At 34.6% G+C, this 72,089-nt stretch overlaps 2 protein-coding genes across 5 annotated transcripts; one reads left to right on the top strand and one right to left on the bottom strand.

The window, feature by feature from the left end:
- Positions 1 to 18,680: 18,680 nt before the first annotated feature.
- On the bottom strand, positions 18,681 to 23,031 carry LOC127091970 (F-box/kelch-repeat protein At1g57790). Of its 4 annotated transcripts, none has more exons than XM_051030724.1 (3): positions 22,852 to 23,031; positions 21,134 to 22,262; positions 18,681 to 18,991 (listed from the first exon to the last, which is right to left on the bottom strand). In XM_051030724.1, exons 1-2 carry the CDS (start codon positions 22,881 to 22,883, stop codon positions 21,164 to 21,166), a joined length of 1,131 nt encoding a protein of 376 aa, XP_050886681.1. In that variant the 5' UTR covers positions 22,884 to 23,031; the 3' UTR covers positions 18,681 to 18,991; positions 21,134 to 21,163. The 4 variants fall into 4 exon arrangements, with proteins under 4 accessions (XP_050886681.1, XP_050886683.1, XP_050886682.1 ...); XM_051030726.1 differs by having other exon boundaries at positions 18,681 to 18,826; XM_051030725.1 differs by lacking the exon at positions 18,681 to 18,991 and adding an exon at positions 19,071 to 19,306.
- Positions 23,032 to 57,529: 34,498 nt separating this feature from the next.
- Positions 57,530 to 58,039, top strand: LOC127094406 (uncharacterized). Its single transcript, XM_051033246.1, has 2 exons — positions 57,530 to 57,841; positions 57,917 to 58,039. Exons 1-2 carry the CDS (start codon positions 57,530 to 57,532, stop codon positions 58,037 to 58,039), a joined length of 435 nt encoding a protein of 144 aa, XP_050889203.1.
- Positions 58,040 to 72,089: the final 14,050 nt, after the last annotated feature.

Here is a 72,089-nt window from a genome sequence, read left to right as displayed (position 1 = left end):
GCATTTCATCATACATCATCAACACATGTATCAACACATCATATCATATCAAATGATTAAACACAGTATTAGCACACTCTACTAATACCTATACTGCTCAAAACAACGGGAAATGATCCCTACTACGTCATACATCAGCTAAGTTACATCACTCAGCCTAAACAACCAAAAACTGCACAACAACAGTTCAGAAAAACCACAAGTCTGCCCATACGCGTATTGCCTATGCCCATACGCGTATGGCGCATTTCCTCGCCCAACCCATACGCGTATCATCCATCTCATACGCGTATGCTACGCGTACCACTCTCCCATACGCGTACCAACAGAGACAAGATCTACGTTCAAATTATCATTTTCCTCACCCATACGCGTAACGCCTCATCCATACGCGTACCAGCCACATCATACGCGTATTGCCTAGTGCCATACGCGTATGACCAGAAACCAGAATTTCCAGATCTGCAATGGCTTTCTCTGCTACGAGATCTATCCAATTCAACCTTCCACAATCCAAATTTTACACACAATTCATTCATCTCATCTAACACGAATCATACACTTTCGATTTCACAAATTGCTAACCTTTCTACCTCTAATTCCTACGAATTTCTTCAATTTTAAATCCCAATTTCGTTCATCCCAAAAGTTCACAAATTCATCATACATCATTCAATCAGAGGCAAATCAATGGTTTCTCACTACCCATCACATATTATCCCATAATACCCATTAATCGATGATAAACCCCCCTTACCTGAGTTAATCCGGCGAATCTTTAAGCGTCCAGCTTTCCTTCCTTCAACCCTTGTTCCCTTGCTCTTTTTCCACTTTCTGTCTTCTTTTCCCTTTTCACGTGAAAATAACCTTTTTACCAAAAATGGGATTTTCTAAATTCCAACTTATATATTTTCCAATAATTATTATCCCAATAATAATAATAATAATAATAATTCCAAAATAATAATAATAATAATCCAATTATCCAATTAAATTAATAAATATTTTATTAACTTAATTTAAATAATTATCATATTATTATCGGGGTGTTACAGCACACACCCCATTGAATTTTCTAACACGGTCAAATACATGATTAGAGGTCCTCCTTCAATTGGTGGCATCAGAATTGGAGGTTCTTGGAGATACTTCTTGATTTTGTCTCAGTAATTTGAAGATGGATTTGCAAGTAGCGGTCAAATGGGAGCTAAATCGGGCGACGTGGTCCAGATTTACGATTTCGATCGATGCCTCATGCGGCTGAATAGTCTTTTCTTCTTGCAGTAGTCTGGCAAGCTCTCCAGGTACTTCACAATCTTCCTCACTTTCATCCTTGGCTTGGTAGATCGGATTTTCAAAGTCATAATGAACAGTAGCAGAATTACTATCAATAGGATCCAGAGTGGATATGGATCGGCAATTTGTTACGTGAGTGTGTGCAAGAAAACATAGCTTATTTGAAAGATGACAGGAAAGATAAAGAGCGCAATATTTGAATGCAAAAAGTCCATTGATTTATTGAATACGAATATGCTTATGAAAATGACAAAACCCTTGAAAAATTAGCTATTGTGCCCCGGGCATAGACATAATGCCTTAAAATGCTAAAATAGCAATAAAAATTACTCCTGACTAAAGGAAATCGGGATAGTGTCCTCAGCCTTCCAATTATTGAGTCTGTCACCAATTGTTGGGAAAATCCAGCTATCCAGGTTGCAATCGCTATCAGCATCTTCTACAGCATTAACAATCTTGTCATGATTTGGCAGAGGAGCAATGATGACATCAGGAGTCTCCGGAGGATCAGAGGTAGCCGCCTGTATCTTTCCACTTCGAATGCCGCTTTCAACATGTTCACCTGTTAATATAAGTTCAGTGAAACCCAATGAGGAACTCCTCAATAGATGGCTGTAGAATGGGCCAGTCAGTGTGCTCATGAACATGTCCACTAATTCTTGATCAGTCATAGGGGGTTTGACTCTGCCAGCCAAATCTCTCCATTTTTGAGCATATTCTTTGAAGCTTTCTTTAGATCCCATAGTCATATTCTGCAACTGTAGCCGAGTAGGCGCTAGTTCATAATTATACTGGTAGTGCTTGTAGAAAGTTGTCGCTAAATTAGTCCAGGTGCGGATGTTAGAGCTCTCGAGCTGATAGTACCATTCTAACTGTGTGCCAGACAGACTCTCTTGGAAGAAATGAATCCATAGCTTCCTATCAGTGGTATGCGGCTGAATCTTTCTCACATAAGCTCTCAGATGCATCTGAGGACAAGACGCACCATCATACTTAGTGAAAGCGGGGACCTTGAATTTGCGGGGAATGACCACATCAGAGACCAGACCTAAGCCTTCGAAATCCAGACCGGGCGCCTTCTGACCCTCCATAGCTAGCATGCGTTCTTCCAGCAACTTATACTTATCATCTCTTGGAGGGTACTGTTCATTCTCATAATTTTCATCTTCATCCTCCTGGCTGAAAGGATCAGCATTCTCATCTTCTGAATCTGTCCCCTCTTCTTGATCCTTCGGAATTCTAATCTTGACTCCTGCAGCCTGTCCTCTGAGCCTTCTTCCCGGGTTGATGTAACTCACAGGTTTCTTGTCTTTCTTTTTCTTGAGCAAGAGAGCCTTCAGCTCCTCCTGCCCCTTGGATAAGTTCAAGATCATCTCTTGAAGTTGAGCATTTTGAGCCTGGAGATCTTTGACAGCTTGTTCGAGGGCCATTTTTCTGTTTGCAGGAAAACCGTGAGAACATTGATCCCTTAGAATACCTATTATGCAATGTTATGTTATGCTATGCAATGTATGAAATGTTTTCAATGTTTAAAGTCCTTGAAATGGTTAGTACAATGCCACGATGTCATGATGTTATGATGTTATGATGTTATGATGTTAAGTAAATAACAAGCACAAGCAAGTCACACAACCATCATTCCTGAGTTTTAAGGCTTGCATGAGTTCCATAGGTAAGTACCCTCCCCACTGAAGTTTGGTTGGTTCAACCTGTCCTAGAATAGTAACCGGGTTCTAGAAAGGATCTCCAATCATTGACCTTCCCTTAAGTCCACTTCAGTGCAACACCAAGTGGTTGACCAAAGTTTCCCTAAAGTCCAATCTCAAAGAGTGTAGTATCGAGTCTCAACCAACCCCAGTCGGAACCGAAGTCAGTTATCTCACTACTTTCTAATGGCTAGGATGAGTCAATTAGGGTTCTAAAGGTCTGGTTAACGCTTTGATGACACCACGCAGACGCCAAATTTCTCCTCAAGTAAACATGAGGAACATCAGGACATCCAAAGTGTCACATTAACCGTAGCCATCATTTTAACCATTCCAGTATACGCCGGATAGTCGCGATGATCTCCGGGTGTAGGATCTTTCACTCAAGCATAAAATACCCAAGCAATCAGGCAAATCAAATAAGTGATCTTTTTTTTTTTTAAGGCAACCTCTCTTTGTAAGGATCCCCAGCAGAGTCGCCAGTTCTGTCATACGGTGAACTGACTTTGTGTGTTTTGCTTTGGAAAGCAAATGTCGCGGATAGCAAGAGTCGTCACCGACTTTTCTTTTATCCAAGAAGGAAAGGTGGAAAAGAACAGGAAAGACCCTAATTAGATTTTGGGTCCGGGAGGTACATTATACAAAGGGAAGGTGTTAGCACCCTTTGTATCCATGGTTATCCATGGGCTCTTAATTGCTTGATCACTTATGTTTTTCTTGTCTGAAAAAGTGTGTGAGAGTTGTCTAGAAAATGTTTTGAAAAGAGAGTTTAACTTTGTAATGATTCTTGTACGAATGTATACAAAGTATTTATCTCGTTTAATTTTGAAAGCTGTTTAGAAAAATATAACTTGGCAATGATTCTAGTACGAATGTATACCAAGTGGTGATTTTCTAGTAGAGGTTTAGAAAAGTGTGAGGTATGAAAAGTAGTTTAAGCTGTGAGCAAGCATTTAGGAGTTATACCTACCCAAGGTCTTTATGGGCATTTCCTATCCTTATGAGGGTAAACTGTCCTTACTATTGAGAAGTAAGTAGTTCTATCCTTTGGATGTAAAGAGTCATCGTAGGGTCATCGATTGGTCATTGAAGGCAACCTTTGTAAGGATACCTTAGCATTCGAAGGGACAATCATCATTTAACCGTAGGCTACAACGACGGGTCACCGAGGGACAAAATCATATATTCGCAGGCAACATCCGAGGGACGATGATTTATTTTATAGGGACATGATGATTTAATCAAAGGGTCTTTGCTAAGTGTATCCCCACATTCGTGGGACATGACCATAATACCGTAATACCGTAATACCGTAAGGCAACAAAGAGAGGTCCAAGATCACATATTCAGAGGCCATATTTTATAATTAATTAGGTAATTAGGATGAATCTCCACATTATAATCAATTAGATAATTGGGATGAATCTCCACATTAAAATCAATTAAGTAATTAGGATGAATCTCCACAAGGGTATCCCACAAATAAAGTGGAATACCTAGCAAGCTACCTCTTCGGGAATACGTGAGCCCTTACAAAATTCAGCAAACAAGTCAGAATACCAAATCAGGGTGCAATCGAGAATTGCACCAAATAAAAGGAACATAGCGGTAGGAATGTCAGGCAAAATAACACATGGTTAGAATAAAACAGATCCGATAAGCATAAAATAGAACAGAAAAATCGGCGACTGTCACGTTCGCTCCTGCCTCGCCTAGCGAAGGCTTAGCGAATGCTCACTACATGCTCGCTTAGCGATGTGCTAGCGAGCGGCTGCGGGTTCTGGTTTTAATAACAGTACAATTCCAGAAAGCTCCACACCCTATGGCATCCATCACAAAAATTACATGGTTAAACGTTCAAGATATTCATACATACTTAAATTCACATGCAAAACTTAAGAGATTTTTATAAATTCAATCATAATGCCATATGCAAATTAAGAACATAAAGCGGTAATAGTAATGCAAACCTGTTTGCAATTGAATTGCAACCTTGAATTGGCAGATCACTCTTAGGGTTGATGCCGGATTGAGTTGGGCGGAGGTAACCTTTGTGCAAATGAGTTTCCTTCAGGGTTTCCTTTAGGGTTGCTCTGAATTCTCTGGGTTAGCCTTCAGGGTTTGCTGTGCCTTCTTTCTATCTCTCCCTTTTCGTCCTGTTTTCCTTTTTTCTTTTCCTGGCTGAAGTGCTGGTATTTATAATGCTTTTTGTGACCTAATGGGCTCAGAATGAAGCCCAAAAATTCTGGTATTCGCAAGCTTCGCTAGGCGAAGGATTTGCTCGCCTAGCGAGCAAGCCAGTTTAGGCCATTTTCTGGATTTGGCCACCTGTATGCTGGGTCTTTGTTCCCTTAAGATCAATGTCTTAAAAAATAAGTCGGAGTGCCTTGAAAAATGCTTTGTAATATTAACGGCCAAATTTTGGGGTATGACACCAACCTTTTCATTATATAAAATTTGAATTCATACACTAATACATAAGTTAACAAAGATTGAGAACACTTATACATAATAAAGATTGACATCCTGATACAACATTTGATTCACAAGATTACATTAACTTAATAAAGATTGAGAATAAAATCCATGACACAAAAAGTGCAATCATCAACTAATGGTTTTTGTTATTCTCCATTACAAACTTTTTCTTCATCTTTTCAAGCTTTTTTGAACTGAATTCTACACCAAACTCCTTGCCAATTTCAGTCCCAATTTTCTTGTCAATGTCCTTCGCATATTCCCTCAAATACACCATTGTTATTTCACATTCACAACACTTTCTGGGAATCATTTGAGTCCTTTTAACCAGACCAACCTCGTCGTCTCACATGAGAAACCATAGCTTACCCCACTCTGCAATCAGGTTGATGACAAATGTAAGTGTTAAATTAAACAAAAAAACAAAGAGAAAAATGAACAGAGACTTACCTCTGAATTTTGAAATTTCTAGAATTTTTTATTAAGGTTTTCATTAGTGTTTGATACCCACATCTTCATTGGTTCATTACATCCACATCTAGGCAAGTTAGTTCCACTTGAGTTACCGATAGATGAGGTTTTGCTTCCACCTATGTTTTCAAACTCGTGGAAGATGATTATCGATTAACTGAGAACTTGTTTGGAAGATGAAGAAAGACGAAGGGATGAAGAAAGATGAACAATAGTAATCAGCAAATGGTAGGGATGAAGAAAGAGAAACAATTTGAATGCTATGAAACCGTAGCTGAAGCACAATACAACATATACGCCACATTGTCTAATTTAATCCATCTGACATTAACATATATGCCACGCTGGAAAAATAAGGGAATCTGAGCTGAAATAATGCGAACGAAGTTTTTATAGAGGGAATCTTGGTATTATGAGGGGGGAATAAAAAAATCTTTTATAGGGGGCGAAAGCGAATCTCGCTTACATTGCATGGAATGTTATATATTCAACCCTTTAAATTTTAATCATATTTTTTATTGCTGACTATTTTCGAAAACAGTTTAATGGAACATTGTGTTGCACTTCCTCCTGAGATCATGGAATAAGGTTACCTTTGTAGCACTGGCTGCTGAATATTCCTTAAAGGTTTGTCATCTTTTTTTAGTTTTTTATTTAGCTCCATTTCTATTAGAATATATTTTTTAAGTCCATTATTTCATTTTTATGTTAAACTTATGTTTGCAACATCTCAGTGTGGGGCTTGAGTTTTAAGGTATAAAAAGAAGTTTATAATGGTTCATGTTTGTGATCATCTGTCTTTTGATTGTTTTATTGAAGTATTGTTATTTCATATTCTTCATTATACCCGTTTCAGAAAGTATAGATACAATTTTAAATTCTTAATAAATATTTTCAATAATTTTATGTATAAGAATAAGAATATTGTATAAGGGTTGAGAAGTTGATTTTCCAAATGAACAATAAATATATGTCCTTGAATTTTCGTATATTCTTCTCTCATATGAAAGAAAAATTGTAGTAAATAATAATAATAAATAATCACATTCATCATTTTTGTTTTATAAAAAATCAATTATTATAATTAAGTTAAATGCTTTATAATGGATTCATTTTAAAGATTTACCTCAGAATTTCAACATTTCCAGAAATTTTAAGGTTTTCATTGGTGTTTGATACTCACATCTCCATTGATTCATTACATCTACATCTAGGCAAGTTAATTCCACTTGAGTTATCAATATATGAGGTTTTACTTCCACCCATGTTTTCAAACCCGTTGAAGATGATTATCGATTAACTAGAAACTTGTTTGGAAGATGAAGAAAGACGAATGGATGAAGAAAGAGGAAAAATAGTAATCAACAAACGGTAGGAATGAAGAAAGATGAACAATTGGAATGCTACAAACCCTAGTTGGAGTGCAATACAACATAGCTTAAATAATGGTTCATGTTTGTGGTCATCTCTCTTTTGATTGTTTTATTAAAGTATTGTTATTTCTTATTTTTCTTTATACATTTAAAAAAGTCTGTTTTAAATATAATTTTAAATTCTTAAGAAATATTGTCAATAGTTTTATATATAAAAATAACAGTGTTGTAGAATGGTTGAGAAGTTGATTTGTGAAATGGACAATAAATATATGTCCTCGAATTTTTGTATGTCCTCTCTCATATGAAAGAAAAACTGTAGTAAATAATAATAATAATAATAAATAATCACATTCATAATTTTTGTTTTATAAAAAAACAATTATTAGAATTAAATTAAATACTTTATAATATATTCATTTTAGGTTTTTTTCTCTTCCATACAATTTTTAAACGGAAATAACTAACAAAATTAGAAGAACCTTCCTGTATTGTATTTTTCAGTATCCATGTTAAAAGATAACATATGACTTACAATTATACATTAACAAATGTATCGTTAATCTAAATATTCTTATATAGATAAAAGATATATTATTGTTCTAAATATTTTTTATAAAGAGTGTTATTTTTATAAATGAGAACAAGTTTAGTATTGGTTTAAATATTTTTATAAATAATAACAAAATTAAAATAATATTTATATATGAAAAAATACTGTTAATTAAAATATTTTTATATACAAAAAATTATAGACATAAATTTATTATCTTTTTTAAAAATAAAAAATTCTTTTAGTTAAAAAAAATTATATCTTTTTATTTTTATTATATTTTAAAAACAAATTGCATACCAGGACGAATAAATATGAAAAGAATATCATATGCACACAATTGAATTAAAGAGAGACGGATTCATTTACCAAAAATCACAATATTTCGAATAACAAAGATACAAATAACATTGTTTATAAATTAAAAAAAAATACTACATTGTCTTTGTATTAGAAATCTTTCACGAATTCACATACTAAATTATAATATTTGATTAATTTGATTTGTGCATTTACAAAAGAGATCAATTGTTATGTTCTGTCAACGTAAAAAATTTTACATGGTCAATACATTACAATCATCCGTTTGTGTTACTTTACATGTGATTATAAATAAAGTCAAATTTCTCTGAAAAATCAATGGTTGTAATTAACTGATAATGTAAAATATCTTTACATTGTCAATGCATTTTAATTAAATTCATTACAAAAATAACTAAATTAAATTAAATTTTTATAATTATTGAAACCTATTAGTATCTCAGTCTTCCACCTAATTAAATCATTGACATGATTAATTTGTATTGGAACTTACACTCAACTTCTTTCTCGCATTAGACTGACATTAAAATATGGCTTTCGTTATGTAATCAGTGACTATCATAATCAAACCATTTTGTCTCTCCTTATGATAGTCACTGATTATCATAGTCACTGATTTTCATTATGAAACCAATTTATGCCGAGCGACCTGCAACTCGGGGCACTTCTCTTTTAAGTACTTGCTTCTACTTATTGTTTTTCTTTTCGATTCAAAGTTTTGTGGGAGGTATTATAATTTAAGCTTATCTGAAGATAAACTAAATTTGTGTCTTTTTTACTTTGTTGTACATAAGAAATTTAAGGTGAGGATGCATTTTTTTTCATCCAAGGGGATGACACTTGTAAGTGGAATCTCTATTCTTTTATGATGCACTCAAATTTTCATCGACAAAAACACTCAAGACATCATGAATGTATGGGTCGAATAGTATAAGGGGAACATTCTTTTCATTTTTATAGATGTTCACCACAATAAAATATTTATAATGTCCTCAGAGTCTATGCATCTTCGGATGTATTTACTTTAACTATTTCTTATATCAAATTAAAGAGCCACCATTTTTACGTAAAAAATTTAATATGGAAATCTAATTCCGTATATGAAAATAGTATCCGAAGATGTATCTCCGTAAATATTATTTATTCAATCATGTTGATGATTTGGAGATGCATCTCCAAACGTTTTTCTTTCATATCCTGTGTGAGATCCTTCCCTCTTCCTTATTGTTCATTTTTCTCAAAAGTTTTTAAAAGAAGTCATTTGAACTCTGAAAACGATTTTGCCTTTGCATTCATTCAATCAAGCTTATCATTGGAGCTATTTTCAGCATCTCATAACATACAACTGCTCCTTCTCATCGATCAATTTCTTTTGATAAGTTTTTCAAATTTTCTTATTTTTTTATATTTATATTTTTATTTGGGCTTGATAGAGTAGAAAAGGAGTTTCTGCCACATGAGAAAAATCGAAGGTTTGTCCAGAGATGTATCTCCGAATTTGCTCTGAACTATTTTCCAAGATGCATCTCTGAATTATACTTAGTAAAAAAGTTGGGTGATTTTGTAGATTTTGTGAATTCCTCCGGACACGATGTTTATATATGTCTTTGTTTATAACGCAAATGCAATGACTGAAGACAATACTGGTTGAATTAGACTCGACCGTGTGTCCCAAACCGCATTGGTACGATGTGAGAGGGCTTTATCGAGGACCACGAGGCCATGAGTTACAAATAACTCACTTGATACTACATTTATTTCACAGTCCCGACCGTATGGTTCTTGTAGCTGACTCTCTCAGACATCTCCGGCATATGGTGCATTAGAGCTTGAGGTTCTTGAGACCCTTGTTGACCCTAAAGCCCCCGAAGTCCAGGAGGAAGCCGATTTGGATGTCATTAAAGAGTTATCCACGAGGGCCACTTGACACCTACTTACGTTATAATTGACATTGGATCAAGCACTCGTGTTGCATTCAATTAAATTTGATTTGGAAAAATACTTGATGTTGGATCAAATTTATTTTTATTCTTTTGAAAAAGATTCTTTTTAAATCGCTTCTGATTATTTCTAAGTTAACGGATAAGTGATGAAAGCAATAAATTGTTACATGTTCACGGAAGTGGGATACATTTTTCCCACGATGGGGATAATAATGCGCCATGCAAAATTAAATCATAAGCACATAAGAATCATCCATATTAACAAAATCACAACCAGAATTCATGCATGCAATCAAGAGTAAATGATTTAATTTCTAATGAGTTCTAATTGAAAAATTAAAGAGCTAAACTCTAAGCTAAATTCAATTAAAATTTAAAATAGAAATCTATCATAATTAAACTAACCATTTTTAATGTTTATTTTTTATGAATTAATATAGCATTGAAATTTAGCATGTTAGAACCTAATGGATTTTAATAAAGAATTAAAGAAACTCCTACAATCAAATTCAATTAAATTCTAAAAGAAAAAATATTATAATTAACCATGATACATGAATTTACTATAAATTTACATAAATTATAATGTGCATGGTCATGAATTAAAAGCATAGCAAAAATGACAAAAGAATGATAAAAAATAAGAAATAAAAGCTTAGCAATTAAATTCGCAGGGGTGCATAAACCAGCGGGTGTGCAACCTGGAAATAGAGGCTTTGAGTCTAACAGATAAGGTCCAAAAACAAGGTGTTGCTATTGTTGGTGTAAGCTATCAAAGGAGGACAACCTTGAAGATCTTGCTTGGAGAAGCTTAGATCGTTATTAGGTTAGCTTAGGTTCTCTCATTGGCTTGGGAGAACAATTGCGGTAGGGGCCATAACTGTTTCATTATGTATGTTGATGCATGTGAATGTATGTTGATGCATGTGAGAGACAATTTATATGATAAATAAGCCGGTGAGATCAGAATAATTGCAAATTCCCTCAAAAATTAAATATTAAGTTTATGCTTTCCAAGTTTTAGCACTCATCAAGACTAGTATCGAATAATGTAGGTTTTGCCTACGCGAGGTGCATGTTCTATATTAGTAAGGTGCGATGGAATAATTGTAATATCCAATTGCTAAAACAATGGGTCAAACTTAACTAAACAAATTATAATAAGATTATATATGTTTAGAAGCAAGAGTTGGAAATGATTCATGTGATGGATTGGAATAAGGAGTTATTCACCCAACTAAAATATTCGAGAGTTGTATTAGATACAATTGGAAGGAGTTCCTACCTAAATAACCTAGTTTTATGTAATCTGCCTACGCGGACTTAAAACAAAGTGAAATGTGGATCTCGACCCGCTAGAAAATCTTCCAACGGGATTTTCCGAATCAAATGGTGAGGGTCATTTGTTTTGAGTAAAATAGTGGGAGCATATTTAATTAAAGGCCTAATTAAATATGTTATTGATACTTATATTTTCATTATTTTCATGTAGATTACCATGACAACAAACACCTCTAACAACATTTTGCGATCAATCCTTGACAAGGAAAAATTGTCTGGGACAAATTTTCTGGATTGATACCGAAATCTGAGGATTGTTCTCAAACATGATAGAAAGTTGCATGTCTTGGAGAAACCTGTTCCTAAAGAGGAACCTCCTAGTTCTGCACCTAAGGCAGAAAGAGATGCTTATAAGAAGCATGTCGATGATGCCAATGAAACTGCCTGTCTCATGCTAGCTACCATGAACTCAGAGTTGCAAAAGCAACATGAGAACATGGCAACGTTCAATATGATTGAACACCTGAAGATGTTCTATCAAGAGCAAGCAAGGCATGAAAGGTTTGAAGTTTCAAAAGCCCTTTTTCAAGGCAAGTTAGCTGAGGGAGCCCCTGTAGGTCCCCATGTGCTCAAGATGATTGGGTATGTGGAGAACCTTGAGAGGTTGGGTTTTCCCCTCGGAAAGGAACTTGCGACTGATTTAATCTTGCAATCGTTGCCAGATAGATTCAGTCAATTTTTCCTAAAATTCAATATGAATGATATGAACAAATCTCTTCCTGAACTGCTAGCCATGTTAAGAACTGCTGAGCAGAATCTGAAGTCAAAAGGGAAGTCCATTCTGATGATCGGAAATGGAAAGAGACAAAATAAAAGACCCACCAAGCAGGGTGATAAAGGGAAAGGCAAAGAAGTTTCCAAACCCAAACCCATTGTTGCTGCTTTGAAGCCTAGTGGAGGCATAGCAAAGGAAGGCACCTGCTTCCATTGCGGTAAGACCGGACACTGTAAGAGAAACTGCCCAAAGTACCTGGAAGATAAGAAGAATGGAGTAGAGACTTCAACTTCAGGTATTTTTGTTATTGAAATTAATTTATCTACTTCTGCATCATGGGTATTAGATACTGGATGCGGTTCTCACATTTGTACCAATGTGCAGGGGCTAAAAAGGAATAGAGATTTGGCAAAAGGTGAAGTTGACCTACGAGTTGGCAATGGAGCAAATGTTACTGCTTTAGCCGTAGGAACTTATGTATTGACTTTACCTAGTGGTTTAATAATTCAGTTAGAGAACTGTTATTATGTACCTGCAATTAGCAGGAATATTATTTTCATTTCTTGTTTGGACAAGTTTGGTTTTTCATTTATAATAAAGAACAATTGTTGTTCAATTTATTTGAATGATATATTCTATGCTACTGCACAAATGAACAATGGATTATATGTCCTTGATCTTGAAATGCCTATTTATAACATTAATACTAAAAGGATGAAACCTAATGAGTTAAATCCAACTTACCTTTGGCATTGTCGATTAGGCCACATAAATGAGAAACACATTTCCAAACTCCAGAAAGATGGACTCTTGGACTCTTTTGATTATGAGTCATATGAGACATGCAGATCTTATTTAATTGGAAAGATGACAAAATCTCCATTGACAGGAAAAAGTGAAAGAGCTAATGATCTTTTGGCCCTCATACATACTAATGTATGTGGACCATTGAACATACCAGCCAGAGGAGGTTTTCAGTACTTCATCACATTTACTGATGATTTCAGTAGATATGGTTATGTGTATTTAATGAAACACAAATCAGAGTCCTTTGAAAAGTTCAAGGAATTCAAGAATGAAGTACAAAACCAACTAGGTAAGAATATTAAAACTCTTAGATCAGATCGAGGTGGTGAGTATTTAAGCTTAGAGTTTGATGACCATCTGAAAGAGTGTGGGATCCTATCCCAACTTACTCCTCCTGGAACACCCCAATGGAATGATGTATCTGAGAGAAGAAATCGAACCCTGTTAGAGATGGTCCGATCCATGATGAGTCACGTCGATCTTCCAAACTCCTTTTGGGGACATATACTATTGACAGCAGCTTACACACTTAACCGTGTTCCATCCAAAAAGGTTGAGAAGACACCATATGAGATATGGAGTGGTAAGAAACCACATATGTCTTACATGAAGATTTGGGGTTGCGAAGTTTATGTGAAACGATAAATTTCAACTAAGCTTGAGCCCAAATCTGAAAAATTCTTATTTGTGGGGTATCCTAAAGAAACAAGAAGGTATTACTTCTACAATCCTTCTGAGGACAAAGTGTTTGTCGCTCGAACAGGAGTTTTCCTAGAAAAAGATTTTATTTCCAAAGGAATCATTGGGAGGAAAGTAGAGCTTGAAGAAATTCAAGAATCACAAAGCATCGATACACCTATGGAGGAATTAGAGCAGGAAACACAAGTAGTTGTGGAAGAGCAACCTGATCAAGTAGAACAAGACTAGCGTAGGTCAAGCAGGATACGTCACCAACCTGAGAGATATGGATATCTCATAACTGATTAAGGTGATGTATTACTCATGGATCAAGATGAGCTTGTGACCTACCAAGATGCCATAACTAGTCCTGAGTCTGAGAAGTGGCTAGAAGCCATGAAATCTGAAATGGGTTCCATGTACACAAACCAAGTTTGGACCTTGGTAGAGCCTCCTGTAAGAGTTAACCCTATAGGATGCAAGTGGGTCTTCAAAAAGAAGACTGACATGGATGGTAAGGTACATATCTATAAGGCAAGACTGGTTGCAAAAGGATATAAACAAATTCATGGGGTTGACTGTGATGAAACCTTTTCACCAGTTGCAATGCTTAAATCTGTTCGGATTTTACTTGCTATCGCTGCATATCATGATTATGAAATATGGCAGATGGATGTCAAAACTGCTTTCCTTAATGGGAATCTTCTTGAGGATGTGTACATGACACAGCCTGAAGGATTTGACATACCAGAAGAAGCCCAAAAGATATGTAAGTTACAAAGATCAATCTATGGATTGAAGCAAGCTTCCAGAAGCTGGAATCTTCGTTTTGATGAAACGGTAAAACAATATGGATTCATCAAGAATGAAGATGAGCCTTGTGTCTACAAGAAGGTTAGTGGGAGCATGATCGTTTTCCTGGTATTATATGTAGATGACATATTACTCATTAGAAACGATGTCCCTACCCTGTAACAAATAAAGTCTTGATTGGGGAAATGCTTTTCTATGAAGGACCTAGGCGAATCAACTTATATATTAGGAATCACAATCTATAGAGATAGATCACAAAAACTGCTTGGCCTAAGTCAGAGTACGTACATAGACAAAGTGCTGAGACGCTTTAATATGCATGATTCCAAGAAAGGATTCATACCTATGCAACATGGTCTGTGTCTATCAAAAACACAATCCCCTTCAACTAAGGAAGAAAGGGATCGCATGAATAAGATTCCATATGCATCTGCAATAGGATCTATCATGTATACCATGTTATGTACTCGACCAGATGTCTCGTATGCTTTAAGTGCAACGAGTAGGTACCAATCTGATCCTGGTGATGCTCATTGGGTAGCTGTCAAGAATATCCTTAAGTATTTGAGAAGGACTAAGGACTCATTCTTGATATATGGAGGTCAGGAAGAGCTGGCTGTAATTGGATACACCGATGCTAGTTTCCAGACAGATAAGGATGACTTTAGATCGCAATCTGGTTATGTGTTTTGCTTAAACGGTGGCGCTGTGAGCTGGAAAAGTTCAAAGCAAGACACAGTTGTTGATTCTACAACCGAGGCCGAGTATATTGATGCCTCAAGTGCAGCAAAGGAAGTTGTTTGGATCAAAAAGTTCATTAGTGAACTTGGCATAGTTCCTAGCATTGTGGATCTCATTGGTCTCTATTGTGATAACAATGGTGCCATCGCACAAGCTAAGGAGCCTAGATCTCACCAACGATCCAAACACATACTTATGCGTTATCACCTCATTCGAGAGATAATAGATAGAGGATATGTGAAAATATGCAAAGTACCTACACTTGACAATATTGCTGACCCACTGACAAAGCCTCTTGCGCAGTAGAAGCATGATGGCCATACTAGATCTATGGGCATTAGGGGTATGCCTGATTGGCTCTAGTGCTAGTGAGAGATTGTTGGTGTAAGCCATAGAGGTCAATACTTTTGGTACTTGTATCAAATTATTTATTAATAATAAAAGGCTTTTTCTTTATTATGTTTGTCTAATAAAGTTCCTAGAATAGATAGTCTGTTTAATGTATCAAGTGTGGCTTAATCATGAGATCACATTAAACATAAGGACATTATTCTTAAAGTATCCATAGTCGAGCTTTATTATGAAGTGGGATAACATTAAAGCATTAAGACTATTATGTATATAGATTGATGATCACATCTCATGGATCATCGATAAGGAGTTATCAAGTCTTAAACATAGGTATGAATATTAAGAGTAATATTTATACTGGATTAACCCGCTATGAGAATACTATATAGAATATTATGCAAAGTGTCATAAGTTATTCTCATGGTGATAATGGTTTATACCACCCTTCGACATGAAACCACTATGGACCCTAGATGTAGAGTCGAGTGCCTTATTGCTGATCAAACATTGTCTGTAACTGGATGACCATAAAGACAGTTGATGGGTACTCCACGAAGCGTGTTAAGGGACATGAGTGACCTAGATGGAATTTGCCCATCCTGCGTAACAGGATAAATGTCTATGGTCCCAATATTGAACTGGACAAGGATGACACGGTCTATGCCTTGTTTTCAATATAGACATAAGGGAAAAAGGGTAATTGTACATATAAGTATTATCACAAAAGGATTTGTCAAATCACATGACATTTTTGTGTCTTGGATAGCAGTGATGTGTTGCTAGATACCGCTCACTATTTATTATGTTAAATATGTGATTTAATATAATTGTCAATGCCGCGAAAACCTACAGGGTCACACACAAAAGGACAGATTGATGAGAGATAGAGTAACTAAGGAATACCGTAATGTACAGTGCCCTTAAGTGAATTGTAGAACATCGTAAGGTACGGTGTACTTAAGTAGAATACGAAATATGGTAAGGTACCACGCGCTTAAGTGATTTTGGCATATTATAAGATATGGGCCACATAAACTTGAGTGGGTTTTTTAGCTTGCAGCCCACACAAGTGGTTTTATAAATAGAACCCTTGTGTAGAAGCATTTGTGTAGTTGCAATTTCGTTTCTCTCTCTCTCTCTCTCACTCACTCACTCTCATTCAAAGCCTTCATTCGTAGCAGCTAGCACTGAGATTGAAGGAATTCGTTCGTATGGACTGAGTAGAGGCGTTGTCATCGTTGAAGGTTCGTGATCGCTTCGTAGATCTGCATCAAAGGTTACAATCGCCACAAAAGGTAACAATTTTATCACTGATCATGCCCATTCATGAGGATCACTAAAGGAGAAATTTTAAATTCCGATGCGTTTTGGATCGCCCTTCTCCTTCAGCTATTGGGTTCAACAAAGGTGTACCAAGCAAAACATGGGTGTAAACAACAAAATAGTGGGCTTAATGCACTAGGTCCAATCGAATTTGCCAAGGGAATGAGGGAGAATTCAGCAAAGCATTTCTTCTTCTCTACACTTCATCTTCATGTTAATGTCAAAAGCACCACCACTGAAGCTTTTGCTCCACCATGCCGAAGGCGATGGAGTTGATCGAAATTAGCAAATATCACCATCAATCTACTCCTCTCAACCTCCTGTATCTTAATTTATCATCAATTCATTCCAAAGATTAACCAATGTCTATCATGGATAGGTATATTTATTTTCTTTTGCAATACATATGTTATCAACTAATTAAATCTATATTGATTCTTATGTTTTCTTTTTATAGGAGCATGATTGTTTGAAAATGATTAACCATTGTAGGAAGATATTGGAGTTGCCACAACCCACTGCTGTTTGGTTCGTTAATGTTATTCGCTATTATGATCTTGTCGGTTTATGTTCTTCTACGAACCTGATTATGAACCACGACATGCAATTGTTTTTGTAGAGAGGTAACACTCAGAGACGTCATATTTTCACCTACCTATAAACGAGATGATCATCAGTTTGGATGATGTCTCATGTATCTTCCCATCAGAGGGACATTACTGGACCACAAGAGGGTCAGACGAGAGGAATGGGTCGATCTGATGGTTACTCTGTTGGGACTAACCCTAGTAAGGCGGCGACCGAGACAACTCACACTAGAGGTGCTCATGCACGTTTTAGCTTTTTGGAAACCCTTTAAGCCATTTGCAGGGGACTTTGGATGTTGTTGGCAATGATGTGCAGGTTGAGTACCATTAACATTGGGCATTGATACCTTTTATTCTTGGTTGGCACGTTCATATTTAATATAAGTTAATATAAGTTGGCATAACAAAAATTAAATGTTTCGGCAAAATTTATTCTGATATAATTCAGAAAAGATTTAAAAGATGCATTTTCAAAATAATTATCCCTTTGTATTTCCAACGCTTTTAAAAAATTTCAGAGGAAAATTTAAAAATGCATATCTGAATACACCAATACCATCCGAAGATGTATCTCCGAATCATATTTTATTCAAAATGAGGTTGATATCATAATATTACATTTTGATTGTAATTTGGATGCGTTCGAAGATGCATCTCTAAAAACATGACAATTTTAGATTTTTAAATGTATAATATACTTATACTTCCTCTGTCTCACAATAGATGTGCTCTTTGAGATTTTAACATTTTTTAAGATAATAATTAATTGTATTGATTTCAATTATAAAACAAATGTCATTTATTAAAATAATTTTATTAATAATAAATAGTAAAATAATTACATGATTTAAAATACAATAAATAAGAATAAATTAATAATAAATATCATATAGATATTTTTTAAAAAATAAAATAATTTGAGACAAATAAAACTATGAAAAAAGACATCTATTATGAGATGGAAGGCGGGTGGAGTATAAGGATGGAAAGTGGTGCACACAATTTCAACGATAAAACTGAAGTTTGAATCAGTGATATATGGTGAAGTGAATTAGTAACATCAATTTTCAAATATCCAATTAGTTTATTTTATTCAATTTCACCATATACCACCACCACCACCACCATCAATCCAAACATACTAGACAAGGAAAATTAAATTAGAAGTCAAACCAACCAAACAGAAAATGGAAGGTGAATAGCCACCAATATGAATCTATAGATCATATGTCCAAAACAAATTTTAACAAGACTGTAAGTAACCAGTACTCATTGTATGATCTCCAGTTGTATTGCATATAAGCACTACATCGTCGTTGTGCCCCGTACCTAACAATCATACAATCATGAAATTTTTATATAAGGAGACAAGATAATCAAGGGGCGAGGGGGTAGTCGCCTCCTCTGTACAGCCCGTAAAGATGCTGCATTTGGCATGCTTCAAATGAGTTTTAACTGCTATTCTGCTACACCTCAAACCTAGGAACTCAGAAACTGCAGCATGGAAAATTTGCATGCCGTGAATTAAGAATTGCATTACTCCACTAATACAACTAGCTGTATGAAAATGCTGTATTCCAACATAGAATTTCATAGATTGACTTTCAACTCCCTAGTTAAAAAATTGTAAGAATTTCACAACAAATTGGATTTTGCATCACAGACCAGTTTAGCTGTAAAAACATGCAATCCAATCAGACGGCACAGTAAACACGCAACCACCTACACAAACCCCTAAATAAGTTCAACACTGTTAAGCTCAAAGAAAGTCTGCTGAGTAGTCAGAATTGCCGGGAGATGATTTATTCTCTGTGCATCAGAGATAACTTCAGTAAATAATGAGAAAAAAATCTAGTCAAAATGGTGCAATTAATAGCGGCCAAACTCAATTATTAGTAGATAGTTATGGTTAAGGAAACAAACTGGGTTTATAAGTTTGTTAGGTGGAGTGTATAACATTTAATCTATGCGTTCTAGGCTTTACACTCCCTAGTCCCTTGTCATTGTTAATTTCTGTCACTGACAAAATGCCCTCAGAACTCAAAAGTTCATTCACTTGTGTTTTTGTTATTCTTCTTCTTAACATTGTAAGTTGTACCCTCTGCCTCTCCCCTCTCCCCCAAAATAAGAAAAACAGCAACAACAACCAAGCCTTAGGCGGTATAAGCTACACAATTCAAACAATGATACAGTATTTTATCATAGATAAAATATGCAGCAACACAATTGACCTTCAAGTATTTCCTAATATTTTCTCCTCCAGTTTTTCTTGGTTTTACACCTTCATCTGATATACTCCCCAAGTCTCCTTATAAGGAACCTACATGTCTCCCAAACCACCTAACTTGAGATTCAACGATCAGTTCTACAACAGGAAAAAAACCATGAATAATATATTTTTGGCTTGATGAACTATTACCGTATAGTTATTCTTCCTTCTTTTCTTCCCCTCCCTACTAATAAAGTTATTAGAGAAAACTTACGTGATAAACTAAGTTAAAATTTTAGGCATTATATAGAATTCTAGGAAGTTAAACGAAAGCTGAGTGCTTAATGTGTCGAGATGAACTTGTTTAAGATGTTAACAAATAACTCAACACAAACACTCATGAAGTAATGTTGTGATTGTGATTATTCGTGTAAGATCAAGTTCACAGTTCACATAAGTCACAACACCCAATAAACAGTGACCTCTCATGCTTAAAGCAATGTAGTATGTATAATATACAAATACAAATGAGCACAAACAATTATGTTTCACAGTTCAACCTGCAATCCGTTTTCTGTATTCCTAAGCCAATGATGACCATGGTTACTTTCAATTAACACATTGACAGTAACCATGCAATTGAAAATAATATTCGTGTAAGATCAAGTTCACAGTTCACATAAGTCACAACTCCCAATAAACAGTGACCTCTCATGCTTAAAGCAATGTAGTATGTATAATATACAAATACAAATGAGCACAAACAATTATGTTTCACAGTTCAACCTGCAATCCGTTTTCTCTTTTCCTAAGCCAATGATGACCATGGCTACTTTAAATTCAAACATTGTCAGTAACCATGCAATTGAAAAAAATATTGACCAGCAATTACAAGATTTTTTATGTGAAAAGGTGCAGTAAATGCAAAGTATGTTTATATCAGTTTGACCATAACTGATATTGGAAATGCTACAGAATATTTATGCACATGTAACAATTTTTTAGAATTGTAAATGTAACATATGGCTGAGCATTTTGGTAATCACATTTTTAGCATCATCAATTCAATCATGTTTAACACAGTAGAAGGAAATTTGACTTTTTAATAAGCTATTATCATAGTCAAAATATTTTAATGAGCACTATTTTAATGATAATGTACTATACATTTCTTAACAATGAGTGGATCAAACTCAAATACTATAACTTAACATTGATAAGAACAAATGAACGATGAATTCTGGATTACAGTGCAGGTAGCAAGCATTGATAGTCAAATGAAATAATAAAACATCAACAATGTTGATGAACTGTTCAAATATACATAATATGTAGCAAAGCACAATCATAAACTAACTTATTATGCATTAGTTAAAGCATATATCCAGAAGTTATAACACAGCTAAAAACAGAGTGATAACAAATACCTCTACACATTATTGTTTCACTAAAATTCTTCATGTGAATCCGGAGAAGTCCTTTGGTGGTTCAATCCATATGCTTTCAAAAGGGTCTTGTTCGCCCCAGTCATGCCACTGCTTACGAGGATAGTAACGATAGTCGTCAAGAGAGAATGATACACAACGCTTTCCATAAAAACGAACTTTAGAAAAGTAGATACTGTTCCTCATTATTCCAGAGAGGTCAGTCCTTGAATGAGAAGACAAAAAACTAGCAAAAAGAGTTGCTCCATCTAGTGTTTTTAGCTCTTCCCATTCCATTAATGTCTGATCTAACTTGAAAATAATAGGGTTTTCACTAGAACATGTATAAATTACAATAACATCTCCTTCTTGCTCGGTCATAAATTTCCCCTTCCACCAATTTTTGGCAAAAAAATTCTCTGGGCATTTGGGTGGAGGTACTGATAGAACACTCCAAGTCCGCTCAGATGGATCAAATACCCCTAACCAACCGGTTAGACTCAGGCAATAAAAAAGTCCATTACAAAACACAAGCTTATTCCATATGCTACTGACAAAGGGCAAGCGGTTTTGGTAATTAACAGTTGTCCACTCAGTTGCCCCAGGGTGACATGTGCTGATGGCCACAACAGTAGGACTAACATGCTTAACAGTGAACAGCACGCAGTCAGGTGATGTTGGAGCACAGGAAAAAGCAACTATCTGGTATGTCATCTCAAATCTTGGCATTTTGATAATCTCCCGAGTAAAGGGATTAAAGAAAAACACTCGGTCAGTTCTTGGCCGGTATAGCAGTAACCAACCATCTTTTGTATAACAAACTCTAGATCCATTCAGCTCTGAAAACTCCAGGGAATACGTCTTCCGCTGCACAGGGTCATAGAATTCATACCACTGACCAAATTTTGGAAAATACATTAACCACGGTGATTGGTTAACCACCCGTACAGCATTGGCAACAGAATTCCAACTCTTGCAAACAACAGACGCACGAACATTATCGTCTAGTGCTAAACTACACATGATTATTTCTAAAAGCTCCGCAGGGAGATCAGACCATGTTTGCAACTCCAAATTATCATTTTTCACCTCTGTTTCTCCTCTTTTGCTGTTAGCGATGGTATCACTTAACCTAAATATTAGAGACGCATGTAAGAGTTCTACCCAACAAATCCACTTGAATTCTCTTAAAATGCAACATCAAGGATATAAATTATTAGCATTTTATGCCTTAATTAAAACAAAACTAGATAACATAATATTAATAACTAGGAACACAGTGAGAATTATATCAATCAGAGAAGTAAACAATAAAAATAAAAACACGCATTAATTAACTTAATTCTTTAAATTCTTTGAAATTAAACACGTCTAATATTATATTACAGTTAAACACATCATTAGATTATTAAATTAAACTAAAAGAAAACATGCATCACAATTTTATCAAAGTTATAATAACATCTGATCTCACTAATTTGATCCATAAACCCTAATGCAATCAATGTGACAAACTAGCCTCAAACTTGTTCAATTTTGTGAAATTCAGAGTTCAGATTCATCAATTAGACAGGAAAACAATAAAATCCACCAATCCATGCAGAGATCCAACACTGAGAATCAATTTTCAGATATATACTGTGATTAATTGGAAGAAAAAAATGTGAATTATAAATTAACGATGAAAATTCGCAATTGAATTTGAGAGAGAAGTGACTTACAATTTCAACTTCCTCTTCTTTTTCCCTGACATTAATCGAAGTTTTCACTCTGACGAAGTCGCGGTTGTTGTTCTAGAGAGAGAGAGGAACCGCGAGAGAAAAGAGAGAGGAAGTGGAAAGTGTGTCAACAAGAGAAGAAAGAAATGAAATCACGTGGATATATCAGTGAATCAAGTTGAGTGACGGCACTCGCACGTGCGAGGCGGCTACGCCTTAGTTACCTGTACACGAAAAACGTGTGAACTGTTCTATATGGACACGATGGATATATCTATCTAGCTTACTACAATACAACCATAATCCACGTGACCGTCCCGTGGTCTCACCCCACCACTTTCTTTTTCTTTCGGCAAATGCTAACATGTGCCCCAATGGCATAAATTAATGATATATTTATAGAAATATTCTCTTGAAATTCGCGTATTTGATTTCTTGAAATTTAAAATTTTATTTTATTCCACACAATTTTTTTAATTATAGTAACCTTAACTTGTGCCATCGATAATGATCATTAATTAGTTAGTGTCATCGATAATGATCATTAACTACACAACTTTTCTTTCTTAACTAGTTACTGTCATCGGTAATGATCATTAATTACATATAATTTGATAATGATAATAATAATAATATGGGTAATGCTTGTGTCCTAGGGCACAAGATAAGACACTCACTTACAGAAAATTTGTATTGAAAAAACCAATTATAAAATTAATTTTATACCTTTATTAAAATCAATACACAATTTATAACACAAAATTACTTTTTTTAATTCTTATCTTATGTCCTAGGAGCACAAGTTAGCATTTGTTATTGATTATTGTCGTGGTTCTCAATAAAAAAATACTAATTAAAAGAAATAAATTTAGAGTTTAAACACACAAAGAAACTAAGAAATACTATGTATTAGAAGAAAAATGATAAAACTACATTTGTTTATTCAATTCGATCAAATGATTTATTATATTTGTAATAGTTGTTACAAGAGATTATAATTGAGTTTAAAAAATAGTATTTAAAGGTGTTTAGAAGTGCTTCCTAATCTCCTATATACCTTCAAAAAATTCTCAAATTTCAATAACTCTAAATTTATCGAGGATTCTCAATCATTCTCTTTGTCTTTGATTGATAAGACTCTAAAAATTGTTAAAACATAAATGATAGATACATATTTATAATTGCTTAAAATTGATGAATCCTTAATGGATCAAAACATAGTTCATTAATTGTTAGAATAAAAATATTATAAATATCTCTTTTATATTAATTTAGAGTATCTTAGAATATCTCTAAATTAATATAAAATGTTATGGCATTAATGAACGGATCCACAAACTAAACCAACCAAATATGACATTCTTGAATCGTTCGAATCGGATCCGTTTTTTGGCTTTTTAATTTCTGACAATCTCGAAACTTATTTTATTTTTATTTATCACTCAAAAGTATAATGCATGCTTCTACAATATTTACCTTGACTTGAAATTGTTGTGATGTAAATTGAGTCATCAACCACCTTGTTGTACTCTACCATGTTGAAACAATATTCAACAACCTCAATAAAAAGTCATCCTTGAATCTTGATCTCGCAACTTATACCACTTGTTTCCAATCACCCTTTTTCGCTTTAAGCATGGATCTTCGACCATATTTGACTCTAACTATTTTCGAATGCCTCATTGAAGGTCCTTATTTCTGAGTTTTGTAACCCTCTAGGCACATCCAAAGCATAACACCAAGACTAGCATAATTGTTCCTTTGAGATGGTATAATCTCCCTCCTTACCTTATCACGAGTCAAATGATAATCAGAGGCATATGTAATTGTTCCATTACTACTATTAGTATCCATAGTAGAAAATTTCATCTCAAACTGAGTCTTTTCCACAAGAGTTTCTAAAAGTTTCATCCACAGTGTTAGACGATAGGATTATATCTAGAGGGGTGAATAGATCACTAGTTAAAAAATTTGACAAAAAATAGTTTTGAAAAATTTATGGTGCGCAGAAGTATGCGAAAGTATCCCGGGTCAAATTGTCTAACCGAACCCGCTATCAAAAAGCTCGGATATGCGTAATTATAATCACGGTATGATAACGAATCACAAATTGACCAGACAAAATTAATCATAACCAGTTGAATGCAAAACAACAAGGATAGTCTACTTCCAATGATAATTCACAAAAAAAATTATTGAGACAATTTGTCGAACACCTAGTGTGCAACCGATATTGTTTGGAAACTTATGTGGTATTGTTGATCTTAAAATCCAATCACAATCTAAAGGATTGTGATCAACTCAATAACACCAATTTCAAAATATGATCAATAATATTATCAAAACAAATTGATCGCACGATCGATGAAATATATATATATATATATATATATATATATATATATATATATATATATATATATATATATATATATATATATATATATATATATATATATATATATATATATAGAGAGAGAGAGAGAGAGAGAGAGAGAGAGAGAGAGAGAGAGTATACAAGGATTTGTTTAGGCAGTTTCCCAATCGACCTCGCTATGGATACGTTTTCCCTCAATTCGAACTCGAATTGAGATGATGAAATTAACCTTACTTTGTAAATGTATGTATACAAGAGATATGTAGCAATCCAACCCCACAACCCATAAGTTTAATGTTGGTTCTGACACCTTCTCTTCCCTTGATCAAAGCTTGATTAAGTAACCCAATAATGCCGCTTTGATTCACCATTTCACTCTACTTATTTGCAAGAAACCCATTGTTATTCAAAGCTTTCACTCGATCGAATCCAAAATGCACAATTATTGTATCCTAAGATTTACCAGTGCGACCCACCGTCCCATGCTACTCCTTTGTAAGAACCTCTCGTTCTTCAAAGACTTCACTCAATCAAATCCAGATTTCATAATCTTATCCAAAACCTTCAAATCCCTAAACAATCTTGAAGGAAAACACAACCTTTGTTTTCTGATTTGAAACCCTCAAAGATCTCAACCCAATTTACAGTACAATCAACCTAAATTGGATCTTATCGACCCTAATTCTAGATGGCAACCAAATAAAGAATGATTATGTGTAATTTGCTTATGTGTATGCATAAAAATGAGGTTGAAGATGATGAAAATGCTTTGAAATCCCGGTTTTGTATAGGTTTTACACTCTAGAAACCTTACTATAAATGATGCATGTAGCAATTATATATATGTAAACAAGTATGAAGCAAAAGGAATGCAAAAGGATTAGAAAATAATGCAAATTCTCAAGATTTGTAATGTATGTGTCGATATGCTAGTCATGTGTCAACACATATGATGCATGTGCCGACCTGTAGAAGCCATGCGTCAACCTGTATAGGTTATACGTCGACATGTAGAGGCGGCACATCTAACAGATTGTACAAGCTTTAAAAATGCAACACATGAGTCGACCTATAAAACGTATGTGTCGACCTGTAGAGAAAAAATCTCTCAATGTGTCGACCTGTAATGCGTATGTGTCGACCTGTGGGTTATTTTTCACATAAAAATGAGATTTTTATGCATAAAACCTTTTCTTGATGCATGAATCTTTTCTAAACCTTTTCCAACATGTTGCCATGCTTCCTAATGCTAAAATGCACAACTAGACTCAGATGATACCGTCCAATGTAGATAAACGCTAAAGTATCCTAATTTTTACATCATACAAAATACATCTAACGAAAGGTTACACTTATAAACTCCCCCTTTTTGATAATGGCAAAACTTGAGACAATGCATTTCGTGTCCATGAAGGCTCCCCCTGAATGTATGTGTCGTAACTTCATATGTTTCTCCCCCTTTGACAATATCAAAACGAGACAAAGGAGGATATCAGTAGTTTCACATTGATGCAACAAATCACATATACAATATACCATACAAAGGAATTTGCAAAGATAAGAACGTGCACTCACATATACACAACATACATGAAGATACACAATAGAAATAAATATAACATAAATAGCAATACAACAATATTACATAATTGTCATCCAAGGCAATACACATAGTAAACCATTGTTTCATATTCAAATAAATTAGTAACATTGTCAATACATAACTAGCAGCAAAATAAATCAACAAAAAGAAAAATGCATGATAACTCAAAGTATGACTCAAAGCAATGCACCACAAGACACGAGACTCAAAAACACAACAACACAACACTTCATCATCTTCCATGACCCCTATGCATTGGTCTCACTCCCCTATACCATCTTTGTCCATAATTACTATAATGATAATCCAAGAAATCACACATTTCTCGTAAAACCTAGCATAATGATGATGGTTGTCATTCTGAATCGAGATCATATGATTTATCCTAGCAATTGTGGATGCATTATTTGCATCCATCTCATTGCACATAGACACAAAACTCTTTGTCACATAAGAAGTGAATGCTTCAAAATTGGCATCTTGTGGACCCATGTGCTCTTGCATGAGACGAGATCTCTCTACTTGAGCAGCCTCAAAGGAATCCTGCCTTCTACAATCTTTCTCATACTGCTCATCTTGCCTCAACTGCATATTTTGGAGCATAGTCATGATGGAAGACGTATCACCAAATCCAGCACCGAGTGTAATACCATGAGCATCCCCATGAGTAGCATCTTACATAATAACATCACCCTCAGGAACATCATGAGAGGCACCAATTGGTTGCTCATCATCTATATGTGCCTCAACAACATCATCACTGAACTCTGCAGGATCATCAAAATTATAAATCTTCCTACCATTCTTACCCATAAGGAAGTAGTACGCCCGATGATTTATATTTCAGAAGTAACCCATGTTGGTTATGGTATGTTGAGAGAACTCTTGAGCTTGGCCTGAATACCTATAAGTAAGATTAGGCATATCAATATTCAAGTAGTTCAGAATCTTAGCAATCATGGAGACATACCATAATGAAGTCCCTTTGTTGCATTCTTTAATGGCGAACATACGAGATACAGAGTAATGTGCCCAATTAATTTTAATCTTGTTTAAAAGAATATAAACCAAATGAATTTGAGCAAAGTCTATTCTTGAGAACCCCCCATTTTTTGGGCGCAAGCCATGAGAAACCAGCCACAGTAGAATTCTAGGAACCATCTTCAATTGACCGTTAGTAACTGGATCATAACAATCATCAGAACGAGGAGCTTTAAGTAGCTCATTCACATGAATGTTCCACTCAAAGAATAAATTAGTATTGTCATCTGTCACCAATGGGACAACTTCATCATCACTATCATCAATATCAACAACAGTAATACCAAATAAAGATTTCCATAGATCATTACTGAACTCATATATAGTGTTACCTATGGTGACTTGAATCATGAACCTCGCCTATCATGTAACCCTGAGTAGAATACACGAATGAGGTCTTCATTATAGTCTTGAGAAAGCTGTAGAAAGTAATCAATTTGTTGATGCACAACAAGACTTATAACTTATGGAATATCCAAACAACCAACCACAATAGGCTCCCATACGTATTACTTTACAACAAGGCGACGTTGATGTTTTCCCTCAAATTCCTCAACACACTTAGTTGATACCAATGAAATAGGCACTAGAATAAAAATGAGTTTAGGAAACAACGCAAAACCGCAGCTAGATGTATAAAAACCGTAGTTTTTGCCTTTAGCCCACGCTTATCTAGGCATGGAATATGCGGTCGTTGTCTATTCCTTTAAGCTATGTTTTATTACTTTTGCCCACGAATGACCAAACTCGTTGCCTAAATATGTGAGTAGGCTACAACTTTTAAACTAGTTTTGACCGCGATTTTCAATTAAGCTACACCTGTATAAGCGTTGTTTGTAGATTAAACCACAGTTTTCTTAATACAAGTTTTTTAAGACAACATTTGAAAAGTGTTGCCTAATATTTAAGACACAACTTTTTGGACTTAATTACTCTATTTTTTCCAAATAAAATTAGACTAATTGTTTAAATACTAATGATATCAACTTTGTGATAAACATTTATAATAAAATAATAATAAGATTCATATATATTATTTAATTCAAAGAATTCCACTAAAAAAATAGTGCATAAAACTAAACTCTATTAAAAACTAAATATACAAAAATTAACTAGCTTTCTAACAACATCCCATCCCTAACTTTATTTTCGTTTATAAAATCTTAACAAATCTATTTTGTCCAAGTTTTTATTATATTATAATATATTTACAAGTGCTTTGCTCCAATGTCTTTTGTAGTTCAATGCCCTAACATGGTTGTTTCTCCTGAACATAAAGTGATATTAGGTTCCAAAGGAATGATGATTGTCTGATGTGGATTGAAAATTGAATAGATAAGTATTTATCTTTCTGACATATTTTTCAACTCTCATGAATTTTTCATCTCATAAAGCAATTTTTTATTTAAAATAACCACTATTTTCAAATTAAATACTAAAATAATCACATTTTCAAACTATTTATCAAATTAACCATTTTTTAAACAAAAAAAGTTACACGACAAGAGCAGATGCCATTGCCTGTGGTGCATGCATTACTTATTTACATTAAGGCGCCACTACCTATGGCGCATGCATGCAAAAGGCTAATATTGCATGCATGTGCCACTCCTCCTAACGCCACCACCTATTACTTTTTACCAATAAATCATGCATGCATCACTCCTCCTAGCGCATGTTCAATAGCCTTTTGCATACATACATCACTCCTTCTGGTTCCTCCCCTTAGTACATGTGTAGTATATTTTTTAAATAATTAAAAAAAAAAGAACATGCGCCACCTGTTCTTATTGCATCATGTGCATGCATGCACCACTAGGATTGAGGTCTTAGTGCAACTTTTTTTTTGTTTGAAAACTGGTTAATTTGATAAATAATTTCAAAATATGGTTATTTTGGTATTTAATTTTAAAATAGTGACTTTTTTTTTTTAAATATCATAAAGCTTCCCGGATACAAACTATTAATCAATATAACATGATTTCTAATACAAACCAATCATAAATACTGCCTTAATTATATCTCAAAGAATAAGAACATAATGATATCTTTAAAGGTAAAAGTCCAACAATTCATAAACTCTATACAAGGAAATATCATAAAATGCTACTCCAAATCCAATAAGTCACATATAAAATAACAAACTTGTTGTATGAAATCTTTATGATAAATTAATTTTTTAAAAATATTTACATCAATTGCACAACTTGCATCAAACAACTATTCCACAACAAACAACCCTAAATATAACATGTTATTAAGAACACAGAAGAAACCATAGCCTCAATTTTGAGGTCCAACCTTTCAGACTCGGTGCTCCAATCATAAATATTGCCTTAATTATATCTCAAAGAACAAGAACATAATAATATCTTTAAAGGTAAAAATCCAACAATTCATAAACTCTATACAAGAAAATATCATAAAATGCTACTCCAAATCCAATAAATCACATATAAAATAACAAACTTGAGTATGAAATCTTTAACATGATAAATTAATTTTTTAAAAATATTTACACCAATTGCACAACTTGCATCAAACAACTATTTCACAACAAACAACCCTAAATATAACATGTTATTAAGAACACAGAAGAAACCATAGCCTCAATTTTGAGGTCCAACCTTTCAGACTCGGTGCTCCAATCATAAATACTGCCTTAATTATATCTCAAAGAACAATAACATAATAATATCTTTAAAGGTAAAAATCCAACAATTCATAAACTCTATACAAGAAAATATCATAAAATACTACTCCAAATCCAATAAATCACATATAAAATAACAAACTTGATGTATGAAATATTTAACATGATAAATTATTTTTTTTTAAATATTTACATCAATTGAACAACTTGCATCAAACAACTATTCCACAACAAACAACCCTAAATATAACATGTTATTAAGAACACATAAGAAACCATAGCCTCAATTATGATAAATTAATTTTTTAAAAATATTTACATCAATTGCACAACTTGTATCAAACAACTATTCCACAAAAAACAATCCTAAATATAACATGTTATTAAGAACACAGAAGAAACCATAGCCTCAATTTTGCAGTTCAACCTTTCAGACTCGGTGCTCCAACAAAAATATTTGAATTGTGAAAATTGAACTTATTATTTCAATATCCAGTATAGCCATCACAACTTCAAATTTCCCCTTTACCAATTGCAGTCCCAAAAAAGCATACATGAACCATGAAAAAGATCATGAAAAAGCATATGTGAATATGCATGTCTTGATATCTTCATGAGTTAAATATGAAATTTTATTATATATGACTAACAAATTGTATAACACTAATAACTCTAAATGAGACCTATAGCACAAAGGAATCATTATTACCTTGTATAAAAAATAGTAGCATGCTCTAAGTATAAAATGAATAAGACCTATATCACAAAGTTTAAGATTTTGTCTTCCTTATCTCATAATGCATATGCCAAAGAAATTGATTATTCCCACTCTGTGATACAACTTTCAATCAGTAAGAGTGTTATAGAGAAATAGATTTAAAAAAATAAAATACACATAAACACTTTCAATCATTAAACTTGGATCCAACTCATACATTAGACATTTTCCATCAATTACAAGTGTTGATTTCCATCAATATAATGCATATGACTTTTCCATCAATTACAAGTGTTGATTTCCATCAATATAATGCATATGACTTGTGGACTTGTAATGAGACTAAGTTTAAACTAGGACATATGTCATATAGTGAGACCCCAAAAAATGAAACAAATCTAGTTGTTGCATTTATATTCCCTCAAATTTAAAAGCAACATATCATTTCATCAAACAACATATGAGACAACATCAACAAAGCTTACCACCAATAAAGTCACAATAGCCTCTAATCCCTATGGAGAGAAAACATAACATCTAGGGAATTTTTTTTTTAAATATCCAAAAATTTCAAAAAAATTTCAAAAATATCCAATTTTTCAAAATAATTACACAAATGGCCAAAATTGGCCATTTTTTACCCTTAGGCGCCACCCTAGTTGGCGCCTACCCTTAATGGGGAGGGCAAGTCGCCACTAGGGGTGGCGCCTATGCCCAAATCCATTTTTTTTTTTTTTTTTTTAATGTTTTTTTTTTTTTTTAATTTTTTTTTATTTATAAATTTATGTTTTTTATTAAGTATATTAATTTATGTTCACACATATATTTTGTCTAAATTTTTTTATTTATATATATATATATATATATTAATTTATATATATATAATTTATTTATATATATATATATATATATTAATATAATTTATAAGTAATTAATATTATTTGTAAATTTTTGGAAAAAAAATTAATTTATATATGTATAAAGATATGATAGACAATATTTTTAAAGATAAAGATAAAGATATAAAGATAATAAACAGAAAATATTTTTATTTAAATAATAAACAAGGCAAATATTACAAAGATATGATTAATCACATATGATGCGGTCCCTTGTACGATCCGCACGGGGGAGGTCTAGTTACTCGCCTAGACGGTTCACGTGGTGGTGGTGCTTCCCTATTACCACCCCTTGCCCTAACGCGCCCCCTTGCCGCTTGCCGTTGTGGTTCGGTCGAAGTCCCTTCAGTGCTGTAGGAAAGACGGGTCCCCTCTGCGCCCTCGAAGCTTTGTCTCGGTGGGACAAACTGACTACTGCTGGGTGCGCCCTCGAATTGTGGTCTTTGGTAGTTTAGGGTTGAATCGGGTTGGCCAAAGTGCAATGTTTGTTGTGGTGTGTAGTAGTCCTGTTGGTAGTCCTCTTGTATACCCGTGTCGGGGCTAGGTGGAGGACTGGAAGAGCTTGGGAAATTGCCGTGTTGGAATTGTTGGGATTGGTGGAAGTAGGGGGATTGATATTGTGGTAGGTGTTGGGACTGTTGATGGTGGTGGGAATGTTGAGTTTGTTGTTGGTAGTCTTCATGGTATTGGGATTGAGTTTGTGGTATGTATTGTTGATTTGGTTGGGGGGTGGACATGTGTTGTGGTTGTTGTTGTTGGTAATATGGTGGTGGTGGTTGTTGTTGGTAATAAGGTGGTGGTGGTTGTTGTTGGTAAAATGGTTGTGGTGGTTGTTGTTGGTAATAAGGTGGTGGTTGTTGTTGTTGGGAATACTGTGGTGGTTGTTGTTGTTGGAAATATGGCTGTTGCATCCAGGGATCGTCCAAATAGAACGGGTCAGACACAATCATTTCTGGATTGGTATTTGCTCTATACCATTCCACATATTCCCTTGTCGGCTTCATTTCGTTGGGCGCCACCGGAAATTGTAGAACATAGTGGGCACGGTCTTTCCACATTTTTCGAAACTCCTTAGCAAATTCCTTCCAATTTTGGGCATACCACTGGTGGTTGACTTTTTTTAGATGCCAAGGTTCCATGGACATTGGGGGGCCTGGGATGTCTTGATGCATTCCGAATTGAAGCTTGACACGGTCACTTTGGTGCATCTCCACAGTGGTGAACCGCATTATGGCCGTTTTTGCTGTCCAAACAGCTGCATCTTCGGGGTTTGGTTGATGTTCCAATCCCAAATATGGCCTCCAAATAAACTGCAAAGAAAAAAGTAAATATGTTATTTATCGATAATGCATGACATTAATAAATCAGTTAGAAGTTGAGTGATTTAGTGGTAATACATCCTGTGCTCGGAGACGATCCAACAGTTGACGATAAAATATAATTTTATTTTTGGGGGTAAGACTGTAATCCAGTCCGGTTGTAATGAACCTAAACAAAAAAAGATAAATAATATTAGTTACAAATATTTATAGAATAAATATACAAAATGAAATAAGATCATAAATTTACCTAGTTGCGTAGGGGAAGGAGTAGTCATTAGGATTTTCTGGGGCTAGCCTCGGCAATCTCCACCACCCCCATGTTTGAAGCAAAAAAGAACATCCAGAAAATGTACAGTGCTCATTTTGTGCATTTTTACACAAAGAGCTATATAGGAATGCTAATACTGCAGAACCCCAACTATATGTGCTTATTCTATCAATGTCCCCGAGCAAACTCAAGTACATAAAATTTATGCTATTTCCCGTCCCTTCGGGAAATAGCAAGTTCCCAAACAATAGCATAATGTAAACCCGGGTTTTTATGACTTTTTCTTGTTCGGAGGATTCCTCAGTCAAAGTTATGGAGTCGTGGTACAATTGTAGGCTAGATAATTTAATACCCTGACCCCTTGCTTTGGCAGACCCCTCACCCTCGACCAGATCTACCCCCAACATTTCAACACATATTTGGAAGACTTGGTGGAATCTGATGATGCAGAAACGTGACAAGTGTGAGGCATGCGTGGGAATCTTGCAGAATAGGTGCAGACTACGTGGCAGTGTTGGCATGCATAGGTGCAGACTAGGTGGGAGTTGTCTTGTCTTGGGGAAGACTTGGTGGAATCTGATGATGCAGAAACGTGACAAGTGTGAGGCATGCGTGGGAATCTTGCAGAATAGGTGCAGACTACGTGGCAGTGTTGGCATGCTTAGGTGCAGACTAGGTGGGAGTTGTCTTGTCTTGGGGAAGACTTGGTGGAATCTGATGATGCAGAAATGTGACAAGTGTGAGGCATGCGTGGGAATCTTGCAGAATAGGTGTCACACTGTACAGGTCAGATGAGAAGTTAAGTGTCACAGAGATAGTAGAATCCAATTTTAGCTTTGATATCCCCCAATAATTTATTTAACGGTTGAAATTTGACTTTCAAATATTTATTATTGTGGTGTACGCGTGCACTTTCAAATATTTTTCAAAAAGAAAAACAAATAATTATATTGTAATTAAATTATTTTATGTTTTATTACAACTTTAAATTGAATACTTCATTTAGTTACGCCATACTAATTGGCGTATATGTGTTATAAAAGTAGAAAAAGTCCAAAACACCTGCATGGGATAGGTTGGAATGCATTAGTACAGACTAGGTGGGAGTGTTGCATTCAAGGGTGTGACACGTGTAAGGCATGCGTGGGAATCTCTGAGACTTGGTGGTGAAGACTTGATGGGGAACAGGCATGCATGGGAATCTCTGAGACTATGTTCAGGCTAGGTGGATAGGTTGGAATGCATTAGTACAGACTAGGTGGGAGTGTTGCATTCAAGGGTGTGACACGTGTAAGGCATGCGTGGGAATCTCTGAGACTTGGTGGTGAAGACTTGATGGGGAACAGGCATGCATGGGAATCTCTGAGACTATGTTCAGGCTAGGTGGATAGGTTGGAATGCATTAGTACAGACTAGGTGGGAGTGTTGCATTCAAGGGTGTGACACGTGTAAGGCATGCGTGGGAATCTCTGAGACTTGGTGGTGAAGACTTGATGGGGAACAGGCATGCATGGGAATCTCTGAGACTATGTTCAGGCTAGGTGGATAGGTTGGAATGCATTAGTACAGACTAGGTGGGAGTGTTGCATTCAAGGGTGTGACACGTGTAAGGCATGCGTGGGAATCTCTGAGACTTGGTGGTGAAGACTTGATGGGGAACAGGCATGCATGGGAATCTCTGAGGTATTCACAATATCTTCACAGCAATCTTCACACACATATCTTCACAGCAATCTTCAGTAAGATTCTTGCAGTATAAATATTCACACACATTTTCGCAAAGGTATTCACAATATCTTCACAACAATCTTCACAAAACCTTGAAAATATCTTCACAAAACCTTCACAAAACCCTCACAAAACCTTCACAAAACCTTCACAAAACCTTCACAAAACCTTCACAATGTCTTCACAAAACATGTCATCTTCTTCACAATACAAAGTCAAAGCTCACGTCAACGGTGAGACTTATGAATGTGATAAGTCTGGCTTCCTATTTAGAAACACCGAATGCACTCGGTTTTGTCTAAATAGAGGAGCTGACTTCTCTTATCTGAAAAGGAAGATTGAGTCCAAACTAAGACAACCAGTGTCCCAAATTTTTTATCAACAACCTTTTTTTTCAGAAAACAACTCTGTCAAGTTTTATAAGTCATTGATTCAAAATGACATGGAGACACAATACATGCTTCGTAACCATGAGTACTCTGGTTACGACTACATAGTGTTGTACATTGTGTTGGAACAACCTCAACCAACTCAGAATATTCAATCACAGGTTATTGATCCTGTGATTGATGACGAACAAGATGCTGAGCACCACGTTGAAGACGATGTGGTTGATGATGCTGAAGACGTGGTTGATGACTTGGTGAACCGTCATTCTGAAGACGAAGACCAACCTCAAATACCTATAGCGCAACGCTACTCACCTCCTGCGCACTTCACAACACTTAACTTGGGCGAGGATGAGCCCTCATCAGATATGTTCTACAACCCATATATGAGGTCTGATGAGGACTTAAAGAAGGGTGACCAATTTCGGACCAAGGAAGAGTGTCTGTTAGCAATAAAGAACTGGCACTTGAAAAATTGTGTTGACTACGATGTTATCAAATCAAATCCGGAAAGATACGTTATTGAATGCAAAAATCCGGAGTGTGGATATAGGTTGATGGCATCGTACAAGAAGAAGCATAACGCGTGGGTGATAGGGTCAATATCTCAAGCTCACATTTGCGTCAACACCAACATGGCACAGGATCATCGCAAACTTAGCCATGACATGATCTGCCATTCCATATTACCTCTAGTTGAGGCTGACCCGTCACTGAAGGTCAAAACAATTATCTCCCATTGTGTGGCTGTTTTCAAATATACACCGTCATACAGAAAGGCTTGGTTAGCAAAAACCAAGGCAATTGAACTGGTGTACGGTAACTGGGAGGAATCATACAAACAACTACCACGCTACCTGGCTGCACTACGATTGTATTCACCTGGGACGGTTACTATAATGGAGACCTTGCCTGCACAATCCCCTGACGGAACTCGTCTAGAAGGTAATGGAATTTTCCATAGACTTTTCTGGGCATTCCGTCCATGCATCATCGGGTTCACATTCTGCAAACCACTTGTTCAAGTCGATGGAACTTGGCTGTATGGGAAATACAAAGGATCGTTACTGATGGCGGTCGCACAAGATGGCAATTCAAATATTTTCCCAATAGCCTTTGCATTGGTGGAAGGAGAAACGGCAGCTGGTTGGAGTTTCTTCCTTAAGAATCTTCGAACGCACGTGACTCCACAAGCTGGCATCTGCGTTATTTCTGACAGGCACGCCTCAATAGACAGTGCATACAATAATCCAGCAAATGGCTGGCATGACCCCCCGTCTACCCATGTCTACTGCATCAGGCATATTGCACAAAATTTTATGCGGGAGTTCAAGGATAACTTTTTGAAGCAACATTTGATAAACGCGGGGTACGCATTAAACCAGCCTGGATTCCAATACTATCGCCGGGAAATAGTGTTGGCAAATTCTGATGCAGGGAGGTGGATTGATAATATCGACAGAGCGAAGTGGACTAGATCGTACGACGATGGGGTGAGGTGGGGCCACATGACAACAAATCTTGTGGAATCAATGAACGGCGTGTTTAAGGGCATACGTAACCTCCCGGTAACCGCATTGGTGAGTGCGACCTATTTTCGGATGGCAACGTTGTTCGTAACAAGGGGCAGGCGCTGGAATGAAGTGTTGCAGACGAGTCAGGTTTATAGTGAAGCCTGCATGAAGTTTATGAGGCAGGAATCCGCCAAAGCCAGCAGCCATCGGGTTACGGAGTTCGACCGCCATGGCCACACTTTCAGTGTCAAGGAAACAATTGACCACAACCAAGGGCTGCCCAGACAAGAGTATAGGGTCCTAATACCAGACCGTTGGTGCGACTGTGGTCAATTTCAGGAGTATCGTATGCCTTGTTCCCATGTCATTGCAGCGTGTTCACACAGCCACTTCGATGCATTATCGCTAGTGTCTCCAATCTACAAAGTTGCAACATTGCTCAATGTATACGACAATCCCTTTCCGGTGGTAGCATTGGAGGCGTATTGGCCAGAGTATGACGGGGAAATTGTTTGGCACAACGAATCGATGCGGCGGAATAAAAGTGGTCGCCCAAATAGCAGGCGCATTAGAACTGAAATGGACGTCGCAGAGAAAATGCAGAGGAAGTGTAGCATATGTAGACAACTAGGGCATAATAAGAACAAATGTCCATATCGTGGATCTAGTTCCACAACTTAGTTTTCACTTTCATAAATCTGTGTACCAAAATCATTTTAAATTAAAGTTTACTTTTTATTCCAAATAGAAGATGACACTTGAACAACAAACACAAACATCTAACATTACAACACCAATTACTAAAACAAAAACAAATACTGGAACAAAAACAAGTACTAAAACAAGAACAAGTACTAGAACAATAACAAATACAACAACAACATGACAAACAACCATTAAAATCTAAGAAATTACAACAGTTAACACTATGTCGTCTGATCCATGCATCATTTGGATGCAATCAATGTCGCTTTCAACTTCAACCCACCAGCGTATCGTTTCTCCAGTTTCAAATGAGAACCTTGTTCTAAGCCTCTGAATCCTTCTGATGACTTCACCAGGTTGGTAATCTCCCTCTAACCAAGACATCAAGGACCTTTTTAGTTGGTCCAACGAACGGATGTTCCAAATTTCATCTCCATTGGGGGTTTCAAAGGCGAGAAAATAACATGCCCATCCCTTTTTAAGATTACTGGTTCAGGATCCGGGCGCCTTGATGATGTTCGCTGCCATGACGACGGTCTTGGGGATGCCATGAACTCAACTTGATACAGAAGGTGGTAGGAAACAGTGTTGAAGAAAATGCAAGGAAATAACACTTTATTTATAGGAAAAGATCTGGGTTGTACACCAGTCTACCTAACCCTAATTCTCCCAAAAATTTATAAATAATATTATTTAGTTATAAATAAATTAATATATATATAATTAATATATATATATATATATATATATATATATATATATATATATCTTGTAAATAATATTTATATATATTAATTAAATGTGTATAATATTAATGTTTATAAATTAAATTAATATATATATATATATAAATTAATATATATATAAATTAATATATATATATATATCTTGTAATAATTTTATTTATATATAAGTGTTAATATAAATTAATATAATTTAAAAAAAATATATTTATCAAATATCTAATATTTAAAAAAAAAATTAAAAAAAAAATTAATAAAACATTAAAAAAAAAAAAAAAAAAAAAAAAAAAAAGGGATTGGGCATAGGCGCCACCCCTAGTGGCGACTTGCCCTACCCATTAAGGGTAGGCGCCAACTAGGGTGGCGCCTATGTACACAATTAGGGCAAATTTTGCCCATTTGTGTAATTTTTTTGAAAAATGGGTTAATTTTGAAATTTTTTTTAAAATTCTGGATATTTAAAAAAAAAATTCACATCTAGGATTCAAGTTTTTCGAAGTCCTACATCACTTAGTTTTGTGAAGGAAGAGGGAGTTCAATGCAATATATATGATTCAAGTTATTTATTACAAGATGTACAAGTCAAAAGTACTTTAATATTGTATTTCACTTTTTATATTTTCACTTATACTCTTATGTTAGAATGTTGTGAGGGGTAGTTAAATATTTATTTTGTAGAGTGCGGGTGGTTGGGGTCTTAGGGATGGTTGAGGGTAGTCTATGTGTTGTAAAAAGTTTCATATAGTGTTATTTGTAATACCCTAACTTATTTAGCTATTTATTTGTTTAATTAATTATTTAATTATTTATTTATTTAAGTGATTAAATTATTTGAATAATTATTTTGTGTAATTTTAGGTGGTTTGACCGGTTTGTAGTATTTTCGGAGAATTGTGCTTAATTAAATAATTTTAGTGAGGTTTAATTAATTAAATTATTAGAATTTGAGATAATACGAGGAGTTGGGTAAAAAATGGGAATAAAAAAAATAGATGGCTAGTAATAAAGAGTTTTTGGTTAGTTGGACCGAGGGTTAATTAAAAAGAAATAATTTGAATATTATATATTCAGAAAATTAGGGAATTATATTTTTTAGAGTTTTTTGGTCAGTACGTGAAAAGGAAGAGAATAAAGTAACAAGAGTGGAGAGATAGGGATTTGAAGAAGAAACCATATGAACTTGTTTTTGCTAATTTTACTGGAATTATAAGTTAAGTGGTGGATTATTCATCTAAGGGTGCCTAAATCATGAAAGGGCACATAGGTTTCCCTTATACTCCAATAGGATTTTTCTTCCATTGATTGATTGTTCTATTTGATGAGTTATATGAATGTAGTTATGTTTTATGCAATTAATCAATTGAAATTCTTACTCTTTAATTATGGTGATTGTTGTGTGTGCTAGACTGTTCATGAACATGAAGATTGGTATGAGATTGAGAGTTTTAAAGCATGACTGAAATTATGAATTTTTATGATTAATTGATGAAATAACATGTTAGATTAATAGGAAAAAAACATGCTCATCTATGTTAATCGAGTATGTATTTATTCTATACTATTTGAGGATGTTTGGGATTGGATTGGGTGTGTTTTGAAGGTTCTGCAATGGCAGAACATGTTCTTGGTTTTTTTAACAGGGTGACGGGCGTCACAAGCATAACTCCCTATTCGCCATGATGCTAAAGGGCGTCAGGTGTCTGGTGGGAAGACCTTCATGGTCTCCAGGAAAGCATAGGCCTCACTGGTCGTTACAGGTGTGACATGTTGAGGGATGAGGGTGATGATGGGCGTCACACTAGTAACGGGATACCCGTCATCATGTCAATGAATATGTTCTAACCTGCTGAGTTGGATTTTTGGGATTGTTTTGTCGTGCAATCAATCTTGGGTTGTTGTTTGGTGTATTTTGACGGATATGAGTTAATTAATTAAATGATATTATTAATTAAGTGATGTTAAGTGATATTATACATAAATGAGTGATATGTGTAATTGTGTGGTGAAAATGATGTGTATTTATGAATTGTGGTGCTTACTTGTTGATGAACTGTTGAGATTCATAGTGAGAACTACTAATGATCTAGTGAATGCATATTTGTTTACAGTTAGAGTGAGATTGTATTCATGTTTTTTCGTTGTGTGATTATGTACAGTCCAAGTTGGGTTGTATTGCATTTTATATGGCATGCATCATATGTGTCGTTATTACGAAAAAGGCATGTTCACTAGGTTTGAGTGGGGACTAATGATTTTCCCCAAACTCAGAGTGAGGGCTTGGAGATCAAAGTGGGGGCTTGGGGCTCGCAGTTGATTGTAACCTGATTCGTTTGAAGAACCAAATATTGAGTTGGTACCGTATGCATTGCGAGTCTGATTCAAAGTGGGGACTGTGACGAGCATGAATTGAGTCAATGTTGCATTGTATTACATAATGACGAGTTGTTTATGTAATGATAAACAATCTTATGTGTTTTATGTGATTTTGACTGTGATGTGGGTGTAATGTAATGCATGGTTTGAGGTGCATATTTTTTATGTGTATGACTCCATAATATGTGAATTTATCCTGATTGTTTTATGCACCATTTATTATTTGAATGTATTCTCATCCCCCTTTTTGTAAAGTTGAGTTTGTGCTCCTTTGGAGTACAGACAATTAGGTACCTGAGTAGGAGCTTGAGGTTGAGGACAGCGTTGTGCCTCCTTGGTTTCTTGTCGATCAAGTCTTAATGTTGGAGTCGCTCTGATATGTAACACGAGGGGAACGAGCTATTCTGTTATTTATTTTCTTATGTTGCATATATCTTCTATAATTGTATTATTGAACCACTATTTCAAACTTATTATTGTTAAGGCTTTTTATGCCCACTACAATTCTGCTGCTTATGAAATGAATCAAGTTTTATTTTTATGTGGTTCATGCATTTTTTATTGATGTTGAGTAGCATTATGCTTAGAGAATATTCATGTTATACACATTTTTATTTATTTAATTGTCGAGTCGGGAAATAGGGTGTTACATAGTGGTATCAGGGCAAGTCGGTTTGTTCGACCAGGTTTTGTCATGATGTTTATTCCTTAGTATACGACATATGCATGAACATTGTCGATGCATGTTTCTTCTAATTGTTATTTGCTGGTGTGTAGAATAATGGATGAAAGAAATGATAGTGCTATTGTTGATGCTTTTGAGCCAATGGATCAAGCACTGTAGGGTCAGCTGAATCAGGCTGGTGATGAGTTCCTTGGATTAGGGAGATTTCAGAGAAATAATCAGTCGACCTTCAAGGGAAGATATGATCTAAAGAGTGCTCAGACATGGCTCAGGGAGATTGAGAAGGTTTTCCGAGTGATGGCTTGTACTGAGGAACAAAAAGTATTGTTTGGTACTCACATGTTGTTAAAGGAAGTTGATGAATGGTAGGATAATGCGCGTTAGAGACTAGAGGTTATTGGTACCGAGATTACTTGGGCTTTGTTCATAGCATATTTTCTAGAGAAGTTCTTTTCTGAAGACGTGTGCAGTAAGAAGGACATCGGGTTCCTTGAGCTGAAATAAGGAAATTCGACGGTTGCGGAGTATGCTACGAAGTTTGAGGAACTGGTGAAGTTTTATCCACATTATAATAGTGAGATTGCTGAGGGGTCGAAGTGTATAAAGTTTGAAAGCGGCTTGAGACCCGAGATTAAGCAACGTATTGGGTATCGGGAGATTCACCATTTTTGTGTGTTGGTAAATAAATGCAGAAGTTATGATGGGGATAGCAGAGCCCAATCTTTTCACTATAAGAGTCTTAGTGGGAAGAAAGAGAAAAGTGAGAATTGTGAGAAACTGTATAGTGCTCCAACTGACAAGGGGAAACAAAAGGTTGATCAAATATCTGCATGTGGGAAAGAGTGAGGCGTGGGAGGGATTGCTACTTCAATGAGATGTTTCAAATGTGGCGAGTTTGGACATCGTGCTCTTAAGTGCAAGAGCATAAATGTGAATTTCTTCAAGTGTGGCAAGCCAGGTCACTGAGCTACTCACAATAGGAGTAATAATTTGACTTACTTTAATTATGGATAATGAGGTCATATTAGTACTCAGTATGAGAAACCTAAGAAGGCTCAGTGTGAAGGGAAAGCTTTTTCTTTGAATGAAGCAGAGACCACTGCATATGATAACCTGATTACAAGTATGTGTTTTGTCAATAATATCCCATTGATTACTATTATTGATATGGGTGCGACACATTCATTTATATCTGTTGAGTGTGTGCCTATGTTGAATTTGGAAGTGTCTACTATGAAAGGTAACATGCTCATTAATACCCTAACCAATGGTTCAGTGATAACTTTGTTGGTGTGTCTGAATTATTCTTTGACGATTTATGTAGACATTTTGGAGTTGACTTAGTGTGTTTGCCTCTAAGTCAACTTTATGTTATTCTGGGAATGATTGGCTGGAGTTCAACCATAGGCATATTAGTTGTTTTGATAAATCAACAAAGTTTCTTGAATCCGAAGAGAGTACGATCCAAGTTTCATGGCCACGAGACATGTAGAGATTTCCTTGAAAGAGAGAGAGATAGTGCTTAAGTGTTCATGGTGCTTGCGTCCTTGAGTGAGGGAAATGATAGAGTGTTTATGGATCTACCTATGGTGTGTGAGTTTCTCGAGATGTTCCCAAATGACATTAAAGATTTTCCACTGAAGCATGAAGTTGAGTTTGCTATAAACTTAGTACCTGGTATTAGTCTCGTGTCGATGGCTCCTTATAGGATCTTGATGACAATCCACCATTGCATGAATTTAGTCAAAGAATCAGATAAAAACAAGTGAAAGATGAGCCAAAAGGAAAAAGAACGGCCAAAGAATGAGGAAAAATAAGTGTGAAGAAATTGGACTTAGTGAAAATTTGGGTGAAAAGGGAGCAAAAAAGTGGAGCTTCGAGAAAAATCACGCACACCATCGCGTGTGCGATAGTCCCATAAAAGATGCATTGTGTGCGATGCAAGTCATCATATGCACGATGGCTCCTTTTTCTGGGATTTTTCTGACGCATCTGATCCATTTTGAGCTCTTCTTAAGGGGAAATTCTACACTTTGATAGGGGTTACAAATTTTGGAGAGACACGATTTTTACAACATCATGGGTGATTTTTACGGCATTGGAAGCCATTGAAGACCGTTACTTCAAGGGAAATCATATGCTATTTTCATCTATCGATTTTGGTATTTTAATATGAATTATGAGTAGCTTAACTCCTCTAGGTTAGGTTGTGTTATGATGAATTTATTTCAATATTGTTGGATAATATGTTGATTTGACATTATATGAACCTTTTGATCTATAATCCTATTCAATTGCTTATTGTTCTTAATGCTTTTTATGTGAGATACTCTTTTAAAATGATTGTAGGTATATAAGGGATACTAACCATTATTCTATGTGTTGGACCTAGGACAGTTGTTGTACTTACGCTAGTTGAATATGAATAAGAGACCCCAAGTAGTGGCATCGGGAATTAACGTTATGCGCACCACCTAATCCTTCTTACACTGGTGAACTAGGGATAAGAGGCTCTGAATAATGATTAATGAGTTATTTCGTGAGGGGTCAGTTATAGCGGCTTTATTAATTTGTTGTGGGGTTATAGTGATAAGATCATTCATATAAGGCATCTGTCATACCCCAATTTTGTCCGGCCATTTTGGTTTAATCCATGAGATTTCTTTGTTTCAAAAGTCTCATATTTAGAATTTGCATTTTTTAGAAACATGTATGTGTTTTTTTTTAAATTAAAACTCCCATGTTTAGATTTTTTGTATTTTAAATAGAATTGTGTTTTTTTAATTAAATGTTCCATGTTTAGATTTTTGTATTTAAAATAAAATTGTGTTGTTTTTAAATTAAAAAGTTTCATATTTATATTTTTGTATTTAAAATAGAACTGTGTTTTTTTTTTTAAAATTAAAAGTCCCACATTTAGATTTTTGTGTTTAAATCAGAATTGTGTTTTTAAAAAAAATTAAATTACTATACTTAGTTTTTGTGTTTAAGATTAGAATTATGTTGCTCTTTAGATTAATTCATTATACTTAAGTTAGGAATATATTGTTTTTAAAATTAAGTCATTTTACTTAAGTTAGAAATTTGTTTTTAAAATTAAGTCATTATACTTAAATTAGAAATTTGTTTTTTTTTTAAATTAAGTCATTATACTTAAATTAGAAATTTGTTGTTTTTAAAATTAAGTCATTATACTTAAAGTTGGAAATTTGTTGTTTTTTAAAAAAAGTTGAAATTGATTAGTATAAATAAATATTGAGTTAAATTTTGAAAAGCTTAAAAGATAATTACATAATTAAAATTTAATTCAAAAAAAAATTCCTAATAATCCAAAACAATTGCATAACTGGCCAAAAAGAGAAATTCCAAATTAAGTTTGTACATGTTACAAGCAATCCCTAAGTTCATAATCCAAAAGATCTCTGTTACATCAGAAATAATTTTATTAAAAAATTGGAATAAGCTGTAAACACAGCAGTTTGAAGCAAATTTCACAGACTCTTCCAAAAGCTCTTTTGGAAGTTCCCAATTCAAAACCAACTCTTCAGAACTTTTCCAAAACCTGTTGAATAACAACCCCCATTTTTCAATCAATCAGCATCAACATCACTTCACATGCAAAACCAATTCAAAATTAAAAAACAGCTTATCAAATAAGCACTTAAAAAGCTGGAAAATAATTAATAGAAAGAGAAGATTAATATGTTACACAATGAATCAAAGAAAGCGGTCAGAAACACACTGCATTATCCAAATAAACAACTTTAAATTCATAGATTAATCATCCCACAAAATCTGGAAATAGGATCCAACAAGTTATCTCACAGAAACCAACATTCATGTATATAAACCACAAAACTAATTAACAGTAACAGAGGTTTTTTTTGATAAAATCCAGAAGAAATTTTCAAAGTAATCTTTTCTCTGTTAACTCCAAAGAACAAAAAACACAGTAAAACAATTCTTCAAAAAAACCTAAATCACAACAACAACAGCAAACACAGCAAGTTACTTTCAAAAAGCTCTTAAAAAAGGTTAATAGCAAAGCACAACATCAAGAACAACCGAGCGATTTTTGTTTTTTTTTTGCAAAACCAGAACACAACAACCATAATATTTCTCAAAAAAACCTAAAAAACGAAAACAGAAGGAGAAAGCTTATCTGGAGACGGGAGAGAGAAGGCATCAGCGTCGACGACTTCATCTTCTTCTCCTTCCAACAGATCGTTCAAACACCTCCTCAACCGACTCCGACAACGAATCTCTCTCGATCTCTTCTCGTTTCTCGCTTTCCTCTTCTTTTTCTTTTTTTTTCGTTTTAAGTTAACCTAGGTGGGTCTGTTTCGGGCCTTCCAGATTTGGCTCATTAATCCCTATCAACACCCCCCATACGATTGGTTGGTTCTTGTTAAGACCATAATGATTTTTTTTTAGAATGTTAATTGGAAAATATCTTAGAGTTTAATTAGATAAATTTTTATTTAGAAATAATTATAGATTAATTAGAATTTCTATTGTGATTTAGATTTGTTTTAGAATTTTAACTTAATTTAGAATGATTTTAAAATTTAAATCTTTGTTAATATTTTAGAGTTTTAATTAGTATTTTTTTTGTTTAGAAATAATTGTAGATTAATTAGAACTCTATCGTGATTTAGATTTTTTTTAGAATTTTAACTTAATTTAGAATGATTTTAAAATTTAATCTTTGTTAATATTTTAGATTTTAATTAGTTTTCTTTTTTTTAGAAATAATTGTAGATTAATTAGAATTCTATTGTGATTTAGATTTATTTTATAATTTTAGTTTAATTTAGAATGATTTTAGAATATAATTTTTGTTAATATTTTAGGATTTAATTAGATAATTTTTTATTTAGAAATAATTGTAGATTAATTAGAATTCTATTGTGATTTAGATTTATTTTAGAATTTTAGTTTAATTTAGAATGATTTTAGAATTTAATTGGAAAATATCTTAGAATTTAATTAGATAATTTTTTATTTAGAAATAATTGTAGATTAATTAGAATTCTATTGTGATTTAGATTTATTTTAGAATTTTAGTTTAATTTAGAATGATTTTAGAATTTAATCTTTGTTAATATTTTAGAATTTAATTAGATAATTTTTTTATTTAGAAATAATTGTAGATTAATTATAATTATAAGGTGATTTAGAATTATTTTAGAATTTTAATTTAATTTAGAATGATTTTAGAATTTAATCTTTGTTAATATTTTAAAATTAATATTTTGGATAATAGTTTAGAATTGAGATTTTCGATAGTTTAATATTGTTTTGAGTTTTAATTTAATGATACTTTTATTAATTGTTTAAACTTTAGTTATTTATTTTAGATTTAATATTTTATTGTAATTCTCTTGATTATTTCATGTTGATTTCAATTAACACCTAACATTTAACAATTAACTCTAATTTTTAATTTCCGCAATTAATATCTAACTCTTTTAAATTCCGCTTCTAACATTTATTTATTTATTTACTTCACTTTATGCTATATCATTGTACATTCTTCATCTCATCTTAAAATGAACCTAAAAATGATAAAGACTTAAAAGATACAAAAGGATTATAATTCTCATGTCATCAATTCAAACCAAATTTTTTTAAAACAAATAGAACTTCTCGATTCAAAGTCGAGCCCATTTTAAATGCCTTTGTAAGTCGATCGCTTGAAAAAGCATCGTCATCAACCTCACATGGCTTACTCTTGGGCTTTCTTACAATGGGACCTATTCGGTTTTAATTAATCTATTAAATGGATTATTCACCAAATAAATTCAATTCATTCACAAGAATGCAAATTTTAAAGCCTCGATCCGACATCGAAAGTTAAATTAAAATATTTAATCACATTTAAATAACACTTCATTTGAAAATGAAAAGGGGGATGGTTTTGAGTTTTCAACTCCTCTCCTCGATTATTTGAATACGAGTTTTCTTACTCGGTTAGTCAAATGGTCGTCATTTCTAATTCATTTAAGCACAAACAAATCAAATCCTTTTACAACAAGAAACTAAAAGGGAGATAACTTTGAGTCTTCAATTTTTTCTCCACGACTATTTGAATACAAGTTCTCTTACTTGGTTATTCAAATAATTGTCATTCCTCTACAAACTTCTAAACCCGATTAAATCAAATTATTTTCATAATAATCTAAATGAAAAAGGAGATGACTTTGAGTCTTCAACTTCTCTCCTCAATTTTTTGAATACGAGTTCTCTTACTCGGTCAGTCGAACAATTGTCATTTTTTACAAACATACAACTTAATCAAATCATTTTCATAACAAACTGTACGAAAAGGGAGATGGTCTTGAGTTTTCAATTCCTCTTATCAAATGCTTGGATATGAGTTGTCTTACTCAGTCATTCAAGTACTTGTCGTTCATTTTAAAAAATACATCAACCATACCCAAACCTATTTTCATAATCACTCAGATGAAAAAGAAAGTGGTCTAGAGTCTTCTATTCCCTTTCCCAATTATTGGGATACGAGTTGTCTTACTCGGTTATCCGAGTATTCGTCATCCAGTCAAAATACATTAATTATCATTAAAATCCTTTTACAATTAAGGATAAAAAAAGAAAGCGGTCTAGAGTCTTCTATTCCCTTTTCCCGATTGTTAGGATACGAGTTGTCTTACTCGACTATCCAAGGAATTGTCTTCCAACCAAAAACATCTCAACCAAACAAAATATCCAACATATTAATTCAACTTGTCACCTCCGTGTGATCAAAACTCTTTTAAAAAAGAACAATATTTAATCCTTTCTGATGCGCACAACAAACTAATGCTTAAGCTTCCGCCAAGAGTAGACAGGCCAACGTTTAGCCTTTAGGATGCGATCTAAACAGTCGTTCATTAAAAGACACCAACCAACCGTAGTTCCCCGAACTACGAATGCTCTGATTTCCTTATTTAAGGATACGTAGGCAGGAGATTGCTGTATCTTCGTGAGCACACTAATAAAAAAAACCTTCCCTTTCCTTTTCTGAGGTTCTCATCCATTTCTATTCTCAATATCTTATAACCCAAAAATAACAAACAAACATAAATTAACACACGAAATACAATTTAGAACTAAAAGGTTCCCGTTGGGTACAACGGACGTAAGGGGTGCTAATACCTTCCCCTTACGTAACCCACTCCCGAACCCGAATATGGTTGCGATGACCATTATTCCATTTCCTAAAGGTTTTATCGATATTTTCCTATCCCTTCATTGGGATAAATAAAGTTCGGTGGCGACTCTGTTCGAACGTAATTTTTTTCCGTGACCATCGTGAGGAATCGTATTTTTCGAGATGCGACAGCATCAAACATCAACAATAGAGAAATAGGGGATTCTAAACACAACCTGACTGTTTTCATACTTCTACTTAAACACTTATTTACTTTTCGCATTGTAAACTCTAAAACCCTTTTTTTTTTACTATTTTATAAACATTGCACATATTTTGTCTTGTTAAAAAGCAATCCCCATGGATTCAATCTTTTTATTACTGCGACACTATCGGTACACTTGCAGAGAAGTCATCAAGTTTTTAGCATCATTGTCGGGGATTGTTGATATTTCAACAAGGCAACGCTTGTGCAATGTTTTATTTTTAGTATTTTTTATTTTCTTTTTATTTTCTTACTAACCATAATGCTACTGAGGTATTTCCTGTTTGTGTACGCGCAACTTAGGATCATCATTGACACCATTTGATCCAGAAATTAAAAGAACAACACATGTTATCAGGAGAGAAGTCAGGGAAGCAAATATTGCTCAAGGGATCTTAGTTGAAGATCAACCTCTAATTTTTTCTGACTCTGAAGAGGAAATCACCATGGCAGCTATACCATCCAAAACTATGGGGGATTACTATAAAAGAACTGATGAAGGACAGGTTTCGAGAGGGTTTATACTGGTAGATCCTGCTAACTTTGTTATTAAGAATTTTTTGCTTTCAAGTTTACGAGATAATTCGTTCGACGGGAACACGATTAGAGGCCTATGGGAGCATGTTGCACGCTTCTACGAAACAACTTCGATGTGCAAACTAACCGATGTCATTAAAGACCATGTTAAGTTGAGGTTATTTGGGTTCTCACTAATTAGAAGGGCTAAGGACTTGTTACTTTACCTTCCAAATGGAACAATTAGAACTTGGAAGGAATTGGAGGACAAATTCCTAGAAAGATTCTTCCACACTACTCAGTTTACCAAGCAAAGAGAAGAGATTGTAAACTTTGAGCAACAGGAAATTGAGTCGCTGTATGACTCATGGGAAAGATTCAAATTTTTGTTACATAGATGCCCAAATCACAATATGAATAATATGGAGCAGATGCAAAATTTTATTAAAGGTCTCAAGAGTCAAACACGTATGTTGTTGGATGCTTCCACAGGAGGCACTATTCGATAAAAGACTGAACCACAAGTAAAATACCTTATTGAGAAGATGTGTATGAATGGTACCGTTCAAAAAGCAAAAGGTTGGTAAAAATCGAAACTGGGGCACACCTAATGGCATGTTAGTTGTTGATACCTATACTGCACTTTTAGCTCAGATTGAATTGTTAAATAAGAAGCTAGCTAAAAGCAGCTTAGGTAAAGCTAACGTGAGCCATGTACAAGCAATTATGTGTGATTTTAGTGGAGGAGGACATGCAAATGGAAGGTGCTCTTTAGAAGGGTCAAGTGAAAAAGTCCAATTTGCTAATTTTCAAAAGAATAACCCTTTTCCAACACCTACAATCCGGGTTGGAAAGATCACCCAAATTTACATTGGAGCAATACCCAAAATTCAAATGTTAATCAAGGTATGTGATCGGTCACCATTTTCACTGCCCCGTGTTAGGCTGACACTGACAGTGTCAGCTTGACACGGCCAGTGCCAGCCTGACACGGCCAGTGTCAATCCAAAACACTAATTTTCCAATTTTCGGGCTTTTTCACTAGGCTTTAGCTGCGGGGATATTTTGGAGATTTCCACCTTCTGCCAATGGATTTTCACTATATTAGGAGAGTTTCTACAATAGAAAAGGGGGGGGGGATCTTGGAACGAGGCAAACACAGTATTGTCAGACGAGTAAGGATTACAGAGATCAAGGAATGTGGAGAGCGGAAGGTTTTCATGAGCGGAAGCGATTGAAGATCCAAGTCATCCAATTACTTGTAATGTGTATCTTTTTTATCTTGAATTCGTTTTGAACAATATGAGTAGCTAAACCCCCTAATGCTAGGGGGTGTCCCTGATTTAGAATTGTAATGACTTTGAGTTTACATTTTCATTTATAATATTATTCTTACGGTTACCTTTTGATGTGTTTAATGTTTTCTCTTTCGGACCAATCGAGATTGTTTTGTAGTTATCAATTAGGCTGGACTGCCATTGATAAGGTTTTCATAAGACTACTCTACAGTAGATATCACCTAGGACTAGGGGTACCCTGTATGAACCAGAGTATTCTTGATATAATAAAGCTTAACTTCACCCTAATTGCCTATGGACATAGAAATTAGGGTAGATTGATTAAATGTTTTCTCACCAAGGACTTGAGAGAAAATACCCTTGAGAACTGGTAGTAATTGATATTTGTTGATGCAATAGTGACTCAGAGTTATTACAGGGATAAATCATACACCTTCCCTGACATTGTTCTTCATATCTTGTAAACCCTTATTTTTTATTATTATTTTCCTTTGCCTTTATTTTTATAATTTTGAATTAAAAAACCCCAATTATAATTTTTTGTTTAATTGAATGATGAATTGAACTCAATATTAACTTGCAGTCCTTGAGATCGACATTCGGGGAATTTCCCCTTTATTACTATAATAGGCAAAATAGTACACTTGCTATTTTCCCGATCAGTATGCAATAAGGCAAACAAGCTCTATTTCAAAGGAAACATTCACAGTTGGAAGAGCCTTGCTAAATTTCATCAAAGTCACACAAAGTAGCTTTGATTAGGTAAATAAGAACCATGAAATAATAAGTAGAAACCATGATGCATCAATAAAAAATTTGGAGATGCAGATTGGTCAATTATCCAGACAAATAACTACTTTTCCAAGATCAAGTGGAGGATTTACATGTAACACTGTAGATAATCCTAAGAATGAATCAAGTAAGGATGTGGAAACAGGTTTTGAGGTGATTACCGAAAAGGGTAAAGATGAAGTAGTTAAAGAGGGTGTGATTGAGAAAGAAGAAGATGTGATTGAAAAAGAGGAGAGTAACAATCAAGGTGACCTAGAGGAAAAAGGATTCACCCTTGATAAAATTATAGATAAAAACTCTCCTTGGAAGAGAACAAAGAAGCAGATCTTGAATGATCCAAATCGCGAATTACCATATTACACCAAACCATCATATCTCATAATTGAAAAGAAATCGGTTCATGACGGAGAGGCATGGATGTTTGCAAAGTTCAAGGAAATGTTAGCTACACTCCAGGTAATTATTTCGTTCCATGAAATTTTAGAACTGACTCATAAGTATCCTAAATTTATGAAGGCATTACTAAAGGGGACGAAAGAGAAAGTGGTTAAGGAACAAGTAAACATGACTGAAAAGGTTGACATGGTAATGCCTCAAACATTGGCACCCAAGGTAAAAGACTCAGGTAAGTTTACTATTTATTGTAATATTGGTGGAGTGAAGATCCCACATGCTCTATGTGAATTAGGATCTAGTATAAATGTCATGCCGCTAAAAAAAGTCAAAGAATTGAAAGTGGGTGAGATCACACCGAGTGACATGACTCTCACTTTAGTTGATTCATCTGTTACTCAACCACTTGGCATCTTACGAGACATGTTATTACATGTCGATGGATTAGTGTTTCCTGTAGATTTTTAGTACTTGATACAAAAGGAGATTCATGAGGGTCTGTTATTCTCGGATGACCATTCTTGGCAACTGGAAAAGCAAAGATAGATGTAGAAATTGGTGAACTTGTCTTAAAGTTCAACAAAGAAAAGTGGTTTTTAAGATGTATGAATGGACACTATATATGAAGGATTTAGAGACATGCTACCAATTGGAAGAAAAATGTAGTAAGGTTCATAAAGAATGACAACAAGAGCTTTGAACGACGTGAGGGTATCCCTTGCACCTGACATGTTTTAAGCATGGGACGTCAAGCTAATGGCGAAAAAGAAGCGTTGGATGGGAGGCAAGCCATTAGTTATAACCAATTTTTATTTTATTTTGCAGAATTTACACTATATTATTAGAGGCCTCCCAAGAGGAGAATTAGCTACTCGAGCATGCCCTTTCCATGACTATGTATACTATTTTAATGAACAAGTTTGTAGATGTTTTTTTTTCCTTCTAGATTTGCAAGTTTATCACTTTAGCATTGAAAAAATGATCCAAAAGAAACTTGATCATCAGAATAACAACTTACAACTTGAAGGAAAAGGATGAGAAAAGAATCAACTAACTTGTACTCAACCTACAAATACCTCATATAGCAAGGTTTGAGCCAAATAAATTTCATTATTCACTTTTCTTTCTTTTTGAGTGCGCATCCATGCATTATTATTTCATCTGGTTTGATCTATTTCCGCTTAAGTTCACCTGGTTTGAATGACACATATTGAGGCCATTTTTTATAACTTTAAGCCTTTTTAAACCACCATGTAGTAATAGGTACATCAATTGCTAACCATTTTGAGCTTAACCTTTCTTTCGGTGACGTAGCCTAAAATTCTCAGCCATATGACTTGAAAGATCTTTTCTTTCCACCCTCTGTTTGGGGTTAGGTAGAAGTATAGTTCCTAAAATATATGAAAAAGATTATGTTTTGGGTTGTTCTTGGAAGTGAGTAAAGTTTTAAGTTTGGGGTTTAGGTACTAGAGAAAATTGGCAAAATTTTCAATAATTATGAGGAAATAAGAAGTGGAAAATGGCACTTATTAAAAAAAGAGAAAAGAAAAAGAATGTAAGTATAAGAAAGACCAAAGATCTCTAGTACCGACAAAAAGGAGCAAAGAGGTTTGATGATAGAAGGAGAACTAGGCCCCTAACTCCATTTAAACTTACTTTCCTAATAATATCCTACCCAAACATAAGCCAAGTTACAACATGAAAAGACCTCCAATGTGTGTGTTGTGTTTTCTATGACGAGCTATATTAGAACATGATCAAGATAAGCATAATTGATTTTGCATGTTGATTGAGAGACAACCCTATCCATTGAGTGAGTTAAAGTGAACTGAGATACTAGTTGAGTACTCGTCAATGTTTGAGGACATTTTTCAAATTTTTCGGATAGAAGTTGGAAGCTACAACGATGGTCAGGTAAAAGAAAAGTTTAATTTTGTGATGTTCGATTGTTATTGTGCGACTTGTTTTTTGTTGAAATATCTAGTTGCAAGCGAGTTACTTGAGTATAAGCACTGATTCAAGTTTGGGGTTATGATGACAGTCCATCATTGCATGAATTTAGTCGAAGAATCAGATTGAAACAAGTGAAAGATAAGCCAAAAGGAAGAAGAAAGAGCAAAGAATGAGGAAAAAATAGCTAAGTGTGAAGAATTGGACTCAGTGAAAATTTGGGTGAAAAGGGGAGCAAAAGAGTGCAGCTTCAGGAAAAATCACGCGCACCATCGCGTGTGCGATAGTTCCATAAAAGTTGCATCGCGCGATGCAAGTCATCACGCGCGCGATGACCCATTTTTTGGGGTTTTTTCTGACGCATCTGATCCATTCTTAGCTCTTTTTAAGGGTAAATTCTGCACTTTGAAAGGGGTTACGAATTTTGGAGAGCAAGGCACGATTTTTACAATATCAAGGGTGATTTTTAGGGCATTGGAGTCCATTACTTCAAGGGAATTTATATGTTATTTTCATCTATCGATTTTGGTATTGTAATCTGAATTATGAGTAACTAAGATCCTCTAGGTTAGGTTGTATTATGATGAACTTATTTCAATATTGTTGGGTAATATGTTGATTTAACTTCGATTAAACCATTTGATCTATAATCCTATTCAATTACTTATTGTTCTTAATGCTTTTTATGTGATATACGCTTTTAAAATGATTTTGGACACATAGGGAATACTGACCAGTAGTCTATGTGTTAGACTTAGAATAACTGTTGTACTTACGCAAGTTGAATAGGAATAGGAGACCCCGAGTAGTGGCATATGAAATTAACATTATGTGCATCACCTAATCCTGCTTACCCAAGTGAACTAGGGATAGGAAGCTTCGAGTAGTGATTGGTGAGTTATTTCACGAGGGATCTATTATAGAGGCTTTGTTAATTCACCCGAGGTTATAGTGATAAGATCATTCATGCAAGGCATCAAACATCAAAAATAGAGAAATAGGGGACTCTAAACACAACCAGACCGCTTTTGTACTTCTGTTTAAACACTTATTTACTTTTCGCATTGCAAACTCGAAAACCCCCTTTTTACTATTTTCTATACATTGCACATATTTTGTCTTGTTAAAAAGCAGTCCTTGTTTATTCAATATTTTTATTACTGTAACATTATCTATACACTTGTCGAGAAGTCATCAAATGTCTGCTTCAGAACTGAGTGAGCGGAAGAAACAATTAGAGGATCAACTTGAGAAAAAGTTTGTTTGACTAAGTGTTTCATTATGGGGAGTGCCAATGTTGTTAGTTAAGAAGAAAGATGGTAGCACGAGGTTGTGTGTTGACTGTCGACAGCTGAACAAGGTTACTATTAAGAACAAGTATCCACTTTCGAGGATTGGATATCTAATGGATCAATTGGTTGGTGCTTGTGTGTTTAGCAAGATTGAGTTGTGTTTCGTTATCATCAGATTATGGTGAAACCAAAAGATATTCCAAAAATTGCGTTTAGAACGAGATATGGTCATTACGAGTATTCAGTGATTCAGTTTGGTATGTCTAATGCACCTGGAGTGTTCATGGAGTACATGAATAAAATATTTATCCGTACATAGATCAGTTTGTGGTTGTATTCATCGATGCCATTTTGATATATTCGAAGTCTGATGAAGAATATACGGAACATCTGAAAGATGTATTGGAGACCTAGAAAGAGAAGAAGTTGTATGCAAAGTTGTCTAAGTGTGAGTTCTAGTTGAAAGAAGTGAGTTTCCTTTGTCATATGGTATCTAGTGGTGGAATTGTAGTAGATCCATCGAAGATAGTTGCAGTGTTGCAATGGGAGACTACGAAGTCCGTTACTGAGATAAGAAGTTTTATTGGTTTGGCTAGTTACTGCAGGTTTATTGAAGGCTTTTCGAAGTTGGCATTGCCTTTAACTCAGTTGACTTGAAAGGGTCAAGCTTATGTGTGGAGTGTTCAGTATGAAGAGAGTTTTCAAGCACTCAAGAAGAAGTTGATGTCTTCTCCAATTTTGATTTTTCCGACTCCGAGTAAATCCTTTGTTTTGTATTGTGATGAATCAAAGACAGATTTGAATGTTGTATTGATGCATAATGGTCAGGTTATGGCTTATGCTTCTAGGAAACTGAAAGTTCATGAAAGGAATTATCCTACGCATGACCTAGAGTTGGCAGTCGTGGTGTTCGTATTGAAAATTTGGAGGCATTATTTGTCTGGTTCCAGATTTGAAGTGTTTAGTGACCACAAGAGTTTTAAGTATTTTTTCAAATAGAAGAAGTTGAATATGAGACATATGAGAAGACTCAAATTTTGGAATGATATTATTTAGGCTTGAGTTACCATCCAGGTAAATCCAATGTTGTGGTTGATACGTTGAGTATGAAGTTGTTGCACGTGTCGATGCTGATGGTTTGAGAGTTGGAATTGATCGAGAAATTTAGAGACATGAGTTTAGTGTGTGAAGAGACTCTTAATAGTGTGAAGTTAGACATGTTGAAGCTAACTAGTGGTATTCTTGAAGCTATCAGAAAAGGTCATAAAGTCGACTTAGGATTGACCGACTGGTTAATGTTGATCTATCAAGGTAAATGAGGTGATTTCAGAATCGACGAGAATGGTGTGATCAGGTTTAGAGACATGGGTTGTGTGCCAGATGTACCATAACTTAAGAAGAGTATTCTTGAGGAAGATCATATAATTGGTTTGAGTATTCATCTTGGTGCCACTAAGATGTATTAAGATTTGAAGAGAATGTTTTGGTGGCCAGGAATGAAGAAAGAGGTAGTTGAGTTTGTTTATGCATGTTTACTTGTCATAAGTCAAAGATTGATCATCATAAGCCATTGAGTTTGATGCAACCATTGAGCATTCCTGAGTACAAATATAGTATTTCCATGGATTTTACGATGAGTTTGGGTTATTATTGACAGACGGAATAAATTGGCTAATTTCATACCGATTAAGATCAATTATCATTTATAGAAGTTAGCCGAGTTGTATTGAGAAGATTGTTAGCTTGTATGTCATTCCATCGAGTATTGTGTTAGATAGAGATATGAGTTTCATATCGAGATTTTGGCAGAGTTTGCAGGAAGCGATATGTACTAAGATAAAGTTGAGTTCTTCTTATAATCCTCAAACAGATGGTTAAACAAACATGACTATTCAGTATTTGGAGGATTTGCTGAGAGCTTGTATTTTAGAGCATAAAGGTAATTAAGACAATTATGTACTGTTGGTTGAGTTCACTTACAATAATAAGTTACATTATAGCATTTAGATGACACCGTTTGAGGCGGTGTATGGTAGAAGGTGTATGACACCTTTGTGTTGGTATTATTCTGGTGAGAATGTTGTGCTTGGGCCTGAGATAGTTCATCATACTATTGAGAAGACCAATATGATCCAAGAGAAGATGAAAGCTTCACAGAGTCATCCGAAGCATTATCATGACAAAAGGAGGAAAACACTTGAGTTCCAAGAGATATATCATGTGTTCCTAAGAGTTACTCCGGTAACTAAGGTTGGCCGTGTGTTAAAGTCTAAGAAACTTACGTCGTGTTTCATTGGTCTATTTCAGATTCTTCAGAGGGTAGGAAAGGTGGCCTACTGAGTTGCGTTATCACCGTATATTTTGAATATTCATGATGTATTTGACATGTCTCAGTTGAGGAAGAACATTCCTGATCCATCTCACGTGATCCAGTTGGATGATGTGCAAGTTAGAGAGAAATTGACAGTTGAGACTTTGCCGTTGCGAATCGAGGATCGTGAAGTGAAGTACTTATGAGGCAAGGAAATCTCTTTAGTGAAGGTGGTTTAGTGAGGTCCTTCCGGTGACAGTGTAATGTGGGAGCTCAAGAGTCGGATAAGAGAGTCTTACCTAGAACTTTTCTCGTCAAGTGATTTTTTAGGGTGAAAATTTATTAAGTGGGAGAGAGTTGTAACACCCCAAATTATTTAACCATTTATTTATTTATATATTTAGTTATTTAATTATTTATTTTATTTAAGTGATTAAATTACTTGAATAATTATTTTGTGTGATTTTGGGTGGTGTGGCCAGTGTGTAGTATTTTCGGAGAGTTGTGCTTAATTAATTGATTTTAGTGAGATTTAATTAATTAATTTATTAGAATTTGAGAAAATATGAGGAGTTGGGTAAAAAGTAAGAATAATGGAAATAAATTATTAGTAATGAAGAGTTTTTTGTTAGTTGGGCTAAAGGTTAATTAAAAAGAAATGATTTGAATATTATATATTCAAAAATTAGAGAATTAGGTTTTTCAGAGCCTGGTGGTCAGAACGTGAAAAGGAAGGGAATAAAGAAACAAGAGTGGAGAGCTAAGGCTTGGAAGAAGAAACCATATGAACTTTATTTTGCTAATTTTGTTGGAATTATAAGGTAGGAGAATTATTCATCTGAGGGTGCCTAAATCATTAAAGGGTAGAGAGATTTTCTTTACCCTCAAATAGGATTTTTCTTCCATTGATTGATTGTTCTATTTGATGAATTATATTAATTGATTCCGTTTTAAGCAATTAATCTATTGAAATTTGTGTTCTGTAATTGTGATGATTGTTGTGTGCTAAATTGTTAATGAGCACGAAGATTGGTATAAGATTGAGAGTTTTAAAGCATGAATGAAATTATGAATTTTTATGATTAATTGATGAAATAACATGTTAGATTAATAGGAAATAATATGTTAATCTATGTTAATTGAGTATGTATCTATTCTGGATTGTTTGGGATTGGAGCGGGTGTGTTTTGAAGGTTCTTCCATGCATAATGCGTTTTTGGTTATGCTAACGGGGTGATGGGCATCACCTGCATGACATCCAGCTCATCATGATGCTAACGGACGTCAGGTGTCTGACAGGGAAACTTTCATGGTTGTTAGGAAAGCATAGGCCTTGCCGGTCGTCACAGGTATGACATGTTGAAGGATGGGGTGATGACATACATCACCTGGTGACGGGTTACCCGTCATCATGTCAGTGAATGTGTTCTGACCTGTTGAGTTATATTTTTGGGATGGTTTTGTTGAGCGATCGATGTTTGGTTGTTGTTTTGATGTATTTTAACGAATATGAGTTGATTAATTAAATGATATAATTAATTAAGTGTTGTTAAGTGATATTATAAATAAATGAGTGATACATGTGATTGTGTGGTGAAACTGACGTGTACTTATGAGATGTGGTGCATACTTGTTGATGAATTGATGAGATGCATAGTTCAAAGTGAGAACTACTAGTGATGTAGTGAATGCATATTTGTTTACAGCTAGAGTGAGGTTGAATTCATCTTTTGTTGTTATGTGAATATGTACAATCATAGTGGGGTTATATTTCATTTTATATGTCATGCATCATATGTGTCATTGTTGCAAAAGAGGTATGTTTGCTAGTTCAGAGTGGGGACTAGTGACTTGTCACAAGATCAGAGTGGGGGACCGGGGTTCGCAGTTGATTGAAACCCGGTTCGTATGAAGAACCAAAGTTGAGTCGGTACCGTATGCATATAAAGTTAAGTTGTGAGTCTGGTTCAGAGTGGGGACCGTGACGAGCATGAATTGAGTCAATGTTGTATTGCATTACATGATGATTATTTTTGTGTGTAATGATGATTAATCTTGTGTGTTTTATGTGAGTTTGACCGCGATGCGGGTGTAATATGAATACATGGTTTAAGGTGCATATTTGTTATGTGTATGACTCTATAGTATGCGAATCTATCCTAATTATTTTGTGCACTATTTATTATTTAAATATATTCTCACCTTTTTTTGTGTTATTGTGTTTGTGCTCCTTTGGAGTACAGACAATCAGGTACCTAAGTAGGAGCTTGAGGTTGAGGATGACGTTGTGCCTCCTTAGTTGCTTATCGGTCAAGTCTTATAGTTGGAGTTGCTTTGATATGTAACACGTGTGGAACAATCTGTTCTATTATTTTTTTCTTACGTTGCATATCTCTTCTATAATTGGCTTATTTAACCACTATTTCAAACTTATTATTGTTAAGGCTTTTTATGCCAACTATTTCATAATTCAATTGCTTATTAAATGAATCAAATTTTATAGTTATGTGGTTCATGCATGTTTTATTGATGTTGAGAAGTACCCTGCTTGGAGAATATTTGTGTTATACATGTTTTATTTATTTAATTGTCGAGTTAGGAAGCAGGGTGTTACAATATTCTCTGGTTGTCAACTGAGAATGGTCATGGTTTTTTCTACAATTTTGGAGTTTTCACGTTTATCTCTTGTGTTGTTATTGTGTTCCTTTTTTCTCTCTATGATTTTCCCCATCAAGTGGTATCAAGAGCCTTGATTTGATGGGATATAATTTTTTTAGTATGCTCTTTGGTTGCCGTTTTGTCAGATCTTAGTATCAGAAAATAAATTTTATACTATGTGTTGGTTGGGAAAACTTTGTTTTGCTGCATAAAAGATTTTGGCTGAAATGTCAAAATTTTCAAGTGCAGTGAAGATTGACTTAGAGAAATTTGATGGAAGAATCAATTTTGACTTGTCAAAAATTCAAGTCAAAGATGTTTTGATACAATTAGGACTATAGAGGGCATTGAAAGGGAACATTTCCAACATGGACAATGAGAAGTGGGAGGAACCAAATTTGAGAGCTTTGAGTATAATCCATATGTCTTTGGCTAAGAATATTCTTGCGATCGTTCTTGGTACGTCATCAACCAAATTGGTTTGGGAGAAACTTGAAGGTCTATATCAAGTAAAAAGGTATATCAAATTGGTTGTTGTTGAAGGAGATTTTTCATATCTTGTGTATGGATGAACATACGAAAATATCTAATTATCTAAGTGTTATCAATGGTATTGTTTATAAGTTAAAAACTATTGGAGTCGAGATTGATGATGAAGATAAAATTTTGAGACTCATATGGTCTCTTCCATTTCTATGAGCAGATTAAACCTTTTTTAATATATGGTAAGGAAAGTTTGAAATTTTAAGAAATTTCTAGTAAAATTATTTATGAAGAAAGAAGATTGAAGAGAAAGGATAATACTTCATCAAACTCATCATTGGTAGTAAAATTATTAGACATATAAAGTATAAGTGTCCTGATGGGGCATCGTTAGATAAAGGCTCTAAGTCAAATGCTAACAATGTCTTTCTCGCTGTGAGAGAGAATGAGCTTCTCTGAAAATTATGAAGTGCGTCCTCATGAAATTTTCGCTGCCATGATAAAGAACAATTTGTTTCTATAGGGGTAACACACAAGCATTGATTAAAGTGTGTTGTGAGATTGTGTTGATAGTTGAAGAGCTTCCTACCAACACGAAAGTTTCACCACAAGTTTTTAACATATTTTTCGACATATGAAATTTTTTGAAGTTATTTACCTTCAAGTGAAGTATACTCTTCTTTAGGTGGAGTATGACAGGTTTTTAAAATTATGATTGTCGGTGAAGACAATGTGAAAATTCTTGGAGTGGTTTAACTTCAAGTCACTATACTCTTTATGGTGGTGTATGATTGTCGGTGAAAATAATGAAGTTAATGTATTATTTTCAATCAAGGCGGAGATTCTTGGGGTTGGTTGAAAATATACATGTTGAAGAAGTTCCACATTGTTTAGTTTTGTGAAGGAAGAAGGAGTCCAAGGCTACATATAGGATTCAAGTTCTTCGAAGTCCCACATTGATTAGTTTTGTGAAGAAAGAGGGAGTCTAAGGCTATATATATATATATATATATATATATATATAATTCAAGTTCTTCATACAAGATGTACCAGTCAAAAACACTTTAAGCTTGTATTTGACTTTTTATATTTTCTCTTATACTCTTGTATTAGAGTGTTGTGAGAGGTAGTTAAATATTTATTTAGGAGAGTGTGAATGTATTGGGGTGGTTGAGGATAGTCTATGTGTTGTAACGATTTTGATATAGTGTTATTCTCTGGTTGTCATTTGACAATGGTCGTGGGTTTTTCTCTAGTTTTGGAGTTTCCATGTTAATCTTTTGTGTTATTATTGTGTTTCTCTTTTTTCTCTATGATTTGTTTTTTCCCAACAGTGACCTTAAACACGAAAGGAGGAAAATTGTGTTAACTGTTATTTTTAAAACTTTTCGCAAATGATTAGTTTTTAAGTTGAATGATTTTAAGAAGAAAGCAGAAGAAGATATTAGGCAAAATGTTTAAATTGAAACCTTAAAGTCAATTACAAATTCACAAGATTACTAAGCTCTTGTAGTATATTATTAGCACTAGAACATAATTACACAACTCATAATATAAGTCTTTCACACTCTCATCAATAAAGAAATGTATAGTGAATAAAATTGATTTTAGAAGAAGATTGAGTGAGATATGAGAGTAGATTGTTTTGAAAGTTTGTACTTTAGAAGTGAGAACAACACTCCTTCATATAAGAAAATATTTTAGTTAAAAAAGAAAACAATCCATGGGTCTGACCACTCTCTAATCCATTAGGCTACGACGCTAATCAACCATACTTAGCTAGAATAGAAAACCCTAATCCATATCCACTCTTTAATCAACTAATTTGCTTCCTAATCGATTAGGAGGCGAGCTCACTCCATAACCAATTAGAAAAGGATCCTAATCAATTATACATCGAATTTAATTTTTCTAATTGGTCAAAATTGCTTCTTAGTCAACAAAGCACTTGCCAAAACTAGTTTTTGGAAGAAATTTGAAATAGATGAAGAGTTTGAAAATATTTTAATGCGTGTGTGCTTCACCTTAATACTTCAAGACTTTTGTTTATTTTACATACTACTAATCAAAAAGACAAAAACATTTAAGCATGCGATTAGACGAGCTTTCACATCTTCAGTTTCTTTGATGTTGATCTTTTTGAATTTGATTTGACTTGTTTGCTCTCATCATTAGAACTTGATCAACTTTACTTTTTGATAACTTATTGTTGATTATACTTATGATTAACTTTGTTTTGTTTTATTATACTCATTAAAACCTCGTAATGTTGTAAGTTGCCTATCACATAAAACAACACTCATAGCCAATTTCAAAAACACAGGTTTTCAACCTATAATGGACCTAGATAAAATACTCTTCGAGTTATATTATTTGGACTAAGTGTCCACCTCATTCTCTAAAATTGATGGGGGATATTTGTTCTTAATTGGGCCAAACTTTTCCAACAAGTCTACAACAGCTAGCAAGAGACAAAGATGATAATTTTTTTAAAAAAATATAGGTGTCAATCATAGAACTGTTCCAATAGTTATGATCCCAAGCCATAAAATCGATGTCCTTAATGTCGATCTCTAAAACATAAATAAAGGTACACAAATCTCTATTTAATATACCTTTAACTTCTCATTTATTCATTGACTTGAATGTTTGAGTGTTTGCAGATATCACATTGTCTTCAATCGAAACTAGGGGTGTGCATGGATCATAAACCAAACCAAATTGAAATCATTTTCATAAAATCGGTTTGGATCTTAAAACCATTTTCATAAAATCAATTTATTTTCTTAAAACCGATTTATAAGTGGATCGGTTCGGTTTTAAACCGGTTTTTAACAAAAAAAATATTTAAAAAAAAACAATTTTAAATCAATTTCTATAAACCAATTTTTTATTTTCTTAAAAAAATCAATTTCAAAACCAATTTTATAAAAAAACAGTTTTTAAAACTATATTTTTAAAAAAGCAGTTTTATATCAAAAATAATTTTATTTTCTTTTAACTAACTTTTTTATTTTCACTAGGTATAAAACTATTTTATATAAAAAAATATTTATTTTAAAAAGTTACTTTAAATTTGACTTTTATAATCACCACAAATAATATCTGGATTAAAAACAATCCCAAAGTATGGTGTGTTACATAAAAACGGTCCTAAAATAAAATAATTATGAATCATCTCTATAAATCATAATTATTCATAAAATAAATGATTCATAAAAAAAATTGTTCAAACTTCTAAAATCTCTCATAATTGTTCATAAACAAATTTTATGAGGTTCTAATTTTTTTTTAATTTAAAAAACATAAAAAAAAAACAATCTTTTTTAGAAAAAAATAATAAATATTCAGAAAAAAAATTGAAAATAATAAAATTATATTCTTAAAAAAAATCTTTAAAAAAAATTATTCCAAAAATTAAAAATAAGTGTGAAAAAAATTTATTTAAATAAAATGGAAATCGAAAATAATTTTTTTTTGAAAATAAAATAATAATTTATTTTAAAACATTTTTTTTACTGGAAAAAATACAAAATATTTTTAATAAAAAATATCTTTTTTATTTAGAAGAAAATAATAATTTTATTTGAAAAAAAATCCAAATATAATATTTTCCGTGAAAAGAAAAATCTGAATTTTATTTTTAAAATAATTTTTTATAAAATTTAAAAAAATATAAAATATAAAATTGATTTATAATGTGATAAAATATGAAAACAGATAAATATAAAAATTTATCGCATAGTAAAATCTGGATACCCAATAACAAAATCAAATTTTTATAATGGGTAACGGTTTATATTTGGATAACAAAATGGATACCCAAATTTTTATTTTAAAATTTGGTTTAATTTTTTAAAAATAGAACAATTTGGATACCAATTTGGTTATAAATAACCGGTTTTTTTTACACTCCTAGTCGGAACAATGCACTTCTATTTTTTTTTTTTTTAAGAATTGATTTAAAATTTTCAATTATTAATTCATCTTGATCTTGAAGCAGCAGGTTGAGCAAGTTTCACTTGTGTGAACGTATAACAACCGACCTGTCTTCAGGATAAGACATGTGGCTGAATAGTGTTGGCGGCTTCTATTATGCTTCGAGCTACTTTCTTGTGTGAGTATAAATTAATGTGGAATCATAAAAAAAATGATACTAGTAGTAATACTCATGCAGCGTGCTTTGACTTCAACACTTCCAGAAATAAGACTAGCTTACTATACCACGTCCCTCTCAAGTCTCAGCCTAACAAATTAAGGTCTTATCCATCGCAACAAAGTTCTTCTTTTCTAAAAGGAAAGTTGTCTTGTTTTTATCAAGGTTTTCTTCTAGAAACAAAAATTAATATGAATGCACATTTCTCTAGTTACTTCCTCCCTTGATTAGTGAAGGAACATGACCCACAAACCTTTCAAGCAAATCTGTCCCTTCATTTCATTCATCTGTCAAATACAATTTTATTCTAACATGATATAAGATCATGTTTGCTTAAACAATTTAATAAAATATTTAGAGCACAAGTGGTTATCATATAAGCAATTATGTTAATCAAGTAAATAAGTTCAAGTAGTTAATAAACTTATTTTAAATATTGTAAAAAAATATATTTTAAATATAAATCATTCAAGAGAATCCAAATTCAAATTTTAGATAAAAAATTATTGATGAAATTTTATTTACATTTCAATCAAATTCAAGATTATCGACCTTATTCTCTTAAAAATAAATGGGTTAACCCAGAAAGAAAATTAAATTATACTAGTATATATAAACGAATGGGTTAAAAAAAAGGACAATTATATATAAATAGTAATATATTAAATAAAATAAATTTATTTTTATGCAAGCTATAGATTAGTTTTATGATATATATTTAAAAATTATGAAAATAAATTTAAAATAGTTCATGAAATGTTAGAAATATTTGACAAACCTTAGTAATTGATCACAAAGTGATACTTTAGAATGATTAGTGGACATTTGGATACAAATATCAACATGGCGTTATAACTGTTTATATATAACTTCACGATCTATTTGACGACGACAGTGTGTTTCTCGCCACAAAAATCTCAAGCATCAAAAGCATGCTCTTTAGCCGTTATGATCACTATTTATATTGAGTTTTCATTACTGATCCGACTTGAAACAGAGACATTTGACACACTGTGCAAACATTTATGGTACATTTCAAGTTAGTTTTACTTCCCTAATTTTATTTAAGCATTTTTAATCTTTGTTATGTTTTATTTTGTATTTTCGTGATTTTATGCGTGAGATAGCTGTGTTTTTGTCCAATAGGTCCAAGTAGAAGAACCAGAGAACTCAGAACGAGACAGTGCGAGATTCTGGCAAGCAAAGGAGCAAAAAACCCCGGTACAGGAGGCCTGACACGACCGTGTCACCTGACACGGGCCGTGTCACCTGACACGGGCCGTGTCACCTGACACGGGCCGTGTCAGGCAAGGGAAGACATGTTAAGAAAACAGTAGCCTGACACGGCCACCCGTGTCAGTTGACACGGGCCGTGTCAGGCAGTATCCTCAACCGTGTCACCCCTTGCCAGGGGCGTGTCAGCCAGAACAGTAGGCTGACACGGGCCGTGTCAGCTGACACGGGCCGTGTCAGCCCAAACCCAAAAATCCAGTTTTTCTCGGGCTTTTCGTTCGTCGAACTTTTTAGAGATATTTTTGGACCTGTCCAACTGCTGCTGGGAATTTTCACTATAAAAGAAGGTCTTCTGTCAAAGGAAAAATCATCTTGGAATACGGCAAAACACAGTATTGTGAAGCAATCAAGTATTACAGAGATCAAGGCATTCGGAGAGCTGAAGGTGTTCATGAGCGGGAGCGATTGAAGATCAAAGTCATCCAATTACTTGTAATGTATAATTTTTATCTTGAATTTGTTTTGAACAATATGAGTAGCTAAACCCCCCAATGCTAGGGGGGTGTCCCTGATTTAGAATTGTAATGAATTTGAGTTTACATTTGCATTTATAATATTGTTTTTACGGTAATCTTTTGATGTGTTTATTGTTTTCTCTTTCGGACCAATTGAGACTGATTTGTGGTTATCAATTAGGCTGGACCGCCATTGATAAGGTTTTCATAAGGTTACTCTACAGTAGATATCACCTAGGACTAGGGATACCCTGTATGAACCAGAGTATTCTTGATATTATACCGCTTAACTTCACCCTAATTGGCTATGAACATAGGAATTAGGGTAGATTGATTAAAGGTTTTCTCACCAAGGACTTGGGAGAAAATACCCTTGAGAATTGATAGTAATTGATATTTGTTGATCCAATAGTGACTCAGAGTTGTTACGGGGATAATTCATACACATTCCCTGGCATTGTTCCTTTTTCCCTATAAATCCTTATTTTCATCCGTCTTTATCTTTACTTTTATTATTATATTTCTACACCTAAAAACCAAATTAATACTTTTTGTTTAATTGAATGATAATTTAAACTAAATATTAACTTGCAGCCCTTGAGATCGACATTCGGGGAATTTCCCCATTATTACTATAAAAGGCAAAATAGTACACTTGCTATTTTCCCGATCAAGTTTTTGGCGTCGTTGCCGTGGACTGCCAAAAATATAGAGTTTAATTTTAATTTCAATTAAAATTTTGTTGCTCTATAATAAAATTATTTTTCTGTCATTTATAATTTACTAATTTGTGTATGCGAGGAGAACCCTCAGCTGAATTTCTTTTTGACGTAGAGATCGAGAGAACCCTTCACCGAAGACGCAGAGAACAAAGAGTGGATTCTAAAGAAGAAAGTACCTCTGATCACTCAGAAGTCAAGGAACCAATGGTCGAAGTTCCTCCAATTCCACCTCCTCCACCTCCGGAAAGACTCCTGGGTGACTATGGAGGTGCAAATGCACCGGGTGGTCGACTGACCATTGTCAACCAACCGGTGAATGTGACAAATTTTCAACTACATCCTAGCACGATCAATCAATTGGAAAGAAAACCTTTCACCGGAAAGGTTAATGAAGATGCCAACAAACACCTGCAAAGATTTCTGACCACGAGCACCACCCTGAAAATTGATGGTCATACTGATGAAGTAAAAAAAAATTAAGAATGTTCCCGTTCACTTTAGCTAAAGACGCGGAAGAATGGTTCTATTCTCTTCCTGCCGGCAGTATCACATCCTGGGGAGGAGATGGAAACTGCATTCTTAAATGAGTATTTTCCAGCATCAGTATTCCTGAGAAAAAGGTATGAAATCCTTAATTTCAAATAAAAGGACGGTGAATCATTGGGAGACACTTACAAAAGATTCAAAAGGATCTTAGTAGCGTGTCCAACTGATAATATGGATCAGACCGAACAAATGCAGATGTTCGTTAATGGGCTGAAAATAAAAACAAAATAGTTGATTGATACAGCAGCCAGTGGCTCAACAAATTTCTCAACAGCCACTGGTATCAAAAGGATTATTGAAGCAATAGTTGCCAATGAGCATCTAGAGCTATACGACTGGTGTACCAGTCAGCCAGATGGGGTGATTGATCTGAAATTAGAGACAAATAAAATCCGTCTGGAAGACACAGTTGCTGCCGAAGTAGACAAAAAGCTGAAAGCGATGAATATAGGTACTCAATAGATAGCGCAGGTTCAACCAGCTCAGACGAGCACTTGTGAAATATGTAATGGACCTCATCACACGGTCTATTGCTTTGCCACTCCCCAACAAATTAAAGAGATCAAATTCTTGAAGCAGAACAATACCTATTCTAACACTTACAACCCAGGTTGGAAGAATCATCCAAACTTCTCCTGGAAAGATCAGAGAGGGACTGTTCCGCAATAAGGTACATGGCAATATCAGACTTAGTATCAACAACAGCAGCAACAACAGGCACCTAAAAAGGCTGAATGGGAAATTGCCATTGAAAAGTTAGCAGCCCACAACATACAGTTTCAAGAAGAAACAAGGACTAATCAGAAAAACACCACAACCTCCATTAAAAAACTTGAAGTACAAATGGGACAGATAGCACAACAGTTAGCTTCAAACTCTCAAGCCCCGAGTACCCTACCTAGTGGTACGGTGACAAATCCGCGAGAACATAACACTGTTAACACTGTCACAACCCGAAGTGGAAAGTCAATAGAGGAAAATGATATAGAAAAAGATGGATTGATAGAGGTGGATTTAGAAATCAAGGAAACAAAAAACCAAGATGAAGAAGCAATACCACCTCCTGTCAAGGAGAAGGAGAAGGTTCCCAAACCAGTAATCAAACTCCCTTATCCTCCAAGACAGAAAAAGAAAAATCAACATGAAAAGAATTTTGAGAAGTTCCTGGAGATGTTCAAAAAACTAGAAATAAATATCCCTTTTTCTGAAGCATTGAAACAAATGCCAATATATGCCAAGTTCATGAAAAACATAATTTCCAAGAAGCGTTCCACTAATACGGAACCAATCATCCTAATTGAAACATGCAGTGCCATTCTCCAAGGCATGAAAATCCCAGTAAAAAAGAAATACAGGGGATCAGTTACTATTCCTTGCACTATTGCTGATAGAAAATTCAAGAAGGCTCTGATTGACTTAGGAGCAAGTGTAAGCTTGATGCCACTGTCCATCTATAAAAAATTAGGCATCAGCTCTATTCAAGATACTCGAATGACACTTCAGTTTGCGGATCGCTCTGTCAGGCGACCCTATGGTGTTGTGGAAGATGTTCTTGTAAAAATTGACAAGTTTGTCTTCCCAGTTGACTTCGTCATTCTGGAAATGCCGGAAGATGAGGAGATTCCTCTCATATTGGGAAGACCTTTCTTGGAAACAGGATGGTGTATGATAGATATTGAGGAAGGAACTATGACCCTCAAGGTCTATGATGAAGAGTTAAAAATAGATGTGAGGAATACAATGCAATACAAAGATGATATTGGCACAAGCAACACCATAGAGATAATCGACCAAGTAATTGCTCAAGAAAATGAACAGCATATACCCCAGTCACCACTAAACCGGGTATTAAGCTTATCCATCTTTGAAAGTAATAAAGATGAAAGAGAGTCTGAGGTGCTTGCTATGATGGAAAAACAACCTGAATGGATTAGATCTAGACCACACCGGTGGAAGATCTAAGACCACCACCATCTGATTTCACTTAAGAACCAAAAACAAGGGTGAATCTGAAGCAGTTACCAACAAATCTGAAGTATGTATTTATAGACACTGAAAAAAAATGCCCAACTATCATCAATGCTAGTCTACAGAGTGTCCAAGAAGCAGAAATCATTCAGGTACTTAAAAAATACAAAGGTACAATCGGATGGGCAATTGAAGATTTAAAAGGTATAAGCCCGACTATTTGCATGCACAGGATCTTAATGGAAGATTATCACAAACCGATAGTGCAACCACAACGAAGACTTAACCCAACCATGAAAGAAGTGGTACGGAAAGAAGTTGTAAAACTCCTAGATGCGGGCCTAATCTACCCTATCTCTGATAGCTCTTGGGTAAGTCCAGTCCACGTGGTACCAAAAAGGGGGGCACAACGGTAATAAAAAAATGAAAAGAATGAGTTGATTCCAACCCGAACTGTTACAGGGTGGAGAGTGTGCATCGATTACAAAATACTAAACGTGGCAACAAGGAAGGATCACTTCCCGTTACCATTCATTGATCAAATACTGGAAAGGTTAGCCGGACACGATTACTATTGTTTCCTAGATGGTTACTCGGGGTACAACCAGATTGCGGTTGCCCCCGAAGACCAAGAGAAGACCGCATTCACATGCCCCTATGGTATTTTTGCTTATAGAAGAATGCCATTTGGATTGTGCAACGCACCGACCACCTTTCAAAGGTGTATGACTTCAATCTTTGCTGACATGCTTGAAAAACATATGGAAGTATTTATGGATGACTTTTCAGTATTCGGTTCTTCATTTGATAATTGTTTGACTAACTTGTCACTTGTGTTAGAAAGATGCCAGCAAACAAATTTGATCCTGAATTGGGAAAAATGTCACTTCATGGTCCGGGAAGGAATAATCTTGGGACACAAGATCTCCAACAAAGGTATCGAAGTGGACATAGTAAAAGTGGAGGTAATAGCAAATTTACCACCACCGGTAAATGAAAAAGGCATCTGAAGCTTCTTAGGACATGCGGGTTTCTCCTGCAGGTTCATAAAAGATTTCTCCAAGATTGCCAAACCGCTGACTAGTCTGCTAGTAAAAGATACTCCGTTCTTATTTGATAAGGAATGTAGGCAAGCCTTCGAGGCCTTGAAGAAGGAGCTGGTGTCAGCCCTTATAGTTATTGCCCCAGATTGGTCTCTTCCTTTTGAGATAATGTGTGATGCGAGTGATAACGCAGTAGGGGCAGTACTAGGGAAACGCAAGGAGAAGCTCTTGCATGTGATCTATTATGCAAGCCATGTACTAAACCCTGCACAAATGAACTACGCAACCATAGAAAAAGAACTCATGGCGGTGGTATACGCGTTTGATAAGTTCAGATCCTATCTGCTGGGATCAAAGGTAATTGTATATACTGACCATGCTGCTTTAAAATATCTTTTTGCAAAACAGGAATCAAAGCCAAGGCTGCTGCGATGGATCCTACTACTACAAGAATTCGACCTGGAAATCAGAGACAAAAGGGTAGTGAAAACATTGTTGCTGATCACTTGTCTCGGATGACTCTGATTCAAGAAATAGAAGAAACGCACCCCATCAGAGATGATTTCATGGACGAATGTATTTTAGCCGTTACGCATATCCCATGGTTCGCCGATTACGCGAATTTTGTGGTAGGTGGATTGATACCTGATGACTTTGACTCTAACAGAAGAAAAAAGTTTTTGCATGATTGCAGGTTCTATGTGTGGGACGATCCATTCCTTTACAAAAAGGGATTAGATGGCCTGGTCAGGAGATGTGTTCCAGAGGAAGAACAAAGGGACATATTAAAAGCCTGTCATAACTCAGAATACGGAGGACATTTTAGCGGAGACAGAACCGCAGCCAAAGTCCTCCAGTCTGGATTGTACTGGCCTACACTGTTCAAAGATGCACAAGGAGTGGTAGAAGAGTGCGACAGATGTCAGAGAACA

This window comes from Lathyrus oleraceus, chromosome 6 (genome assembly GCF_024323335.1).
Source record: "Lathyrus oleraceus cultivar Zhongwan6 chromosome 6, CAAS_Psat_ZW6_1.0, whole genome shotgun sequence".
Taxonomy (NCBI): domain Eukaryota; kingdom Viridiplantae; phylum Streptophyta; class Magnoliopsida; order Fabales; family Fabaceae; genus Lathyrus; species Lathyrus oleraceus.
The sequence above is the reverse complement of the archived record's forward strand: the minus strand, read 5'-3'. Positions and strand labels throughout refer to the sequence as shown.

Bases quoted from the DNA above. Each gene is read 5' to 3' on its own strand.
- LOC127091970 (XM_051030724.1), bottom strand. From the start codon at position 22,883: ATGTCAGGGAAAAAGAAGAGGAAGTTGAAATT. The intron at 22,263-22,851 runs GTAAGTCACTTC...TCTAATATTTAG, and splicing joins AAGAAGAGGAAGTTGAAATT to GTTAAGTGATACCATCGCTA.
- LOC127094406 (XM_051033246.1), top strand. From the start codon at position 57,530: ATGACACCGTTTGAGGCGGTGTATGGTAGAAGGTGTATGACACCTTTG. The intron at 57,842-57,916 runs GTAGGAAAGGTG...GACATGTCTCAG, and splicing joins TATTTCAGATTCTTCAGAGG to TTGAGGAAGAACATTCCTGA.